The 72,089-nt window shown below is 44.6% G+C and overlaps 1 protein-coding gene and 1 long non-coding RNA gene across 2 annotated transcripts; one reads left to right on the forward strand and one right to left on the reverse strand.

Moving 5' to 3' along the window:
* The first annotated feature begins 8,217 nt into the window (after positions 1–8,217).
* On the forward strand, positions 8,218–35,531 carry LY86 (lymphocyte antigen 86). Its single transcript, XM_082046443.1, has 5 exons — positions 8,218–8,564; positions 22,764–22,850; positions 24,306–24,434; positions 31,538–31,590; positions 34,770–35,531. The coding sequence occupies exons 1-5, from the start codon at positions 8,444–8,446 to the stop codon at positions 34,863–34,865; spliced, it is 486 nt and encodes a 161-aa protein (XP_081902569.1). The 5' UTR covers positions 8,218–8,443; the 3' UTR covers positions 34,866–35,531.
* A 12,692-nt stretch (positions 35,532–48,223) lies between these two features.
* LOC309436675 lies at positions 48,224–61,013 on the reverse strand. The gene is made up of 3 exons (XR_014183386.1): positions 60,881–61,013; positions 53,728–53,826; positions 48,224–50,957 (listed from the first exon to the last, which is right to left on the reverse strand). It is a non-coding gene; the product is annotated as an uncharacterized lncRNA (long non-coding RNA).
* Between the last annotated feature and the right edge of the window lie 11,076 nt (positions 61,014–72,089).

Here is a 72,089-nt window from a genome sequence, read left to right on the forward strand (position 1 = left end):
TGAGAAAGCAACAACCTCCCTGCACCCTCATAATCGGCATCATGATGATGACAAGCGGACACTCGGAAACCCTGTGTTTCTACAGGCTGAGAACAGCGGGATAAACTCAGGAATAGCTTCACCAAGAGTAACTGCAAACTCCCTGAGCAGACACACTTCTGCTGGAAGAACGTAGCTGGGAGAACGTCAGCAGCAGCTATGAAATTCATTTGCATCAGACTCACAACTTTTTGGAAGTAGGCTGACCAGTCTGAAATTCACTCCTAAAAATCCATCAGAATCCAGTTTAAACTTAGTCTTCCTTCAGCTCTACTTCCTTCGCCTCCTTTTTTCCATGCATCCAAACAAATCCAACCTCACTACCTGTCAGTCAAAAAGGAGGTTAAAAAAATATAGATTAGGGAACGCTCAGGTACCAAAAGGGAGCAAATGGCAAAGTAGATAGATGAAATAAAAAATTCTTGACTAATTTAAAACCTGCTTTCTTGCTTAGGAGAGCCAAGCTACTTGCTTACAATGTCTGTTGTTGGTAAGAGACCTCCACTTCCAACTGCTCTCCCTTTTACAGTGTTCTCAGTGAACAGACTTTTCTTCACATACCTGCCAGCATGTGTCCACAAGGACATTTTTAAAGATTTCATGTCAGGCCAGTGTGGAAGTCAACTGGATCATTTTAGGGGAGAAAGTCTGGCAGTGCTAGGTGATCCAGAAGGACAAGGCCAGCTATTTTGGACATTCATCCCATGCTATGGGGTGTTTATATAATCCAAAACCCTGCTGAGTTGCCAAGTTCCCCAACACAATACTTGTACAACTACAAAATTCCACACCATTCTGCTGTGTGCGTTTGGCTATAGATACTTGATATCTATAGATATTGGTTCCTGCCCTGTTGAGTCACCTGTAAACAGAATTTGTCTGCAGGGCCAGAAACTCTGTTCCTTACATTAAACATTAACTAGTCCTTTGCTGAGTCTGCTCTGTTCACAGGGTCCCAGGGTGTATTATGAAAGGAATTTGTGGATGCTGCTGAGCATTTCCCAGGCAGCAAACTGAGTTTATTCTACATAGAGAGTTGCTCCCCCACGAACACAGAGGAAAGTCCATTAATGAGGATGGAGAAACACCCATTTCCACCAGACTTACAAAAGCTGACACCACATCTCAGTTCAACTGTCCTGGTGTGCTGTTCCTTACTGCCTAACCAACATCGATCTGCTTTGGTACAAAGTTGAATACCAGCTCCACAATGCTGGTAAACAAATTCAGTCCATCCAGGAGAGGTATGGGGTTTTAAAAGAGGCCATTGATCCACTGTGGTCCTGATTCAACACCAAATTAAGCTGCTTACAAGTGCAGGAGAGATTGACTCCTGGTACAATGAGACCTGCCAAGTTCAGCCTAATCCAGAGGCTGTTTCCTTAGCTAATTAAAGGTTACTCACCAAAGCAGTTCCTCACCATATTGCTGCAGCTGCCATGCACTGAGAGGCAGTTCACCAAAGGGACAGCACAGCAGCCTTGAAACACCCTTCCTTACTCCTTTCAAACCATCTCCCATTCTGAGCTTCATCTGAACAAAAGGAGGCCACCCTCACGGCAGTTCAGAGTCTGTTAGCCCAGAAGTCCCCACACAACTCCCAGTTTTAAACTCCAGCCTTGCAAGAAGTAAAAAAGTTCCTCAACCTACACGGGGTATTCTGGAAGGGAAGCTTTCTGCTATCTGCAGTGCTTGCTCCTGGTGCTGAGAAAACTCCCCTGCTGGGATGCACATTCCCACCACATATTACCAGCACTTCCATAAGAAGCTTTGGACTCAGTGAAGTGGTATTTTCTGGGAAGAACAGTATTCACTAGAAAATTTCCACCCACCTCAAAACCCGACTGCCACAGTAATAACTCTTCACAGCTATTGAGATCAGTTGTTGGAACCAAGGAGGGAAGATGCAGAAGCAGATTAATGCTTTTCTCCTTGCGCCAAAACTGGTTTTATCACTTCCACCCCACTGCAGTTTGAGAGACCACATGACTCCAAGGACAGAATTTCTTTTCAGCCTTAGGCTCATGTACATTTGCATCATAAACATGCAATGCAAGCCACAAATAAACGTAAGTGCATAACATTGCCTCTGCTCTGAGCTGCGCTAAGTCTGCTTTCTTCCTTCTCATTCCCTTATTCGAAAGTGCACGCTGTGGATGAATTGACAAACATAGCAACACTCTTCCCAGAATAACATCCCAAACTCTCAGTTACTCACTCCGTACATGGACACATTACGCCTTGTCCTGTCGCTACAGGCCCTATTAAAAAGTCTGTCCAATCTTTCTTATAGGCCCCCTTTAAGTATTGAAAGTCTGCAATAAGGTCTCCCCAGAGCCTTGTCTTGTCCAGGCTGAACAACCCCAACTCTCTCAGCCTTTCTTCATTGGAGAGGTGTTCCAGCCCTCTGATCAATTTTGTGGCCTCCCCTGGACCCAAGGAGCATGCTTCCTTCATGACAGCAGCTTAATTTTGCCCTTTTCCCATGACTGTCCCCCAGTTTCCTCCTGGAAAAGGTTAGTTTATAAGCAGAAGGAAGCTGCACAAGGCTTCACTTCTGCACATATCTATTACAGCTGCATGGTCTAAGGTGTATATGTTGGTGTAAATGTAGATGAACCAGGAAACTTCAGTCTGTCCTACAGGCAGTAGACTCCAGGTGGAGTCCTGAAAAACCGTAACAACAAAACTCACATAGTTACCTGAACATTGAATATAATCAGTGAAAAGAAAAAAGTTATTTCCTTTTTTTCATACCACTGACTACTCTCTTCTGAAAGCTTTGACTTTTAAAAAGAGCAAATAAAATTAGCAAGGTAGCTAATGTAGTAGTCTGCTACTACTTGAAGTCTCAATGTAATCAAAACCTGACCTGTATAAAACTATGTAGGCTCATGACAATTATAAACAGCACCAGTGTTTCATGAGCAGCAGGTACTCCTGAGCAGCACTCCAACTCCAGACAGCCACAAGGGCTTGTGCTGAGAGCATGCCAGGGCTCAGCAAAACTCAGCTTTGTGGTGTCCAGAGAAAGCACAAAACAGCAGTCCCATCTGCAAGTCCTGATTGCGTCAAATTTTGTCACTTTGCAGCAGTCTCTGCCCCAGCTCTCATTTTGGTTTTGGGGCACTTGGAGGGACAAGGGATGATTGCAGGAACTGGGTGCCCACCAAGCAGGTGCTATGTTGGCAACCAAGAAGGCTGGTGGGTCCCAGAAACTTTCCCACCCATGGAAGGGAAAAGCCTTGGGGGCTTGAGGATGTGCTGACCTTTGTTCCTGCAGGGTTTACGCTGTGCACAAGCCCCACCAGGCACATTGCTGACAGTGAAACTCTTGAAACACCCCCAGCACTGCAGAAGTCTCAGAAAACAAAATTCACCTTCTCCCAGGTGCAGCTGGCAAGAGGTGGTGGTGGTGGCACATTCACTTGTGTTGCATTTCTAGGCCTTGTTGTTTTTTTAATTAAAATATTAAATACACTATTGCAAGCACAGTAGGAAAAACTGACTTTTATGAAAATAAAAGTATCTCATCTGAAAAGTCTCATTGATTTGCAGAGAAATTTTCACTCACTGTCTTTCACTAGGCAGGAGACTCACACTGAGAAATATGAAGCAGAAAGCTTTTGTTCAGAGAGAACTGCAACAAAAAGGAAGCTATATCAATGAAGATTTTAATGTGAAACTTTCCCTGTGGAAATGTTTCATTGTACAATACAGACATACACAAAGATGCCAAAGGCAAGAAAAAAATATTTTGGCTTGAAAGAAATAACTTAAAATTTGGTTAGGACTCATACTGGACTTGCACAATAAAGGAAAAAAAAATCTTTAAATAAAATAAACTCTTAAGAGGAAACACCATTGCTGAGAGCAGGTGAAGCACTACAGAGGTCTACATTTCAAAAAGTTTTGCAAACACAACTACTTGGCTAGGAGCATAGGAAAAACAACATACGCATAACTATTTTGGCAAAAGTCACAGTGTAGGTGCAGCTGTATGAATGCAAGCAAGAGGCCCTGCTGGAGCACCGGGCCCCATGACTGGCTAAACCTCTGCAGGGAACTCAGAGAGTAATTAAAACAATTCAAGGGCAATGATGCTGTGTGAGCACAAAATAGAGCATGAAAAACATGTAGCTTTGTTGCTCTGGTATGCAGACTGCAGCTCAGATAATAAACTACTTGCATTAATTAGAGGTAGGTATAGGAATCAAGGCTAAAGTAGAATAATTTGCCTTAGTGAGTGTATGAAATTTAAAAAAAAAAAAAAAAAAGTGCACACATTGCCAGTATGAACCAGATAATTGTAGGGGAGTTTTGGGATGTTGTCTTAGGAGGCTGCCTGTATCAGTAATACCCCATAAGGCCAACATTGCCTAAGTAAAGATGTTGGAAACATCAAATTTGAGTATAGATGTAGCAGAACTTAGACCAATGTCGAGATTAAAAGGAAGGAAAAAAAAAAAAAGTGAAATGTTTGTTTGCAAAGAGTTCAGGTAAAGAAAGGAAGGTGGTAAAGGTAAAGAAAGAAAAAAGATAAGTCGGTGAATAAGACATAGAATCAGGTGAAGCAAAAAGAGAGTGGGATCTTCTAAGAGCAAGAGTGCAGGCACCTACAGACAGCATTGAAGCCACCTGTGCACCCAGGCCCACCAGGACACTGAAGGGAGCCCCTGCAGACAACCCACAGGACTCTGAAGCAGGTCCATCCTCAAAAGTCTCAGTGGGGGTGAATAAAGAAGGACAGACTTGTAATCTGGCACCAAGTAGTGTGGGTGGGAAGGATGGCAGAATTATAATAAAATAGATGGATGTGATTTATAATGTTTGAGAGTTAGTTTTGTGTTTGATAGTAACTGTGCAAAATGATACATTTGTAAATTAATGGTACCAGTGTATCCATTAATAGTATATCTATAATTAAGCTACTTAATAGTATGTTGTTTAATCAATAGATGTTACTGTCTGTTAAATCAGTTATGACTCAGTATTGACTGCAAAATAAAAAGGGGGGAATTAGACACTGAACTAACAAGGGGAAAAAAATCACACACAAAAAGCCCCAAATACAATAACAACAAAACTCAACCCTCTTTATTGCTATATTTCCTTCAAGAAGCTGATAGTGGTTACTGGCTATATGCATGAGAGGCTAGTGGTGTAAGCTACTGGGGGGTCTGGTAGGCTGGGTGTGTGATTTGCTGATACAGTTATATCAGCAGTCTTGCATCAATCAACCCAAGATTTTACAGACATTGATGTAAGATTTATCTGCTTACTAGTCTGCTATTTTCGTATGTTTTACTCTTCCCAATTATATTACAGATATAACAATCTCCTTGATAAGGAGCAAGAGGTTTTTCAACTCTTTAATACCGCAGAAGCATCCAAACAAGGTGAAGAGTGCTCTAGATATATGAAGTCACTGCCCCTCTTTAAGTAAATAGCTTTCTTTGCAGGCATTTTTGAGCTGCTTATCTCCGTGGTCAAAGCCTTCAATCAGGCAGATAAAGAAATATGCTTGTTGGCCAGCTAAGCAACCTGCCAAAACAGAATTCCCACTGCCAGCACTGATACCACTTCGTTTAGATGTAGTTTCTCATCCCACAGGCTTCGGCTGTTTGAAGGGAAAGCAGTTCTCAGAACAGATGGAGTTGGTAATAAAGCTCCTTTCAGGAGATACAAGGATTACACAGGGAATGAAATGGTGAAACAGTGTCTGGAGTACACGTTGTAAACTTGAAGCACTCAAAGTAAAATTCCCTTCCCACTGAGAACAACATGGTGGGACAAAGTGGAAGTGACAGCACAGCTTTCCAAAACATTAGCTATCCTGGCTGTTTCCCCTCAGAACACTGACTACCCAAAAACTACCTCAGACACATGTTCCAGCCTTGCACCCACAAAAAATCTTGCGAATTGTCATTTTGAGTCAGTGTCAGGAGCATTGCCAAAAAAAAAATAGAAGAAGAAGTAACTGTCTCAAAAGAGCAAGAGAGAGAGAGAGAGTCTATGCACCAGACAAGGAAATTATGTAGGAACTTGCCTGTGTGTAACAGGGCTCCTGAGCTCATTTAAAACATTCATATTTGGTTTCTTCTAGGAGATCTACCCCAGCCATTGTGCTTCCAGTGAAGCAGAAAGACTTGTATCCCAAAAGTCCAGTGTTCTTCCACTTTCGCAGGCTGCCTGCTTGTGTATGGACTGAAGTCTCTGCAAGGCAAGGCCCAGGCTCCTGGATATCTGCAGAGCAGCTACCACAAGGCTTCTGCACAGACAAAACACCACTTCGAGTCAGCACTTCAAAAGCCACAAGCACTGGCAACACTGTTCCAACAGGATGGGGTGGGCAGAGGGAAAGGGCGGTAAAGAACAAGCCCAGTGTTCAGGTAAACCATTATAGTTGAGACCAAGGCTCCATTTAACCCTGTATTCTGTTCCCAGCAGCAGGGACAAGTAGGCATGCAGAGAAAAGCAAGAGCAAGGAAGGCACATATGGTATTTCTGCTGCATATTTTTCCAGCTTCCAATGATTTTCATCTCAGGAGATGTCCTGAGCCTGATTTGATTTATTAGTGATTCCCAGTGGGAACTGAAGAATTTGCCCCATCATTTTATTTGCTTTGTTCATCATTATCGAGCATCAAGCTGACATGAAGGACCATGACAATGTCATTCCTGAAAAAATCTGGAGGTTATGTTCTCACAGTCCTGATCTGGAGTACTTTGCATTTTGTAATAGATTTCTATATCAGATTTTCACCATCTTTGTAGACCTTAGTGGGAAGAGACTTACTTTGTGTGATTCTAGTGTAAGTGTATTACAATAATCCTAGACATGGTATTTCCTTACTATTCCCTTTGCAATTGCACTTGCTTTAGTCAACCAGCAGCTGGGTACCACCAAGTCCAGTCAAACCAGACAGATCTGAAACCTGAATCTCTTTACGTGACTTGTATATGTTCTGTACCCTGAGAATGGTTGCCTGGATTCTCACTCTGACACTGGACATAAAATTTACCATTATGATAGTATCCAAAACCACAAAGCAGGCCTGAGCCTCATTATTCAAAGCAAAGTCTCTTGGATTGCATTGAATTGGCTTTTAAATTTACTACATCATAGTTGAAATCTTGGCCCCCTCTTTAATCTATGGGATTACTTTTATTGTCTTTCTCCAGGCCAGGATTTTGCCTGAGGATCAGCTCTACTGTTTAGCATTATTTCATAATTAGCTTGTTAGGTGCTCTGCTGTTTGCTGAAGTACATAGGCTTTCAGCTTTTCAACTTTTCTCAGTGACAGAGTAAGTGATACTCGTAGCCTTCAGAGCAAGAAAGGTTGAGATGGCCAAAGTAATCTTCTATCCAACTCTGTCACGCTACAGAGCCAATTTCTCCTCTCCGGCTCAAAGACTATTGCAGGCATGTACTTTACAGTCGAATTTAGTTTGTAGCTTTTTTCCAGTTGGTGCTCTGTCCAGGAAAGACCTAAAGACCTTATTGGCAACTTCAGTTTGAATTCTATTCCAGCCGTGGGTCTTAAACCAAATCAGGGAAATTTACTGGAGATGAAGTAATCCTCCCTCCTTTCCTTACTGATCATTCCCTGCCGTCTGCAACAACCACTAATTCCTGCATAAAGCATAGCTTTAAAAAAAAAGCTAGTGTGAATAACAAATACACAGTGTCACTAGTTTAATAACCAGGAAAAAAATTAAGTATACACCTGATTGTGTATACTATTATTAGTAATTCCTAAGAACCACTGAACAAAACAAACATAAACTCAGTATTTAGCATAATCAAGCAGAAGGGATTAATTCCTAAAAGTTTCAAGACTTGCTTATTTGGTGTCGTTTTTGTCAAACACACCTTCCTTCCCTCTAGCAGACAGATTTGTTACTAAGAAGAACATAGAAACCATATTGTCCATCTTGCAAAATTTGGTTTGACTTTGTGTGATTAAGATGTGGTGATCATGTTTTGCAGCCAGAAGAGCTAAATGAGCCTATCTGAAGCCCTGACCCAATTGTTTTGACTTCAGAAGAAGAAACTGGCAGTGAGAGAAAAATTACAGAGTTTGCTGCATTGTTCCAGCAGGCACCGAGGCAGGGCTATGTCGTACAGTAAGTAGGTGTGATTAACTCATTTGTCATCAGTTTAAACTAACACAAAGCAGAAAGCAGAAGTCTAAGCACACGGAAATAGCACCCTGCAATTCTGATTAGCCTCTTGTTTATACCACGCTGTGGTAAGCTAAGGCTGCACTGGCTCACTTAACCCTTCTGCAGGCACGAATGTAGTAACTCTAGTCTCCCTTGGAGAAAGGAAGGAAGACCTCCCTCCACAGAGCCTAACAAGAGACACACAGAAGTAATCCTGCAAACTACTGCCACCACCATGAAGACATCAAACGTTCTCGTTCTGATCTCAGTCCTGCTTTTCATCAATGTCAGCACAGAATGGCCTACGCACACAGTCTGCAAAGAGGACAACTTGGAAATATATTACAAAAGCTGTGGTGAGATTTTTAAAATTTATGTTTTATTTTCAGCTGGGCAACAAATTTGTTCTTATGCTGTGAGAGACGCTTGTAAGCCAGGCAATCCCAAGCCAGCACTGGGTTTTGAAGCTAGAATATTTTTAGCCTTTCCAATATAGCTGGTATGGTTCATACACACACAAATCTAACTGTATTTATATTGAAGATAATAAAGAGAAAATAATGTAACCTAATTCAGAATAATAAACAGCTGCAAAAAAAATAAAACAACAACAAAAAACAAAACAAAACAGTCCAGCATCTTTAAGTTGAGTTTAAAAAAAAATGAAGACTCTCCTTTGATCTTTATCTTTTTTACCCTCTGGGACAACACAGACTCTTCAATGCACTGATTTGCTGTTTTTCTAATGTGCAGCGAGACTGCGGTGAGGTGCTTTCTGTCCTCCCACTTGGAGTGACAAGTGACCCAGTGTGACAGTGGGAAGGATTTGTGTTCACTGCCATTGCCACCATGCTTAGCAAGACTTCAGCAGCAGTGCTTAACAGAGGCATTTCCCAGGGACCGTAGGGTTTGTTTGTTCTTTAAATCTGTAGAGAAGAAAAGGAGCAAGTAGCACTGGAATGACTAAAAATGAATTCACTGAAAGGTGCCTGCTTTCCACCTCTTGCTTTGCTGGCCTTGTGCCTCTCCTATTGTGCTGATCTGCTTTACAACTGGGACAAAGGGAATTAGATTCACAGACGCCTCATTCATTTTCTGCACGTGATGTGAAAAGTGATTCATGGCAAACAAGCACCCTAGAGTTTGTTTTTCCAATTCATCCCAATACAAAGGGTTTCCCGGTGGGCTTTTCCTCCCCTGTAGCTTTCATGGTGTTTTGCACACCCACTAAAATAAAGCCAGCAAGGGACAAGAGAGGTAAATAAATATTTGTAATGCTATTCTTTAGTGACCTACTCCCATGAGACTGAAGTCAGGCTTCACATATTATAAATAGGTATACTGCATTAGGAAAATGTTTAATTAGATATTGAATACAAGCTTTGGTATTAACTTTATTTTAGTAAGAAAACATTGTATAAATTAATCCTGTTTCTTCAACAGGTCTCAGCATGAGATGTCTTGACACTCTGTGCAGGCTATAGTTTGGGTCAATTCAAATGATGATGAAAATTTGTCTGTTAGGCACGTGTCAGTCAGGCATTGCTTCTTACTATGCACACCACTGGCCTAGCAAACAAAATGCATTTGTTTAGACCTTATGTGTCAATTATTTTGGTTTTCCGTGCACAGGAAGGTAAGAGGTACATTCATTCAGAAGCAATTCACAGCTCGAGAAGCACAAGCCAGAGATCACACAGGTCAGGTCCCAACACTGAGAGTGGTTTTCTGTTCTCCTCTGCACAGCTATGGGAGATGAAAAGATTACACAGATGTGAAAACAATGCAAGAATTAAATCAGATGCCTTGTTTGAAGGCTGAGTCCTCACTCCCTTACAGCTTTGGCAGATTTGGTTGTGGCAACACTCACAGCTGCTACCACAATGTTCTGCCCTGCCTTTTTCTGGAGGCTACCACACCTGTAAACATCAGACCAGGATTCTCCATCTACATCTCTGCTGACTCAACTCGTAGTCTGGTAGCTTGCATAAAGCAGAAAAATATAAGGTGTTTTGGGGCTGAGCCCAAAAATCTACAGGTGGGGAGGATTGTGAACTATGGAGTTGTCATATGCAGGGAGAGGAGTTGGACTCGATGATCCTTGTGGGGCCCTTCCAACTCAGGACATTCTGTGATGCTACTATTCTATGATAAATCCAAATGCACCAGACTACATTCCGCTCAGAGAAGGCGTTGCTCTTACTGAGCTCACTGGCAACAGTGCCAGAGGTGCCTGTCACCCTTTCAGGAGAGGGGAAACTTCGTCCCCACTACATTTCACTGTAAAGCACAATGAGATGAGCACAACATAGCTTCTTTCTTTAGCTGTGTCCTGCCAATTGTTCTCACCCAGGTTTGATGAGACCCTTTCCCAAACCACTTTCTCATACAGCTTTATAATGTCAGCAAGCACAAAGCCAGTGCAAGGCTGTTTCAGTAGAAGACTGTTCCACACATCCCTGCAGTCTGAGAAATCCCCATGGTATTTCCTGCTCCACTGAAGATAGCAGAGGAAGATACGTGCTTCTGGGATACAGTGGCCACAGTGAGGTATCTAGTGTGAGGTCTTGGGTAAAGGATTCCTCATTGGCTTCAAGAGCTTCAGGATTTCACCTCTACAAACTCTAGGATGTTATCAGTGAAGCAGGATTGAATTAAGTAAAATTTAAGGAAGTTGAGAGAGTTTTAGCCAAATACTTCACAACCTTATTTCTGGAGCTGAATGCTCTCTATCAACAGATTAATAGAGTTCAGTCTGAGCATTTAAAAAGGAGCTGAGTATTTTTACTTTGCAGTTTATCAGATCCTCTCCTGTAACGCAATAAAAGCCTCACTAAAGCCAAAAGGTTGAGCTAACATAACTGTGATAAATATAGCAGAGAAACTTAGGTGGATAGCTGAAGACAGACAGAGAAAGCATAGTGATCTCTTGTACCCAGGAGGAAGTCCCAATTCCTTGAAGCAAGCACTTGCTCTAGCTGCATCCTGACCTTACAATGCTAAGATACAGGCATGCATCAAGCCCCTAACCTCATTGCATGCACTGGATCCTTTAAAAGGATCTTCATTCTTACCCAGCGAGATCAGAGTAAATATTCAGTAACCAGGACCTCCAGGAATGCATCAAAAGAAAGGGCTGGACAAAAACCCGTTGATCAATATGATGCATTTGTAAAAAAGTCATTTAAATAAATTGGGCAAAAATTTTCAGCAGCAGGTCCATAGCAAAAAAGTCAGGCTGAGACACAAGTGGTCTAAAAGTAAAGTAAATAGACAGTATGCTGCCTCCTCTATATAACCACAGGAGACATAACACCGAGACAGTCTATAAATAGGCAAGACATTTCCCATCAGTGCCACTCTTCCTCCCAGGAACAAGTGACAAAAACGAAGGAAGATGTCAAATGACCACAAATCACTTTAGAAACCTGGGCAGGGATCCTGAGATAAAAGCAGCATAGGTTAACATCTCTGACTGAGAAAAGAGAACTGTAATTGGCAAGTCTATGCAGAGACATGAAAAGAACCTGCTACACAAATGGCTGATTCCTATCCCGTTTAATTTCACAGTGATTTTTTTACAGTAACAAGGCTTTTGATCTTTTCAGCTACATTTTAAAAGGCAATTGTCAGGGAAGGGAAAGGCGGGAAGGCAACAGTAGCAAAGTGCCCGGGGCAGATTCCAGTGCTATTTGAGTGTCGCTCACACGCCTCAAAGTGCGAAGTGCAATGACAAATTTTAACTTTTCAACACATCCACCAGCACCTGCTTCCAGACTATTCATGTAAACCTAACTGTCTTAAATGACCATGAAAACACCCTTACAATGTAGTGTTCAAATATGGCACTCTTCATAGGGTAAAGCAGGTGATTGCTGCTGCAGATGCATGAAAAACATTTTCCAACCATTTTTACAGCTGTTTCTTAAATGTTAGTGGGGCCTATATCAGCAAATCAGTATTTCAGAATGCCTGGTTTTGTTTCGACTGGCAAACCTAGACCAGTATGGCTCAGTGATGAATAAAGCTCTGCCTTTAGATTAGGACCTGGGAGATTTCTGAGCTCCCTGATGCCTGAAACTGTAGATTTCTTGACAGTGCAGAAAAGGTTACTGGTAAGGAAGAAAGTTCTTAGAAAGGGTCTGGAGAGTATCAACCATTAAGGAATTTGTTTTCTGTGCACAGGACTGAATAACAAGGAATCTCAGGGAGATCTTCAGGAGTGTCAAAGTAATGCTATTTGCAGATGGCATCTTGAGAGATATTCCCTAGGCTTTATAAAACACCCTTCAGATCACATGGGATTTTTTACTATCACAGACAAACACATTTCCCAACTCATGTTTAACTTTCTTTACCTTTTCTTCTCTTTTCATCTGAAGCAAGGTTAATAGCCATTGCCTGAAGTTTCAGGAGAAGGAGCAAACAATCAGTATTCATTTCAGCCTCCGGAACTTCAACATGTAAAGAAGGGTGCAACCAGTTTCAAGTTTAATATCTGCATATCTACAGATTTAAAAATAACAAAACGTATTTAGGGATATGGGTAACCATTTGCTTTAATTAATGTCTTCTACTAGACAAAGAAGCAGGGCCCTATGGTCATCTAGAGAATTATTTTCACATGCCAATGTCTATTCTTAAACAGACCAAAGTCAGACTAAGTTTACATCCACTGAGCTCCATGTCATACTTCAAGCAGGGTCGCTTGTATAAAACATTTTCCTGCCCTACATTGGTACAGTAGAAAAGAGCAGCATGGTCCATTTCAGTGTGAGTTTGCATTGGGTTGCATTTACAGATGGAGAAACTCTCATTTATTTGGCTTTTCTTTGCACTTGTGAGCTCGGCTTTGGATCTCCATTAAAATGTCCTCTTGAGGTCAACAAGGTTATTCTGGTGTAGAACCTGCTCTGGTCAGATAGCACAGTGTAGACACCCTCCTGTTAAACTCTCCTTTAAGGAAACTTTAAAAAAAAAAAAAGAAAGAAAAAAAAAAAAGGTGGAGACAGAGGCTGGTTAGATTACAATTTTCTGATTGTTTGTCCATGCTGAATACTTTCAGTTTTACTAGGGTTACCCTCACACACTCAGAGCATCGTACTTTTTCTCCTACATACTGAGATATTAAGCATACTATTTCTCTTGGAATTCTTTTTCATTTTCAGAAATAGACCTGCAACACCCAGCCCTGCTCAGTCAGTAATACCAACCTGTAAGCAATCCTGCTAAATTGTTACCATTGCAGCACTAATTTTGCAGCACACTGCTTTGTTCCTGCTGTTAACCGATGTTACTAGTCCATTTTCCTCCCTGGCCACACACTTTTATCCCTTAGTTAAAAGATCTAAGTAATCCAATAGCTTCAGCTGGCAAAGAAGAGTCTGCAAAAAATTCTCACCTCATGCATCTTCAGGGCAAATGTTCATCTACTCACTTGGTAAAATAAGCTTCTTTTTCCATTATTCTTTGTTTTTTTGGCAGACAGATTGAGACAGATGCTTCTCTTGGACTTATTTATTTATTTCCCTCAAGCAGACTCCAGCAATTGCTTCTGCTTCTAAATTATTTAAAGCCACACGACACCATCTCCCCTCTGATCTTTTGTTGCATAGATCATTAATGGGCAAACAATCAAAGAACTTAAGAACTTCACTTAAAAATAACTTTTGTTTGTTTGTTTGCTTTGTCCAAGCCATCTTAGTGTCACAGCCTTGCTGCTATACTCATCTGGCATAGCTTACTTGTTCCAGGGGGAAAGCCAGACGTTGACATGCATATTTCTGGCACCAGATCCTAACAGAGTGAAGCTACCATCAGAATCAAGGTAATACAGATAAAAGTGCACATGCAAATCTTTAAAATTTTGATCCCTGCATGAATTAAAACTACCTCATCTATTCCATTCTCCGCTTCATTAGAGAAGATTAAAACTTTATTTTCCTATGTGACCTCTTAAGGTGGTTCTGATTTCATTTAACCTTTTCTTTTAGAGAGGGAAGAGTATTTATTAAGTTTTAAAATGTAAATGGTAAGGAGGAGCAGGAGACAATCTCATACCTCCAAAGTACTCTGGCAAAAACAATAGGTTCAGCGTCCAGACTTTGAACGACTTAGTAAAATCAATATTAATGCTTTCACTGAGACTAGTAATGGAGAGAGTTATCCTCAGCTGAACTTTTCCCACCACACTTTAAATTTTACCATCTAATTTAGTTCTCAGAGGTTTCCTCACAGTGCCCATTTTTTCACCAAATCAATGAAGGTCCTGCATCACGGACTGCAAAAGAGCATTGTTTATGTGTGACAGCCTCTCCTGCTTATCTCCAGCTGCTAAATCTAAACTAGTAGTCACATTTTCCATCTGTTGCCTTTTGTCATGTCTTTGGTTGTTGTAGCCACTGAGTCACTAAGGTATCACAAGCAGGAGGGGTAATAGCGCATAAGGAAAGCCATAGGAAAATGTGTGCTCCCTTCTGGAAACAAATAGGAGAGACATACCTAGAAAACTGCATATTGCATTACAATCAAGAAGTACTGTGAGCAATGCAGAAATGTCATTTGCTGCTGCATGGTGAATTTAAGTCTTTATGGATGGAGCAGTCTAATACACTAAACAGGTGAGTCACAGCTGTACTAACAGTTTGATAAAAATTTGAGGTTAGCTCTTGTATTCCATAAAGTAGATTTTATCCAAAGGCACATTCACTGCATCAAGTCAGAAGCAAGAACAAGCCATGGTTGCTCATAAGTGCTCCAGTGTAAAGCTTTCTGTGTAAACATATGAAGCACTGATAGGCTTTCTTGACATCGCCACATCATCTCATCTAGAGCTGTCACCAAGGCCTCAAAATAGCTCTGGACCCTACAGTGCTTACAGTTTACCAAGGAAAATCATAGATTCATTTTAGTTGGAAGACACCCTCAAGATTGAGTGCAACCATTAACCTAACACTGGCATTACACCATGTCCCTAAGAACTCTGGTTCTAATGCCTGACAACCCTTTGTGTGAAGTGATTTTTCCTAATATCCAACCTAAATCTCCCCTGGCACAACTTTAGGCCATTTCCTCTTGTCCTATCACTTATTACTTGGAAGAAGAGACCAACATCCTCTGTGCTACAACCTCCTTTCAGGTAGTTGTAGACAGCGATCAGGTCTCCCCTCAGCCTCCTTTTCTCCAGGCTAAACAGTCCCAGTTCCCTCAGCTGCTCGTTATAAAACTTGTGCTCCAGACCCCCCACCAGCTTTGTTGCCCTTCTCTGAACTCTGAGGCAGGAGATCAGGTTCTCTTAGCAATTTAATATCCATCAGTAAAAATATCAAGAATAATCTAAGAAAAATTAACACATCTCAGGAAAATGCAAAAAGGACTTTAGCATTACTGTCTGTAGGTGTCACTACATCAGCTTCAAGGTGGCTTATGGCAACCTAAACCTAGGGGGGAACAGTGGCTATCAGGGACAAGATGTCCAAATACACTATACAGAACCACCACACATACCAAATCCAAAACCTTTGATCTGTCCCAGGTGCTGTTCTTAGACTCAGGAGAACTTCAAGTTGTCAAACGCAAAGCTCTTGAAAGCTACCATGAATTAATTCAATGCACCAGCTTCCTCTTCACCTGAAGACGGATGGCTCCTGTCAAATGATCCAGTGGTGGTCATGCAGGCAGGAACCCAGCTAGTTTTCTCAGTAGAGGAAGTATGCCATTCCAATTATAGCTTACGGCTGCGTTCCTGCAGTGGATTTCAACCCATCCTGGGAAAACAGGAACATTTAGCCCATTTATATGCTGCTGATTACTGTTTTGTACAACCAGCAGTAAAGCGTGCTATCCCAGAGCACGGCATGTGTCTAACAGCAGGGCAGTTTCTAGTAAAGTTTAGTTCTATTTCTAACACGATTCTGCTGTGAATCCCCAGTCACACTGGCAAGCACTGATGTCCAGAGATCTCTACCTCAAGTAGAGCAGTATAAAGAATGATAAAAAAAAAAAACCTCACACAGAGAGACAGCTCTGATTAGGAATACAAGCAGTTACTGTATGCATCTTGCGCAGTGCATGGTGTTTTCTTACCAACAAAACAGAAGAATAAAGACTTTCCCTCTCTAATACATTCCCTGCCAGGCCTAAATTAATGCAGTATTTTCTTGTTGCGCTGCTGTAGCTGAAGCCTGTCCTGCCTCCCTTTCTCTCTCAAGCTAACTAGGACAGATCAGGATTATCAAATACAGATCTGTATGTGCTGTCTCTTAAAGACAGCATCTTTCAGTTTTGTCTTCTCAAGGAGGCTTAAACAAAGCTTTGTCATACCCATAAAGCACACACACACAAAAAAAAAAAAAAAAAAACCTTTCCAAATACCGCCACTAACAAAAATCAAGGAAATTATCCATGAGCCTTCAGACACTGGGCCCCCCCTTGAGCCTTTGGCAAACAGCTCTAACAAGTCTGCTATCAAGGAAGGCGGTTTGGGCAGGGAGGCTCAGGTCAAGTCTTTGACAAAGCAGCTTTATGCATGCTGGCAACACCCCCATCCCCAAACACAGTCCCTTCAGCTGCAGAGAGCCCCTCACACCTGCTGTCTTTAGAGGCACTTCCCTCCAGCTTATCATACCACACAGCTCCTCACCCAGGCCATCAGCAGCTCCATGGCCACAGGTGGCAGCTGGATGACCTCAGCTTGGTACTGGGCTCTTCCAGTCTTCTGATCTGCCACACTTCAAGCTCTTTGCTCCATCCTGCATCTGTTTCTCATGCCCCAAATTCTGCTACTATTGCAGTCAGTGCCTCAGCAACACTTTTGAAAAAGCTACCAGCCTTACGAGTTACTGTTTCTGAATATTTGCAAATTTGGACCTCAGTTACACTCAACGAGTGTTATTTGAAATACCAAGAGACAATGTCTTCCTCCTTTATTTAAACTCATTTTGTGAGACACTGGAATCACCTCGCTCCAAAACTAGGGCTGTAAACACTGGCCAGTAATGCCTGTGCCTTACTCTAACTCTAAGAGCATACAGTTGCTCTTTGCATTACCAGTGTTCAGTATTCTTGAGAAAAGAGTGGAAATTATTTAAATATTGCATGAAATACTTCTAGTGTTCTGGGGGTTTTAGCTTGTAGATTATACTGAGACCAAATCCTTAGGCTTCCCTCTACAAATACATAAGTTGCGTCAGAAAGGAAGCAGAGTTATTCACTCCATTAGACATCTCCAAGAGCTTCAGGTTTAAGCAGATCTCAGAGACCACAGGTGGATAGCTGTGTCTGCTAAGGAGAATTCCCACAGTCTGTATCCCCAGGACATTAAGGATACATAAAATGTAATCTTCCCTATTCCTTCACCTCCATGTTGCCTAAGCAAGCCAGAAAGGTACAGCAGACAAAACATACCATGACTTCTGTAAAGGGGGCCAGAGTGACTGTCTGAACTGAGCAAAAGCCTGGAGCTGGTCATGTCTGAGGTGAACACCTTGGGATGAAGTATCCTCCTAATAAACTAGACACAGCCAACATGAGTCTCACCATTTATTCTGCTCCCCTCTGAACAGAGGGTCATTCTGCCCCTTCCAGCCATGTCTGGACATGGCAGTGGCGTGCAGTGAAGGCCGGCCCAAAGGGAAATTCAATAAACTGAAGGTGCTCAGGGAAAGCTAGATGCACAACTGGAGAGCTGCTCATCCACCTGATACTTCTTCCTCAGTACCTTTTAAGTAGATTCCAGTGTCAAATATAACCTTGAGCATTCAGGTTAATTTATTTAAATAAAGATTAAAGGAAAAATGTTGAGTGAACACAAAGTCTGAGATCCCAAACAGTTCCTCATTCTTTTCCTCTCCTTTCATCACCTTGAGTGCTGTAAGGACTAATGATTTAATTTTATTAAGAGCTTTGAAGGTGAGGAGTGTTGGGTAATTACTAAATATGTTTCTTCCTTGTGCTAATTTCCAGCTCCCCTAGCACCAGTTTGTCCTTGTATGACCCTAGCCAAGTGCAGCTATGTCATTCCATTCAACTCTTTGGCTTATCTGCTCTAAAAGTGTTATTTTAAACACACAAAGTTTACCAATTTGAAGTCTTCTCACCACTGCAAGACTTACAGATGTGGACTCTCACAGGCGAAACTTGCACGCTTTCTGCTCCTACTCACTCATGCCACTGATTTTCATGCTCATATGGAAACAATGTGATTTTAGAGCAGATTCAGATGACAGTAAAGCCAGCAGAGGATAGTTAATAAGATGGGGGAAGGGAGAGAGAAGAATAAGAGACAGAGACTGTTGTACACCAGCCCAGCAAAATTCCTATAACAGGTGCTTCCCATCTGGCCATACTGTAATGCCCAGTTAGTCATCTAGCAGCTCAGGCTCTGAGGGACATAACCATGGTGGGTCAGCACATTATCATTCCCAGCTGTCTTGCTTCATCTTCCTGCTGGAGATCACCTCCCAGGGCACAGAAGGCTGTGGGGTGTAAGGGCAGCCCCAGCTCACTGTCCTGTGGCTTGGTGCACACCCACATTCAGCAGGAATATGAGCTGGTAGCCCCACAACTGCAGTAACTGAGGCATGAAAGCGTGTTGTCCCTGTTACTAGGGTAATAATCTTGATCAAAGGTACAAGGCTTACAGCCAGAAGGGTCACATAGATACTCCGCTGTAAATATTGTCTGATCTAGTTTGGCTATGAACCTTCTGCCAGGAATACGAGCGGGTAAAGAAACTCTAGGAAGAAAATGTGAGGAATTCACCTGAGCTTCTAAGACTGTACTACACACGTCCGCTCAGTTTTCTAGAAACAAAACAACAAAATTCATTGCTGTGTGCACCTCGCAATAGTAAGCCAGGCCGAAATCTTGCGCTATGGTGCCACTACAGCTGGTGTGCAAGGAAAGCCACATACCAAGCCAATATAGTAAAAATCTCCATCAGGGTACTTGGGTAAGGGTGAAATGGGAGGTGAGAGGCCATGGGGTCAGCTGGCACTATGCCATGTAGGGGGCAATCAGTGGTAAGATACCAGGTACATCCCAAATTTGCCTCTCAGAAGGCAGGATTGTTCTTCAGAAGCCAGTCTCCTGTGAGAGCTGTACATTTGGTGGTAGATACAGTTAAGAGCTCAGCATTAGCCACAACACCAAGTTCAAATAACAAGTCTGAGATCTTACCATGCATTGATTGTTTTACAAAAGCCAAACATTTGCCTCTTTCTCAGAGCAGTTGCCCAAAAGCTTTAGAACCGTCTCTAGAGAATCTTCAGTCAAAATTGTATTTCTGGGCATCTTCATGCTAGCTACAAATATGTTGCAGCCCAAACCCTCCTCATACAGAGACGCCAAATAAAAATGCCTTTTCCCCTCACCTCCTAATATGCAGATTTTCACTAATACACCTCAATTAGTTTGCAGAATTTCCAGCAACATTTTAAGTGTTGGTAATATATCAAAACTGAACTGGAAAAGAAAAACTCTGCAACCAGTTGAAGAGTTTCTAGCTTTAATTATGGAAGAGGGAGCAGATTGAAGGGAGTGGGTGGAGGGAAGTCTGGGAACATACAGTACTGTGCACTATGAAATGTTGCAGGCAAGTGGAAGGCTGAAGGGCAGCCCCATGTATTTTAGAGATTTAATGGCAAATGTTATTGCTCTGCACATGTGAAAGACATAACATGTATTTTTTTTTCAGTCTAACCAGCTCACTTCAGAATGAGGCAAACAAAGATGAATAAGTATTAAACCTCCATAATAGACACACAGTGACTCAGAGTTGTGCATCCAAGATGAAACACAAAAATGACAATTGCCTTGAGTTGCCTTTGCCACATGAGGGACTCCTCAGCATTTAAAGAAAGAGGGGTATGGCACATTACATTTGTTCACAGCACACAGCTGTATTTACAGACATCTTCACTTATTAGATGGTTAAACGCCACTATTTTCTTTCATTTCCTTTTAGCAGCAACCTTTCTGCGTGTATGTTTTGGAATCCAGACTCCCTGGCACCATAGCTTTAGCAACACAGCCATCCTTTCAATTGATTTCAGCAGGAGGCCCTCCACATACATCACAGTATCTAAGATGTTGGATTGCAAAGTCATAGCCTGAATTCCCACAGGGAGTTGGTCAGAAAATTAATAGGCATTTCTTTTGCCAATGGAAAACTTTGAATCTCTCAGCAACAGAATAACAAAAAATCCAAGTGCCCTAATTCACAAATTTTGCCAGAGTCTCTCATGTGAGCACTTGTGCACTTTCTTCCTCTCTGCAGAGCAGACAACATTTCTCTGCATACACCAGAGCCTCATGCTGCATCACCAGCTATAATGTACCATGAAATATGTAATCTGGCAAAAGAGCTCAAACCCTAGCAGGTGGACAAAAGGGCATAAGACATCCAAGCTAAAACAATTCTCAGTCAGGTTCATTGTAAGACCATGCTTTCCAGAGAAGCTTGGTTTCATTAATATCAGCTGCTAGCCTCAATACCATGACATAATTTGTTGACTAAAGCACAGTCTAGTCTCTTTGAAAAGAGAACAGTATCGTATACATTGCAGTGCCATTTTTGAACTCAGCTCCCTCTGGAAATTACAGAACCGACAATTTTAGTCATTTGACAAACAGGACTGTTTGCAGGCATCAATGCCCAAATTGCTCTGAATCTGAGCAGCTGCTTCCTGAGCCTTATCACACCGCACACAAACAGAAATGGAGGGGCTCTTGCAGAAGTCCAGAGAAAAGCGGAAACCAAGCCCTGAGAGGTGGCAGAGACCAGAGGGGAAGCAGGCACAACGGTCCTGGAGAAAAGAGAAGTTTGACATGCTTTCTGGCTGTAGCAGGAAACTGCTTTCCTACCCGATTGCAACAGCTTCCGAAGCTGCAATAACAAAGCAAGAACTGACAGGAGCATGGAAAGGGAGGAAAGACAGCACTCTGACTCTTGTCACACTTGAGTAGGCAATAAACAACTGCAGGAATCAACTTTTTGTCCCAAGCAGATCATGCAGCTACAGAGACAGCTTTAGTGGTGTGGAGGACAAACTCCAGCACAGGGACACGTCTGTAGGAAATACCAATGACCTTTCTCTCTCACTCTTTTAAAGGGTTATTTTAATTTATCAGAACTTAAGACTAGAGGGATCCTTTTGGACCACACTTAGAATTCATGTGTTGCAGAGCCTGGCTTTGTCAGACCCCCCCAGCTCCTCTTATCACTTTTATTCATTTCATGGTCAGACTTTGGTCACCCAGGCTTGCTCCCTGCCAGCTGCTATGACCATGGGGAACTGCTGCAAAAATAGGGTCAGCCAATGGAGATACTACCTCAGCCTCACAGAGGACACTTGTTACTCAAGCTTCACTACAGCATCAAAGAAAAATTCACCCAACCTGCTATTTTCAATTCAGTGATAAGATTAACTCAAGCAACAATAACTTTGAAACACAATTCAATTCCCAAGCCTATGTTCTGTCACCACCAGCTCCCAGTAAACTGGGGAGCCTGTGGCTGCTTCTGCACATGCCACAGTAATTTCTGTGGTTTCACAGAGAAGAAAGTTGGATGCACAGCCTGGCTGGAAAACCCACCACGGGGGACACACCTATGCCTAGAGAAAGCCCTCAGGCTCTAGATGATATGCTGCCAAACTGGCCAAATCTTTCACCTCCAGTCATGGCTCTAGAAAACACTTGCACATGTTGTTGGTTGTGGCAGATGAGCTGTCAGTTGTTGCTGCCATTTGTCACCAGAGAGTGACACGTTGGCAAGCCTTCAGGCATACCGTAGTGTCTCATGGAGGCTAGCACAGAAGAAGGTGGAAGTGAGGGGAAAGCAATTATGTTTGCACAAGTGTTTTGGAGTTAGACACAGAGGGAAAAGTACTGCAGGAACTGGTAAGAGCGCCACTCATGTCAGCCATCAGCTATAGGGCTCCCTTTGACCCCAGCTCTGCTGAAGTCTCCCAGAAAGGGAGAAACATAGAATATTTCCTAGGCTAGAAATATCACACAATGGTGGACCCAGCATGAAATACTCCAGGATCTCAGTTATGCAATTTTGTTTTCATTTTTTGGACTTTTCATCGCGCTTCAGGACTCAGTTTCTGAGACAGCCTCACCAAGCTGTCTTGTGAAACAAATGGATTTTTAAAAGTCATCATAACAAATTGCTCATCAGTACTGAAGAAGGAATGGCAATATGCAGAGCCTGGAATGAATAGCTGTGCTCAGACTTCACTGTTGAACAAGTATTGACTACTCACCACCGTGGGCAATGTGTTTTCCATGGATCTGGCTCATTTTCCCACACAGTATATTTTAGGCCACATATAGGCTATCACCTGAGTGTGCTTCCGATTGAAGTAGCAAGAAAGACAGAAGTAGCTATTAAACACAGGGTATAGGAACTTTGAGCACATCTCGGAGAATTTCTAAGGAATATGTAATCTGTGTCTTATAACACTTCTAGATCTTGTTGTTTTCTTCTATACAGCCGGTATCTCACTAAAAATACAACTTGTTACCCACTGTTTTCTGTCTCCAAACAGATCCTCAGCAAGACTTTGCATTCAGCATTGACCGTTGTTCTGATGTCGCAACCCACACCTTTAACATCAGAGGTGCATTGGTCCTAAGTAAGTGAATTGCTGTTTTCTCATGCCATAAACAGGTAATTCATGTGTAAGTATTGGTATTAAGTAGTAAGGAAGGGTGAAAACCTCCTATAAAATATGAATGGGCTTCATTTCTGAGAAATTTCAAAACCTGTGTGGTGCTACAGAAATGTCAGTTCTGTTACCAGCTCTGCCTCAGACTACACTGTCACCCTTAGCAGGTCCTATGAGGCCTCAGCCCCTCTTCTTCTCCTACCCTTCATCTGTACAACTTGTCATCTGTAGAACTTGTCTTCACAGATAAGTCTTTTCAGGACAGTCTTGTTGAATGAGACAGCTACAGTGCCCAGATTCTTGTGCCAACACCAGCAGTGCTTACCAAATCACCAAGGCTGACCCTTGTAGATGGGAGACTGAGCTAAGGCCTCCCACAGAGTAAGGTGGGGGCACATCCTTGCTCATCCTGGGCATGCAAAACAGCACCCTAGGGAGTGCTGAGGATCCAGAGCACTGCAGGAGTTCTAGCCTGAGGCAACAGTCATGCCATCAGCTCACCACCTGTGCTAGCTGAAATTATACCCTCCAGCACTTAACTAATCAGCAATAAAAGCTCAAAAGCAGAACTACATTTGAGCAAATGGGTTGAGTGTTAATATTATCCGTGGCTTGCCTTGTGATCCTTGCACAGTGAAGCCACCTTCTTGCAACCCTGTTGACCCCAAGCTGATCTAGAACCTCTACTACCAGACCATAAATATGAGAACACTGCTGCATGCTCCTGGTGCTGAAAATAAGTTTGTGTGCTAAGTGTCTTTGGGAATGCTTCCTTGCATGCAGATGGTCTCCCTCATGTAAGACATGCTGCCTCTCTTCCAGAGGAGCACCAGTTTTCAGGTGGCTGCAGAGTTAAACATACCTGCAAAATCACATTACAGGCATTTGCAAATACTTTTCCAACAACTCAGAGTACAGGACCTGCTTCAAAATCCAGAAGCTTCACTAGTTGTATCTGTTAGCAAGCCAGGCAGAAGAAGGCAACCTCCCAGCACTGCCATGCTGCTATGCTGATCCCTGGCTCAGGCCAGCTACCCTTTTTCCAGACAGCAGGTACAGGTCACAAGCTGCTCCTGGGAGACCATTGGATATGGTCCTTCTGCTAGACATAGTTGGGGAAAAAAGACTTTAGCTGTATGGACACAAGTGTTACTGTGCCAGTTGGCCTCAAGGTCAGAGAGTGGTCGTGGACATAGCTTTTATAACAATAAAGAGATATGCTGTTATGTCTCGGTCACACACCTTAGTATACTTAGAGACCTGTTCCTGAAGCATGAATTTCTGTATATCAGGAGTTTGCAGTGAAGAAAAAACTTTCAATGGCTTAAACATCAGAAGAAAAAAAATTGAATCTGTTTAAAATTAAAATAAACCTGTTGCCCCTTGTACTTTCTCTGAGCTCTCCTTCTGCTTTGTGTGTAGGACACAGCATCAAGGAACTGTATGTCAAGATTGACCTGATCATAAATGGGAAGACCGTGTTAACCTACTCGGAGACGCTTTGCAAGCCAGGCCATTCTAGGCTTATTTTCTGTGGAAAGCAGAAAGGAGGTAAATTAGGCAGCAGGTTTGATGGCTACTGAATACTCCAAGTAGGATGCACCTGCTGTGCTCTTGAACGCACCAATACATCATAATGTTCTGTTTACTTCAACAGCGTGTTAATGGATGACAGAAACACAGTAGGACAGAGATGTTTTAATTTCAAAGCCTGCTTCTTCCCCTAACCTGTTTGCTTGCTTTCCTTTTAATCACAGAATATTGCACACACATGGGATTTCAAGTCCATAAAAGATAACTGTAGTAATGTGACCCCATGCAGCAGCAAAGAGGTTCATAAGCCCTATTTATAGCCACATGGTTGTCATGTGAGCAAGAAGTATTACAGAACTGGCCTTTATTTTTGTCAAATAAATGGCTGAGCAAACAAACAAGCCATTCTGAATACGTTCTTCATTATTAAGCAACTAACACTTCCTGTCTTTAAAGGAAGCTCTTAACTTGCTCTGAGATGAATTATGCTTGAACAAGTATATTTGGACCAAGGTGCTATTTGATACCCTCTATGGTTTGCATCTTGTTTCTGCTCAACACTTGCCTTTGTGGCAGTCAGATGATTTCAGCTCATGCCAGTCAAGCTGCCAGCTGGTGCAGACTTGCAGTGGTTGGTTTACATTGACATTAACTGCTCCCAAAAAGTGGACATCTTTGCTCCCAGGTGAGTCTGCACACCACAAGGTCCCTTCTGCCATGACCCAGGCCAGACAGTGCAAAGCTAGCCATGGTGTGTCCAGAAGAGCTATGGTCATGCCTCTAGACTGTAATATCCATGTATCTTAAGTGGTTATATTGAAATCTCTCTTACATTATGATCATCTCTTTAGCCTGATTTTAAAATAAACAGGTAGAGCTGCAGAGAAGTTTCAGAGTTGTTAGAGCAGCAGTTAGTTTCAGCAGCTCTGCTTTCATTCCATTGACTTGCATCTCCATCTTGATAACACTGCAATAATTCATATGCAAGGGCTATGAGTCTAAAGACTGTGCACAGCACTACTGCTAAAACAGCCCCTGGAAAATTACTAAGACATTTCACACAGCATAGAAAAATCACAAAGAATAATAGAGAAATTCTGCATGAGCAACCAGTTATGTAAATCCTGTAAGGCAGATAGACAAAAAAAAATTAAATTCCAAGGTTTCTTCAATTGTGTATTGAATTACGAGGTGGGGGGGAAAGCACCCATAAACCTACTGAAAAACTACCTCATTCTGATGAAGCACTAAATAATATCCTTTAGAAAGTACATTAAGGAGAAATGGAGTCAGTCCTGAGCTGAGCACAAACTGCTATTCACACATTAAGCTACAAAGCCAAAACCTCCTGGGCTTTCCAAGTCCCTTAATCTTAAACTGGCAGGTGATTGTTTCTACTAATTGAAGTACATTATGATATAAAACCACAGTTGGTTATTTAAATAATACTATATATCTTCATTTAAAAGTATCCCTAAGTTAGTGCAAGGACCTCTGCTGCACACTTTTTAATACACAGCCTCTTGATCAGTGGCTGTTTTTTATTTAGTAATTAAAGTCACAGTGGGAAAGAAGTGAACTTTCTCAGACTAAGGTTCAAACTGAAAAAGTGGTATTTCTTAATTAGTTGACATTTGCTTCTAGCCCATGTTTTAGGACACAAAAGGCTGAGCTGAGGACTAGTTTGAGGCAATTCAGCACAGCTATAGTTTACCATATTAGCACAGCTGTAAATCTGACCTAACACCTCTGCAGAAAGGACAACATTGGGAATGGTCAAGTATGCAGCTTAGTGAAGAGACAGAGGAGCAGACAGCCCCTTCAGCTGAAGCTTTTCATGCAGAGCCCCTTTTCCCCTGCTGTACATGCTATATTTCCAATATACCTGGCCAGAATTTAAGCGTAGTTCCAAACAGAATTTGCCTGCCTTCCACAAGGAAGCAAAAAATTGCCTGTACCTCTGTCTCCCAAAATGAGACAGAACTCAGTTCTGTCACAGGCTTTGTTGTCCACATAGAAGTTACAAGGAAAAAGAGGGTTATAAGAGCTGGATGTGGGAAAGTCTTGGGTGTTTGGTCTTGGTGTTTTGATTCATTTTGTTTGCTTGGTTTTTGTTTGGTTTGGTTTTTTGGTTGATTTTTTTTCTTTGCTCTCCTATAATGCTACAGTTTTGCCATGGCTGGAAATAGTTTAGGAGACTTAATATAGCTAGAGATTTAATATTCATTGTAATCATATAGTATTTATTATTTATGTTAAGCAAAGGTCACATCTGGCACTGCTCACTGTAACTGCTAAATAGGATTCCAATATCTCTCTTTGAGCTATATGATGATTGTGAAGTTATTAGCTCAAAGATTGCAAGGAAATGGGCCATTGTCCATTGATGAACAACAGCATCAACAACAAAAACTGCTAAATTATTTGTGACATAACATGAGCTCACCTCTTCCTCTTTTTTTAGTAGAAAGTGCTGGTTATTACCCATTTCCTCCAAAGAAAACAGTTACATAAGATTTAACAGATTTCCCAATGCAATCACTAAAATCAGAGAAAGAGACCTACCAGGGTAATATTTAGCAATGTCCCAACCACAATTTGCAGGCTTAAACAAAACTTCCTGGCAAAAGACAGTTGCAACATTTGCAAGTCTGCAAGTTTTCTTTCAGCCCCAACTGATAAAGGCACTTCCAGAGAACTTGCACGATTCCTTGCACACATTCCCAAACCACAGAGGAAGCCCTCACTTGCTCCAGACCACCATTCTTTACATTATTCCCTCTTTTGGTAGGTGTTACAGTGAGCAAGTTTCTAAAATAGTATTTTGAATCAAAGTAGAGAACATAATATGACTTACAGAACTGGGTATCACATTGAGAGTTTAGGTACGAGTTTCTGAGAAAGCAGCTACACCTCTAAGCTAGGTCTTTGGGCTGATACACACCACTTTCTTGCTTAGCCCCTTCATCTCTCTTTTTCCTCCCCAGTAGAGAGTGGATGTTTCTTACCCGGCTGTGTATTTATATACATTTTTCTCACTCAACTATACGTCTATAACTGGCAGTTATTCAGATCATTCCTGCATCCCTAAAACTCACAGAAGTTGCGTGTCAGTTGCATAGGTACAAGATCATGTCCTAGAAGAACTCCAACATGGAGCATTTAAGTTCTAAAAAGATTAAAAACATAGAAAAAGAAAGAGGTGGGTGCAGATGTACAGGGCCTTTATATAGTACAAGAGTGTGAGAACATTTCAAAGATTTTCAGTGCAAGGAAGATTTGAGAAAGAGGAGTGAGAATTTCATGATAGATGTTTTGTCAGGAATCAGAGGCATCGTCACGATAAACGATAACTAGTAACTTAAAGTAATCCTCAGGAAGTTCTTACACATTTGAAAACTCAGCTTCAGATTGGAAGCTACTGGAGGCCTGCTTTCACTGACAGGAAAAAGCACTAAGTTACTTTTGGAAGAAAAAACAGTGAAAAACTGCTGCAACAAATTTATAATATCACCTTGATTCAATTGTACATTAGAAATGTTTTCCACAATACTCTACAGAAATCACCTTCAGTTAACTCTTTAAGAAAAAGGAAGGTGGACTGAAAGCATGTCACTGATGACAGCATGCTTGACAGATCCCATAACTTACCAGGAGACCAATAAAGACAATGCAGAATTTTGAACTGGAAAAATGCACTCATGACTTTTGCTGTCCCAACTGTTCATACATTTTTTGCAACTACATCTGGGCTTGCTCTGAAAAGACTACAGGATTCTTTCAATGAGCCAGGCTCAGTGTTTGTGACAGTTACACTTACTGCAGCAGATGTTTTCATCCTCTTTCAATGAAGGAATGCAAAAATGTATGAATAAATGGAGAAAAATGTATGAGGATATGAAGGATGCTGTGATAAACTACAGTCCGTAATGCTGTGGAGGATGTTTACACTTCTGGAATCATAGCAGAAATCCTCATGTGAGAGGAACTTTGAATAGGCTTTGAAAAGCCTGATCCAGCCAACATAGGCACTTAGAAGGTTGCTATGGTCTGAAATGGATATGTATGATAAAATTCAGCAAATCTATGTATCCGTATTATTTCCTGGTGGTTCTCAACTAGCTGAAAATGAAAGCTCCCTTGCTTTCCTATCAGGACATACTTTCGAAGCAGCATAGTCCTTTTTCCCCTTACATTATTGAAGCAAGAAAGGCCATGAGAGTTTTATAGAGGCCTGGTTACAGAATCACAGGACAACTGAGGTTGGTAAGGACCTTTGAAGGTCATTTAGTTCAACTTCCATCTACTCAAGCAGGGCCATCTACAGCCAATTGCCCAGGACCGTGTCCATGCAGGGTTTTTTGATGTATCCAAGGATGAAGACTTCACAACCTTTTTGGGAAACCTCTGCCAGTGTTCAGTCACCCTCACATTAAAAAAGTCTTTCCTGATCTTCAGGAGAAACCTCCTGTGTTTCCGTTTGTGCCCACTGCCTCTTGTCTTGTCACTGGGCACCACTGAGAAGAGCCTGGTTCTGTCTTCTTTACACCCTTCCCTTTATATAATTGCACGTATTGATGTGCTCTCCCTTAATCTTCCTGTTCTCTAGGCTGAACAGTCCCAGCTCCCTCAGCCTCTCCTCACTGGAGAGAAGCTCCAGTCCCTTAATCTGATCAGCGGCCTTTCACTAGACTGTCTCCAGTAGCTCCATATGATTAATAATTGTGAACCACTGCAAGACCCCTGGTTAGAAAGTGCTAAATAAGGGCAGGGCTGAAGTACATAGTAGTAAATATGGACCCGAAACTGGGCACACAGCACCTAGCTTCACAGTTGGAGGCTCCCTAGAAGATACTACAGCCCATGAAAGTGGCTCCATTGATTTCCGAGCAAAGGCATAGCCATCATACATCAGGGCAATAATTAAAAACTTCTCAGATAGAACTAAGGCATTCATCTGCTCTGCATTCATCTAGCTCTGATGTAATCATTACTTTGTCACAGCAAAGTGAGTGGGGAAAGTAGATTCTGCCTACACTGAGAGATTAACATTGCCATAATTTGAGAAGCAAATTTATGGCCTGATGACTCCTACTTCATTTTAAAATACAGCCTTTGCAGAGCTTAAATGCTGCATCTGTACATTTAGATTCTGGATGGCTTTCTGACAGCCTAGGTGAGACCCTAATGAGCCACATGGTCCAAGAGGAGTTTCCATGTGCTTGTGGAGAAGGACATTGGGGAAAGGTGATTGATGACAGCCCAGTTTCCTCTCCACTCTGCTGCCAGCCAAGATTTGCTAGGCTCAAAGATGACTGAAGGAGAGACAGTTCAACAAGGCTCTCTGCTGAACAAGAGGACACACAAACCATGAGCCAAGCAATTGCATGGTTCACACCACCCTGAAGAAGCAATGCACAATACAGCTTATCACACATCAACACATACAGCTCAAGTTCCAGTGGAGTTACTCATCATCCCAGTCATACAGTCTGCAGTGCCTTTAACTCCCATTTAGACTCAAGTGAAGTTGTGAACTGAGAAGTGGGCTGTACTGTATTTTTAAAATCCTTGAGTCACCACTCTCTGCAGCAGAGATGTGTCAGACTCCAGGGCTCTTGCTTCATGCATAAAAGCAAACAGCAATAGTAATTGCTCTTTGAAAAGGAAAAGACTTTTTGTTGCCCAGGTAAAGTAGCCAGAGATGCAGAAGACAATGAGTACAGTGTGAGTGCTGCAGCACAGCTGATCAGTTTGAGAGTGGAAAGCCAAAACATACTTATTTTATTCTGTTTTGGTATTAAGTTTTTCAGGGCAACACTGAGAAGCTCTGCATGTTTTCCACCTCCCAGGATCATCAGGGCGTTACGTTTAACAAACTCCTCATTAATTCAAAGTTGCAGAACATTGGTGACATCTCAGGTTTTTCCTACTCTTTTTCTAGTTTATCTTATAGTCGTGATTCTTTCCTATAAGTTTGTTACATGGCATTGACTAACATTTCATAACATGCGTGGGGAAGACCTTCTGTGAACTGTTTTCCAAGTCAGATACCTACTGCATGGTGGGATGAACCATATGACAAACATGTTACAAACCTTTTGTCTAAGCCTTCACAAGAAACAATTTAAACCAGCAGAGTGAAACTGGACTAAAACAACTCTCTAGAAGTGACAAGCATCAAGATGCTAGCACATACTCAGATAAATATGATGAAACACTTCTCTGTCACTGTCAAAGTAAAGAATATTTCATGACACTTATAAAAGAGAATCCTTAAACAGTTCTTAGACTTTTCCATGACTTGTGGAGGGCAAGTTGTGCAAGAAATTCTGAAATACTGAAACATCTACAAATTTTATTTTCAGTCAAGTCTGCACAGTTTGGCCCAGTAAGCTATGAAAAAGTAGGAGGAACTGCAGAACAGCTTGCTAATTCTGTCCATTAATACCAACGTTGCCCTTTCTTCAACAGCAAAATCAAGCATGCCTCATGATTACAGAGATGAAGATTGGGAGGTGGAACTCCTGGGCTCTATTCCAGTCACCAACACAACTTGTGATGGCTTTAGCACATCACGTAACTTCTTGGTGAACACTCCGTTAGCAGTGAGATAGACAAGTTCTTATTACTTTAAGGTCATGTGCAGCAAGCAGTTAGAAGTCCACACCTACAGAAACACCCAGCTCAGATGGGTTTTTCTTTAAGTTACCAGAAGAGTATAGTTCAACTGTTGCAGCTGTGGTTGTTTAACAGATCACACTAAAGGACCCGTGTCTGGCAATACCCCTCCCCTTTCATTTCCCTATTTGTGGGATGCGTGCTGACATAGGAACACCAATCTGGAGTTGCAAAGCCATGACCCCCTCCTCCACTCAGGCAGGGACTGCTGGTCCCTCCTTGAGCCCGGGCTCTGCCTTGCCTTCCCCATAGGGCAGTAAACATCCTGACGTTTTTCTCAGGAGAGCTGTTGCAAGACCCCATATAGAGCACTTTGCAGTTCCATAACACTTGTCACTTGAGCACTTTGAAGCACTATTACAAAAAAGCACCTATGATCACCTGCTTGTTTTCTTCATGTACTGCATGTCTAACCACCCATCACCACTCTTGCTTTTCAGAACACCTCTACTATGAGGGACCAGTCACACTGGGAATCCAAGAAATCCCACAGGTAAGGTGATCACAGCTGTGCTCCCATGCAGAAGGGCTTTCTGGACAGGGTATGCTCAGAGGACTACCAGCAAATACATCAGCATATTTCAAGCTCCCCCAGCTGGCACATTGGATCTTACAGTGTTTATATGACTAATCCTTTGCAATATGAAATTAAGGGGCTTTACTTAAAACATTAGAGAGCTACCATTACCCAGAGAGAGACAGGTTTTCTTGGGTTAGGAGATCTCCTCTACCAGCACTAAGCCATGCAGTTCCTTAGTAGGGTCCCACTCTGCTACTCTTAAAATAGCAATAAAAGAAGCAGTTATAAGAGACTCCTGAGAGAGTTCATGCCTTAGTGGGCTGAAGAATTTGGAGAAACTCATTTATCCTCACTGGCTATAAAGGCAGTTTAGATAACCATTGCAATTTTATGTGTTCCACTGTACATATATGGTGTTAGATACAGAGGTCTTCTAGGTTGTGACAAGTTATTGGGCCAAGAACACTTTCTGTGGACTTCTAGAGCCTGAAAATAAGAAAATAATTTCTTAGAAAGGTAAGAAAACAGGCAGTACTCTAGGCACTTCTCTGAATTTTCTGGTCACCTCAGTCACCCATTACAAGCAGCATCCTCTACACTTAGCTTAGTGTCCTTCTTAAAGATCAACCAAATCAACATTGCAAATCAAAATAGGTCTCAAGTGCTGAACACACCACAGTGTCTCTTAACTGAACACAACAAAGATGTATTTGACCAGTAAATAACAAAGGATTTTTTAGCCACATACACAAAGAGACTGGATAGAAGGGGAGAAGGCAAGATCTGGATCATCAAGGCATCCGTTTGAGAATGCGGTGAAGAAAGGATCGTGGTCACCACTGCAAAAGCACACAGTTCAGGTGGTCAGGGGTCAACTCCTTAGACTTACAGAGAAGGAACAGCATAAGCTCTCAGTTCTTCAGCAGCAGACATAAAACCTATGTCAGCCTCAAAGATGAGGTCTGGGGCCTGCTCAGCACTGGATTGCTCCAGGTGCAGGAAAGGAGAAGACAGGATCAGAACAGGGATACAGAACACAATGACATGACACCCAGAGAGCCAGGCTTGCCAAGATCTGCAGAGGTGATGACAAGGACAGCTGACTTCAGGGAGGATCAAGCCTCCATAACAGCTACCATCTCATAGATCTCAGCCTTCCCTTGGTGACAGGACCAGCCACAACCTTCACTTCCTAAGGCTTTCACACAGAGAGCTGGGCCCCCTAATGCAGGCTGTTATCACACCCTTGCCAGCCTGCTTCCCTAAAGTCTACTCTTAGTGATGCTGTGTTGAACAATGCCTTTTGATCCCTCACACTGGAGCACCCAAGCTCATATCAGTCAGCATCCTGCTCCAGGAGCAGCTTTACTAACATACTGAAGACACTTCTGTAGTAAAGGCTTCAGACAAACAGAGGAATAGGTCTTTAGACCAAGAGGAAGCCCTAGAATCATACAATAGTTAAGGTTGGAAGGGACCTTCAAAGGTCATCTAGTCCACCCCCTCCCTGCAACGGGCAGGGACATCTTCAACTAGATCAGGTTGCTCAGAGCCCCATCCAGCCTGTCCTGGAATGTCTCCAGGGACATTCAGGGCATCTACCATATCTCTGGGCAACCTCTTCCAGTATTTTGGCCCACAGAAACAGCCACACAGACCAGTAAAACTCCAGTTCTGGGCAAATTAGCTGAATTTGGAGCCAGAAATTCCAAGACTATTCAGAGTCCTCTTTTAATAAGAATTTTTACCCATGAGCGAAAAATTATTCTGGAGGAGGAAAAAAAAAAAAAAAACTGATCACTACAAGCAATGGAAATGTGTCATTATGTGTCATTATAACCTCTCTTCCATGAATGGAACTATAAGCTTTTGGAGAATTAACAAGCTTGTGAGAAAAGGAATAGGAAGCCTTTTTTGTTAATTAATCAATCAGGCAAATAATGCCATCCTTCCACACCAGCAATAAGGAGTTATTCCATGCAGCAATCATCCTCCGCTCATTACGAAGAACAGCCTCATCTGAGCAGTCCAACAGACATTTTCGCAGCCTGCACAGCAATTACAACAAGGCTGTATTCTCATGAGCATGTTGCCATTGGACCTCTCTCTAAATTTGGATGTTACATTTAGCTTGAACCTCTCTGTTCGGACACAGGCCAGTTACTGCTTTAGAAATCCCATGGTAGAAGGCAAATGCCAAAAAGCCTGACTCATTCTAGCTCCTTCTACTACACAACCAGAAGAGTCCTGAGTAGGGCAAAAGCTTTCTGTGGTTCAAAGCCAGGCGGCCATTGCTGCCAAGCTCTCCTACCACAGGTTTTAATGCCTTCCACACTTCAGAGAGAGAAGGGGGAAAAAAAGAACGGGGAGGACCAAACACACACAACAAAAAACACTACCACAGTGCCAGCAATCTAGAGTGAATGAAATCTAGTTCACCTCTTCTTCCAAATCTGCTAAATGAACCTTGTTATCTCCCCCGCCCAGCACTTTTCCTTCTCCAAGTGTCTGGAAAGAGTAGTTTTGACCAATAAAAAAAAGCCATGGCTTCTTCAAGGTTGAGATTTTTTGCACTGAAATGATACAAGTTCTCCCCAAAGCCTGCATTACTAGTAGTTTTAATAACACATCTTGAAATTAAACTACCTCTTGTTTTATTATATAGGAATTCATCACAGATTGAGTCATCTACACACATACATTCCCCACGGTGCTCTCTTTTACAAAAAATCATATCGATAACAGAGTACATATTGAACAACAAGATCCAAGGAAAAGAAGTGCCAGACAACTAAGCACCTTTTCCCCTTCCAGTTATTTAACAGCACAGGCCATATTGTGCTTAGTTATAAGAAACATGAGAAGTTACAGATTTGAAAAGAATTTTTATGCATCAAAACATTTTGTTCCTCTTGTGCTGTTTTAATTTTAAACTTGTGCTGTCAGCACTGATATCCCTGATGAATGTGTTTTGGCAGAAAATATGGGCAAGTCCTTTACTAGTTCTGAAACATTTGAACAGGAGGGGTTTTGGAGGAACTTGACGGGAAAAGTGTTATTCTGTTTCTAGGAAGAGGACTCCCTCATAGAAACAGAAGCAGTTATATACTACTGATGCGCTAATTCTTTTGCTTTGTGTTTGTCTCACACAGGGAGACTACACTGTTTCAGCAAAGCTGACTAATGAAGATGGCGTCACTGTTGCTTGTGCTGATTTTACTGTGAAAAATTATTTAGAGTATTATTAGTAGCAAACCAATTTCATGAAAGCTACAGACTACCAAAGCTATTCAGTCCAAGGGAGCTGCTTGCATGCTACAATGATTCTGAAGGAAATAAGCCCCACATGGTGGTTCTGATGGTATTCCTCTTCATAATTCACTATTTTCAAGAAGTCACTAGACCCTCTAGTGGTAATTTTATCTCTAGATGCACACTGTAGCTCACTTTTTGCTTCTAATAAACACAGCTGCAAGTAGAAAGTATTTGACACCAACCTTTTCATTTTAGGATGAAAATAGCATGAAACAGAACAGGCAAGAGCCTAAATATAATTTTTTTGTTGTTTTTGCAGTAAGTTATGGAGGGTTTCTAACACATGCTAAAGAAGATTTTCATATGTATCACATATTATGCAGTTACAGCACTAAACACTGTCAGCCTCCCCTGGGGCATGTCTGGAGCCTCCACTAGTATAGCTTCTATTATAACCACAGAACAAAGACCAAATAGGATGAACATGTTTTTTTTTTTTCCAGTGATACATGTCCTGCCACTGGACTCATATCACTAGAATCTGCTGGAGTCTACCTGGAATTTTTTGTCCTTTAATATCTTTTAAGTGATATGTGAAACATTCTGTATCTAAGCTATGTGGCCTTCTTGCTTCTCAATAAATTCATAATTAAATAATAGTTTTTTCTCATTTTTCCTCATGATTCTTGGATCTTTCCAAAACTTGAAGTGGGGAAAAAAATGAGGGGAAAAAGATTGAAGGAAACAAATTAAACAAACTATTATTTTTTTTTAATATGAAATATCAGTCATGTTGACACATATTTTATGTTAGCAGAGGACAAACTGTTCCTTGCTTGAGCATGAAGTCCCAGGAAAAGTAAACACAAATCCCAGGTGCAGCACATCCCCACACCCTCTCATTCCAGGAGCTTTTGCAGCTGGCATAGCTGATGGGTAAGTAGATAACAAAGCACAGGGCAGCAGGTGAGATTAGGATCTTCAATTAGAGAGTGTAGATATGTGTTTGGGGGACTGGAAGTACAGGGAAAGGATCAGGAGTAGGATCGAGTTCTGATTTGGAAAGGTAGGGCCAGGAATCAGGGCCACAGGAAAGTTTTGAAGCTGAGCGCAGGCTTATGAATGGTGGCAGCGAGCCTTGGGCTGCATGCCTCATCTTTGAGAGGCTCAGCCTTTATGACTAGGGCAGCTGTGGCTCACAGCTGGCCACACAGGAGCTCTGACACATGGCCTCCATCCTACACACCCACACGCTGCAGCTCAAACACATTCCTGAGCAGCCAGAGCATCCCTGCCGCACAGATGACCAATACCACAAGCGGCCAACAGCTAGCAGCAAGGGATAGTGCCTTGCTTACCTCCCATGCAGCAAAATTCTCATCTGCCATCCCAGCAAAGGCAAACTAGTCCTTGAGGCCTGACTCACATTAAGGAGGCTTAGTACTGCTGAACATAAACCAGCAAGCACCACAAAATGGGAGAGCCCTCATTTTGGCCAGCCCTCACAAGATCAGGATTCAGCTCTGAAGTGCTGATGCTGTTTTGAAAGCAGTTCATCCAAGTCACCACTGTTTCTGTGTTTCAGATCTTCACAGTTAATAACAGAGTATCATAACACAGACACAAGCTCCATTCTTTCTCCTCATGCCAGTAGCTCTTTAGATTTGCCTCTCTCCCAACAATTCCCATAAAATGTAAGAGGAACCAGACCCTGAGGAGAAGCTAACAAAAGTGCTTTCAGCAGCAGCACTCGCACAAGAGTCCACTTGCTCAGCTCTGTTCCACTACAACCACACAACAAAAGCATGACTAAAACCCAAAGTCCTGTCACCAAGCTTCTTGGTCTGTTATCTGACGAAAGACTCACCAGAAGAAAAACAAAGCCAGTGCTAGTTTACGCACTTCTACTTGAAATCAACCCCATAATAGCCAAGATCCTCTTAGCCAAATTCACAAGGCTTCTTACCGCTTGAGACATGCCTGGACAGGTGCCCAGGCCCACCACAGCAAATAAGCCAGCCTTTGCCTCCACATGGTATGGGGGCTGCCCTAGAGCATCTGTAGCAAAAGCTTCTGCGAGAGGTTTCACCTGCCCCAAAAGTGTGAGTTTAACCTCTAAAGCATCAGACTTCCAGTCCTCAAGATGTCACTGACCCTCACTGCCCAGCTCACATGGAGACATCACAGAACTTTGCTCCCAGCATCAGCTGTACAACATCTGGCTTCCATCACAAAAAAAAATGCTTGCCATTTTTTTCTTGGAATTAAGCTGAGGAACCAAGGCTAGATCTTAAACCCACACTCCAAGGTTTAGATGGTAGGTTCCTCTGTAGCAGGAGAAAGGTATGTTTGCCATACCACATAGTCATGGAGCTTCCTCATCTAAAAATCATTCAGAACTTAGCAGTTCAAGGCTCCAGTTTCCATCTAAATTAAAAAGGGCTCTGCCCCTTCAGCCTAAGAAATGCCTCTGTTTCTCCCTTGAATTCCTGTTGCTAATCAAACACCATTGTGCATGGTCAAGCAACAAAAACAGGGCTCATCTTCCTTGATCCCAGTACCGCTAATGAATCCCTTGCTGTCCTAGAAGCGTCTCTAGTTTGGGGAGAGGGGGAGAATCCTGAACAAAGAGAGAAGACAGAGAAGAGGCTCCCAAAGGGCTCAGCCTGAGGCTCAGAGGGATTTCTGCCAGCAGGGTACTTTGTTGATAAGGGTTGCAGAGCTACCCAGTCTGCCAGGCATGAGCCTGCAAGATGGTAAAGCATTCCCTGTTGGGCCTGTGATAATGCCTGTACTATCTAGTTATACAAAAGCCTTAGGTTGTTTTCCTAAACCAGGCAGTGGCTGGCAAAGCTAAAATAAGCTACTGTTGTCTCACACTGCAGTAAAGCAGCCTCACACGTATTTTCCTTCTCCTTACAGATACTTTCCTTTTTCCACTCAGCTGCACAGAGGATACCAATGCCATCAATGCAAGAGCAGGGCACTCCCAGACCAAGCAGGGAACAACTTAAAAGAGGTTCAAACTCCAACTGCTTTGATCAGGAGAGTGGCTCCACCAGAGCCAAAATAAATGTTTGCCAACAATCCCGTGCCCTCTCTTTGCTTGTGTGGCTCCCATTTTATTAGCTTTCCTATGGTAAGTTTTACAGCTGGAGTTAGCAGAGTGATAAAATGCACAGATTATTCTTTACTGTTTCTGATTTGCTTCTCCCCAGTTTAATGCAGATGTAGCTTGAGAAGCTAAATACTTTGATCCAGGATGCTCTCTTGCCCCTTGCAAAACTTCACCTCCTTCTTCTACCGACAAACAGCGGTTTGGAAAACAACGGGCTGCTCCAGGGCAGAAGGAGAGAGAGTTACAATCAGATTTCCCCACAGAATGCTTGAGATGCTCTTTACTAGATCACCTAAATCAAAGATCCTCCTCAATGTTTGCACCACTGTGCTGACAGCAATTTATACCCTCCTCCCTGCCTTTCTCCCAGCAGTTCTCTGCTTGGGCTTCCACAGGACCTCCCAGGTGCCAACAGACAAATACAGGATCAGGACCACAGAAAATTATTGGTATGATTTGATTTCTCACCCCATCCTCACTGAAGCAAAAACTTCAGTGTCTGCACAACAGGTTTCAATCCAGCCCAGATCAAAGTGCCATAACTTTAACCTCTTCTTTCTACTTGATTTATTCAAGTTATGCCCCAGCTATTTTCCATTCTGAAAGCCAAGAGAGAAGCCAGTAGAAGGAAGGGGATTTGTTTTGCCTTTTTTTTTTTTTTTTTTAAGTTCAGACTGCTCAGATTGGAAACTACACTAATCCACATCACTTAGTTGGAGACATGTTTGTGGTATCCAGATAAAAATCAAAGCTGAACTGATTTATTAATGGTGGCACTGCAAAAACTGAAGAAGCTGTCAGTAGCTTTCTAGTCTCAATGTGGAGCTCCTACTGCTTTGCAGCAGGCTGAGAAATTACTACTCTGTCTTTACTGCTGAATTTTATGAATGGAAAACAGTTTTGCCCCAGAGCTTGTATTTATTATTCATAGCTTGATTTATTCCCTAAGAAACAGGAAAGTAGCATCAAATTCAAGGTCTCCCTGGATGTTAGGGAACTGCAGATCCAGATCAGGAACACACAATACTTCTCCTATTCCTAATTCTTTCACCAACATCTCCAAGGGTAAACACACAACAAGAGACATGAGAGTTCAAAGATACATTAGTACCTTGCAGATGATGAGTACAAATAAACAAACAGGCCTAGAGGCACTGCTATGATGAGCTTTGGTACTGCAATTGCAGAGGGTGGCAGGCAAACAACACTGTGGGATTTTCTTTTTCCACCTCCAAATCACTGTTGCTTGCTCCCACAGATCTCTCATATAGTAGTGTCTACAACAGCAAATCTCTCCCACTGGCCAGCAAAAAAGAGCAATGTGGACACAAACCCTGAAGTGCAGTGAAGGTAAGAAACTTAGATTCAAACAGACGTTCAGGTATCTTCAAGTTCAACCACACCAGAGTACTCTGTGGGGGAAGGAAAATAAATATCCTAGTCCACCTGTGACAATGATTCCATGAATTTTTTCTATGTTGGCTTGACTGAAATCACAATCTCTCTGTGCAGACCCTCAAACAACAGATATCGTCATCAGGATTGAGAGGTCCTGGTCTTTACCTTGCACTTGGGATCAAGCCTCAAACACAGGCGAAACAGAGCTCACAGACAAATATTAAAGTCTGAAGATATTCTGCCTGACATCATGGGACATAGCCAGACCAAGCAAAGCAGTTTGTCTGGAAAGGGTGGTAGTGAAAGGATGGAGCCATCCAGACATAGACTGGGTTGGTCACACAGCAGAGAGGACTGGTAGGCAGAAGACTCACTATGAGCCACTTGAAAGAAAGTCTTCATAACACAAACCCTTCAGCTGGGTCGAGGTCCCAGGATGCAGCATTCCTCACAGCAGAAGTGTTGCTGAGGCTTCTGCCCAGCCTCACCACAGACTCAAGTACTGCTCCGAAGGCACCACCATGCTACCAGGTTTTTCCATCACAACCATTTCAAGACGTTCCTGCTGCTCCTGCTTCCTCAGTAGTAACTACACCCACAGGAGACACCATAGGATGAGATCAAAGTGAGGTGGATGTGGAACACCATGAAATACAGAAATAAATCCAAAGAACTTGCCAAAGTGGTACAACAGAGGGAAGATTAGAAATCTGGTCTGCTGCACTGAGTATATTTTGTACAATCCAGAGAGAAAAGAAGAGGGAAAAAAAAAAAACCCACAACAAACATCACACTCATGCTGTTACTGGAACCTCTGCAAAGATAAATTGTTTCCTTAAAGAGGGAAAATGTTGCCTATAAGGCCCTGAGCATCTCCAACTGGTCCCTGCTGCTGAAGGCTGCCCCAGTTGCCTTGTGGTCATCACAGACACAGCACCCAGGGCAGAGCCAAGCACAGAGGCCACTGGAGCTGTGCTGATGCCCATGCCACCTCAGCTGCGTGCTCTCAGCCCCTTCCTTGCACCCACACCGGGTTCACCCTGCTCTGCTGCACACCTGTTGGCGAAATCGAACAAGCAAAAGCCACTCACCTCTGCCTTGTGCTTTCTGCTGGTTTAATTTCTTGAACTGGCTCTGCAGGGATCATAGGAGTGCCGTAGCCAGGAGAGGGGAAACAAAGCAGGAGGTCAAGAGCTGCCTAAACTGCTGTGGGACTGCCAGCCCCATGCAAGGCACTCCTGAATCCTGCTCAGCTTCATGGAAACTGAAGTGCAGAAGGAAAAATGAGGCTGTGAACCCAGTCTATTGGGGAAACCAAAGTTTCCTCCAAAGCTAAGACCCTGTTCTGATGGCCTCCCTAGGGGACAGTCTTTTTTACAGGACTCCAAGCTCCAGCCCCTCAGCCCCAGGTAAGTCCTTCCTCCCCAGTGATACCCCATCTCCAGGAGCTGCCCAGCTGTGCCACCCTCGCATCATCCTGGCTCAGGAGTTGCTCTCAGCAGCACCCAGCACAGCCCCAGCAGGGCTGCCTGGTGACCTCCATGCTGCCTTGTGCAGCAGCACTTGTCCTGTGCTAACTGGTGTTAATGGGGAGATCAGGGGGCTGGAGGATGGGGCAATGGATGCCTCCTCACACCAGGAAATCCCAGCCTGTTCCTGAGGAGTAAGCTTTACACCAGTGCTATAGGAAGGGGGTTTTCATTTCAAAATACCTTTCTAACTGTTGCCTTTAACTGACATTTAATGAAATTTAAATATCAGCATTTAGACAATAGATCTGACCTTAAGAAAAAGGATCTGTCCTGCCCTCATATGAAACAAATAGTTTTATTTTCTGAGCCTACCACCTCAGGAGAGGAGGCCAGATCAGGACTTCTTTTCATCCCATGAAGAAGAAAAATATTCAAGACTTGTGGTTTTTGCATGAAGTGGAAAAATCCTGCCTGGGCCAGCCTTTGCACACTAAAGTCTGTTCCTGGCTGTGATGCTGACTAGGTACAAGCTGCAGCTGATTTTTCCTTTGCAGCCCCACGCTGTCCAGTGCTTGGTGAGCAGTCCGTGTGTGGGACTTCACAGCTGCTGCTGGTAACTAATAATTGTGGGACACGTCAGTGCAAAGCTGGGACATCCACGTGCCTGACAGCCATCCAGGAGATGGCACTGTTAAACTGCTGAGCCCTGCCACCAGTCTTTTTTTTTTCCTGCCTTCCCCCAGTATTCATTTTTCCTGCCTTGAGGATGGTGATACACCATTGCAAAAACTTATCTTTAAAAAAATAATAATAATAAAAGCTTCTTAAACAGAGGATGGCTTTATGATCACATGAGTAGATCTCTCTCACATCATTGATAAAGGGCTGGCTAGCTAAGATGGAGATGTTTACTCAGTGTAAGGTGGTGTTACACCACTTCCTACCTCCAGTGACTGCCCTGCCGGAACTGTTCTGTTTTAACCCTCTGACACCTGGACCCAGCCCATTCAAAGTCCCTTTTATAATTTCTTTTAAACAACCTACACCCTCAATGCACAGCAATGCAGAACACCTACCTAGCTCTGACCGAGCAGGCAAACAACAAAAGCGCCTTATCACCCGGGACACGTTATCGCCCCAACTCCTGCTCCCTGAGCAAACAGTGACGGTGGTCAGGGACAGCAGTGGTCCTCTGCCCAGCGCTCGAGCTCCCAAACAGTGGAATGGCACAGAGACCTTCAGCAGCTTGCACCAAGATTTGCTGAGCCGAAGGGACACATTCTTTACTGCTGGTCCCTAATCTCCAGGGAGGAGGTGGCGATGCTGTGAGGTTTGCCAGAACTCAGCTGCTGGTGCTTTTGTGTCCCAGCAGGGCCCCATGGGAGCAGGGCTTGTTCACTCAAGGAAGGTGACTGAACAAGCTGCTGCAGTTCACAGCAGTGCTTTGACTCTCTGTGAATTTGGAATAAAGTTCAAAGTGGGAAAAACATTCCCCAAACACCCTAAAATTATCTCCATTCACACTTTGATAATACAAACACCAGCTTTTCTCATAGACATCCCTCATTTGCAACATTCACTGCAGTGCAATGCCCCATCATCCCGGAATTACTGATATTCAGCAGGAGAAAGATGACAATGAGAAAGTATTTGCTGGATTTTTACTTCTCAGTCTTGTTTATCAGCAGTGGAAACAGCAGGTGGGGAGAAACTAGCCAGCCATGACCTGCTAGCTTTCCCTAAGCTGCATCTGGCAGTGGCTGGAGGGAAATCAGTGGTCAAAGGCTCAACATGGGAACCACTTACCCACACTGATTCTGCTTTCAGGGCTTCAGCAAGTTCACAAACAAGTGCTGCTCCTTTGAGCAAGGAGGTCCACAACTGCTCAGCCTGCTTTTTCCATATAACAGCCCAGAGGAGTCATAGCAAAGATGTGTTTGTGTCTTTTTTTAAATGATTTTAAAGTTCTCATGGCCACTTTTTTTCCTCTCTGAAACTTGGCCCTTCTTTACCACAATTGTATACACTACCAGCAAATGAGGCTTTGCAAGCTATGTGCTGTGGGACAGCAGTAGCCAAATTTCTAACTAGATACAGGCCACCAGTTCTTCTCATCACATGAGCACTACACACCTGATCTTCCCTGAACATCACAGGTCACAGACAGGTGGAAGAGCTGACCAATTTTCTTGAAACCAAGCCAATTACCAGCTTTCCCAAGGACCTGCTAGCCCCTCCTCTCCCACAAAAAGAATTAACACCTGGCCTGCTGATACAGGAAAGGTCACCATGAAACATAGATAGGGCTGAGGTGCCCAAGCTGCTACATCTGCCACCACCAGCAGGGTAAGAGTAGCCTACTGCCTGCTTTGAAGTGGCCTCCAAAAAAGGCAACAAGGACTACGTCACAAGCTTTATGAATTGTCCTACTGTGCCCTTGTTTCTTGGAGAATGTCTGGTGTCATACAGCAACACAGTGCAAGTGCCATGAAAATAGGAAGTTTCCAGTTAAGCAATACTCTTGATTGATTTTTATCTAAACCACTTTCCTAGGACTTTGCTAGGTGAGGAGATATTTATCACTCAAGTGTTAATGACTTAAACATAATTTGTGTCCATAGTAAGAGATTATTTCAGCCTCTGTTAACGAGGCAGAGCTCCCCCCTCACAACTAGAGCAAACACCCCAGCACAGTGCTACTGTTATCCCTTCTGACCTCAGCAGCCAGCCAAAAATGTGGGGAGCGGCAAGTTTGTGTTGCAAGCAGATTTGGTAGCTAAATAAGGTGTTCTCTCCATCCCTTACAAAGAATGCACAATTTCCTTTTTTCTCTCTACAACTCCCCACCCGCCATGAACACAGCAGAGAACAAACAACACAAAGCAGTGTATTTGCTAAAATTCTCATCTCCCCTTTTGAAGTCCATACTCTGTTTAAAAGCCTTTTCAAACCTCGACAGCAGCTCTGGCTATGCCTGCTGCAGAACTCAAGGGCACTGCCAGTTGTTGGTCACCAACCCCTTCTCTGACAGAGGTTACTGCCCTGCAGAGGAGACAGCTGAGCACAGCAAGTACCTGCTCCCAAGCCACCTCCAGTAACAGGCTGGTGCACTATCAAACTCGTCAATACCAAGCATTAATACAGCTGCCCATCCTCTGCAAGCAAATCCACAGCCAGTTCATTAGCAGCTTCAGCTGCCAACACAAGATTCAGCAGATGTTCTTCCAGAGAATCACCCTCAGGTCACTGCCTCTTGCCTTCTCACAACCCCTATCTGCAGCTGTGCTTCTCCCTCAGGCCAGCCCGACCATCCCTGCCATCCCACAGCAAGCTGATCCTACTGAAAAAAGAGATAAAAATCAGTGTTGGGAGGGTGAAGGATTCTGAGTTTGTTTGTGCCTCCCCAAGTAGCTCACTTCAGAATCAGGGAGGAGGAACAGAGGGGAGAGCTGGATGGTGCATTCATCAGCAGTTAGGCATTAGGACAGGCCTCATCCATCATTAAAAACGCACCATCATTTTTCCCTGCTCTTCTCAATTCTTTTCATATCTGGAAAGCCAATAGCCAGCTGAAGACCCTGCCATGTGTCATGAGTGTGCCTTTGGGGCAGGGGCTCCAGCATTTTCACCTTTCAAGTTACATTCAGGACCTTATCTGTTTCCTATTCCTACCATAAAGGCTGGGGACAGGGGGGCATAGGTTCTCCCTCTACCACCAGCAACACTTAGTCTATTTGCAACTTCACCTCAGTCTATTAACATCTGCACTAGCCCTCACTGAAATCAATAGGAAAGAGCCTCTTTCACTGATTAAGGCAGGAATTAAATTCCTTCTCTTTCCAAGCAGCCTTGAAGTACTGCTTTCTGCTCTTCAACACTGCAGCATCCTGCAAGCAGGGGCTGAAGTAACCCCTTCTGCTCACTTTCACGGAAGTGAAAATGGGGGAGGATAAGTATGATCTGCAAACTGCACTCCAATCTGTTTTGCCCCAAATACAGTCAACCTTGTCACAGTTTAATGTTTACAAGAGGTTTAATTCTGTCTTCTTTCATTGAGATTTTAAGGCTGCTTGCAAAAGCATCATAATTAAATTGGGTTTCTGTTCTTTTTCAGGGGAATTTCTTGGGACTTCAGAAATACTTGATCTTCTCCTGGGAGGGTAGGCAGGGGGAAATTGCATGCTTTCACATCTGGGGTAGGATTCCTCCCCCCCGCCCTCAGCTTTAGGAATACCAAGAGAGCTAAACATGGCCTTGTCTGCTTTTGCAGAGATCAAGAGATTTTTAGGGCTGAGTACTGAGCCTTCTTGTGACTTTTGTGAAAAAGGAGAGAACTGAACAGTTCTTACAAAAGCATCTTTCCTAAACACTTGGGCACCAAAAGCACTTACTGCATTATTTTCCTCTTTACCAGAATGCCTTTCAGGTGTCTCAAAACCTCTGTGTTAAGATTTAATAATAAGGACACATTTAGTGCACCCTAACAAAAAAGAGAACACCTTTTTTTTCCTGCAACTATGATACAAAAACTTAAAAAAAAAAATCTTGATCATGCTTATTCTCACAGTACAATAACAGCTGATGCAAAAGACTGAACTATTTTGTCAATTGTCTTGAGCTCAGTAAAAGAGTAAGGAAGCAAGCTACACTATGAACAGCCCAGATCTCCAGATTATTTCCATTTTAATGAGTGCCAGTGTTGCTAATAAAAACACAAACAAGTGATAGTCCCATAAATATTCCCTTAAGTAATGTTCAATATTCCAGAGCTTGAACTTCATGACAGTTATTAGCCCTGCTTTGTTCCTAGGGGAAGCTGAGGGCAGCAGCACAGCTGGGAATCTCCTACGCTTCCACATTCCCAGCCCAGCATCCCCACTGGAAAATAGCTGTCCCTTTCCTGTTTCTAACATACCTCTTGATCCTCAAAGCAAGTAGTTGCCCCAAGAGCAAGTGAGGAGCCAACCTATGACTTCAGCTACCCCCAGCCCAGTTTCATCCACCTCCCTCTTCCAGCTGGGAAGGAGAGGGGCTGTGCCAGCTGCAAGACCTTGAAGTCGTGCAAGCTCACAGGCCTATTTGTGGCTGAAGAAGCCCAGGTGAGTCACGGGCATGCTGTCAGGGGGCTACGCCAGCAAACACCAATGTCTTTCTCAATCGCTGCCAGGGCAGCCAGCACCAGGTGTGCTGTGTAACCAGCCAAGGTGCGGCTCTTATCCATCACAGTCAGTCCCCGAGATACTTTGCCTCAAGTCAGGCTCTGGCAGGGCTCCCAGGGAGGCAGTCTGTGGTTCGCATCTTCCATCACAGGCCAGCCCTGGCACTAGGGAGAGGATGGGCATGCAGTGGTACACCTCTGCTCTGGGACAGCATTACCCCTCTCTTTTGCTAATGTACAATTTTATAGGAGGAAATTAACAGAGTCTAGAAGGAGCTGAATCAAAACAGAGTTTGAACTGTGTGGTTAAACACGCACAAACCCATACAACTGTTTTTTATCTGGTTGGCGTTCATCAATTAATTACAGACCAGCATGTCCACACCACAGTTTCTCTGTGATTTAACCAAGTCAATTTTCCAAAACAATTTTAACCAACCCAGTCACAACTGAATATGTAGAAACATATTTCATGATCTGGGACAGCAGAGTGCAGTCAGAACTCTCAGGCACACAGTGCACAGAAATGCAGCCCTTCCAAATACATTACAGAAAGTTGCTGGGGCTGCTTACAACATCCATCCCCATCCCTCTTGCAGGGACTACTGCGCTGCCTAGTGATGCTGGGGGGGAAAGGTGTACATGCCTGGGTCTTATTTGCTTCAGGTTAGAAGGAAGTACTTTAAGCTTAAGCTGCCAAGAGAAGTTTGTGCTCAGACCCCAGCCTGCAAAGGGAAGGTAACAAACAGCTGAGGAGCGGTAGCATCTTAAACAGCTGCAGCTGTTTCCCCAGTGAACGTGATTCAGAGTCCCAGTGTTCAAGAGCTGAAGCTCTGAACATAGCAACGATTCTTGCAAAATATTTTGTTTCTTGTCTTTTTTTTTTCCCCCTCCTTCTTCCCCACACAACTTTTTAACCTCTTGGTGCCTATACTGAGTTCCTCCCTAAAATAGTTTTCAGGGTGGAACATACTTGCCACTTGATCCATGGCTTGCTAAATTTAGCCAAACACAGACTGCCTGTACAAGACAGTTCTCTTGAAATGTCAGTAGCCACACGAAGTTGCCAATGTCATCCGGGAAGTGGGACACCACAGCAGTTATATTTTTTACTTAAAATAATAATAAAAAGAAACTTTCATACTCTGTGGAGAAGCAACCATAAATTTTATTCCAAAAAAACAGAGAGAAAAGAAAGGACAGACTTCAGCAAAGCAGCACTTGAGCCAGAAGAGAGCCTTTGTATTTAACATATGTAGAAAATATTAACTCTTTGAACCTGACTGGAGTCCCTGAAAGCTGAAAAAGAGAACGACCTGTTTCAAGTAGCTTTTGGAAGTACAGAGTTAAAGCAGAAGACAGACTAGTAATCTAGAGCAAGGAAAGATGTGGAGGAAAAAGGAAAATACACCAGCATTACATACAATTGCACCTTCTTAAGTTACCAAGTGTTTGATGTCAGCATCTCACTTTGTAAATACATGACTTCTAAAGAAATACCAAATATCCAACTGTTTCTCCATCTGACAAGGCACTGTGATCCATAGAAACAGTTTTCCCAGGATCTTTGCAGGGGTGACACCAGCGGCTGCCAAGGAGCCTTTTTTCTGTGCTCTGTAAACAGCTGTTGCTCCTTGTGCTCCCTGCAGTATCACAGAGAGCCAAATTCTGATACTGAGCAGCAGCCTAGGTCTAAGTATTCCCAGAGTAGCGGTTTTTTAAAAAAATAAAAAGAAAAAACAATAAAAAGGACAATTGTCTATGAACTTATGGCCATATTTAGAAAATTTAAAATAATTTAGAGAATTTAAAATAAACAACACACATCTTTAAAATTGCCTGGCTACAGTACCTTCAGAGTCAGAGAAGCTCCTGTAGATAGGAGAGAGTAGCAGGTCAGTTTGTCTCTCCATAAGGAAGACAGAAGGAGCCTGCACTAGGAACAATGTTTCCAGCCACCTCATCTACCATTATTCCTAAAGAGAAAGAAAGAGCTTCTAATAAACCAAAGCTCAAACTCTCCTGATTGCTGGAGGATCAAATATAAAGGCAATGAAAATGGTGGGTTGCACCAGCTGCTGCTTCATCACTTGACTAAAAGCAGGTGAGCAACTTGAGACAGCCCTAAAGGCAAAGGAGTGCTGAATTAAACCCATTAGGTCCATTTTGCAAATCCCCCCCCTGCCTCCACAGGCAAACCTCCTGCTTGGGCTCATTTGTGCCTTATAGCTTGGAAATTATCCCAGCTGAAAATAAGCTCATCTCTGTCAGCATGTAAGACTGGTCACCTGCTATACATTCAGGCACACGATGAACCACATGCTGTGAGCTCAGCTAAGCAAAGGGGAGGAGGCAGGTGCAATTAAGGGCTCATTAGCATGCACAATCATTGTGGTTCCCATCCAAAGCCTATAGCAAAGGAAAGCAAAGCTGTGTAGAAGCAGAGTTAGGTTGGCCTAGAGCCACTGAAGTTCTCATTCCAAGATGTACACAAAAATGAGTGGTCTGAAAGCTGGGAGAGGTTAAGAAATGTTTCTGGCTGTGGGGCTGTGAGAGAAAGCTGAGGTATAGGTACACCTGGGCTGAAAAACGGGCTTGCTGCGGGGGCAGTGTCTTGTGTCTGACCGATACAGTGTCAGTAAAATGTGATATTGCACCCTGCTGGTAAACACAGCCCCTGGCTTTAATGATGCCTCTGTGGAATAACCTGTTCTATCTCAAACTTAGCTAATTCTCTGGGCAATGCAGAGCGGTTTTCAAGGCTAAGATGCTTGAACTTTTCTTCTCAGAGACTGAGGGAAAGGAATGAGAGATTAACTGTGAAAGACGTATGCATGTGGAGAAACAGAACTGTTATTCAACATCATGCAACGTCTTCCCATTTGAAAAGCTGCCTGACTCTTCAGATAGATAAGCTTTTGGCTGTGATGGGATGGCTGTGGGAAGGGATAATGCACAGTTTAGACAGCAGTGGGACAAGAAAGTGTTCACTGTGCAACCAACGGTACAGATCCTGCAGTGTTCTGTCATCAGTATTTTGCAGAACTCCCCATAAGCTAAACTGTTGACCTGCTTGCCTGCAGTCATGGGTAATTATCTTCATATCCAACATTAATTAGCAAGATGTGGGTGTCACTGATACTGGGACAGTGTAACTTGCATCATTTCTGGCATTCAGTGATCTGTAAAATAATTCTAACTACGTGCAGAGAGTGATTACAAGAAAAAGGGAAAGATGCATAATTAAAACAGGTGGGTGGAGCCATTGGGATAAAAAAATCTGCTGATTCATCTTCCCCATATTTTACATTTTAAATTTAGGCTCTTTTCCTTTGCCTGCTTGATATCCCTAGGGTCAACTGATGATCCAGCAGGTGTATAGTTTCATAGTTCTCAAGGCAGCAACATAAAAACATTCACCTTTTTTTTCAGCTTACTTAGAACTTCTGGAGTCCTGATGACTGTGACACAAGTCAGAAAACTCAACTGAGTCCCATGTAGATGTTCGCCAGAGTAGAAGTTGCAAGCCAAATGGGAAGCAAGGCTTTTATTCTTAATTAATTCTTATTTAACTCAAATATCTAGCAATCAGTTGGATGGAAATCTCTCTTTGTTTAACATTAAACAGCTGCTGTTCCATTAATGCCTGCATAAGCTACTAATCTGGGTTCCCCAAGGAAGACCTCCAGCAAGAAAAATCTGAAAGAAATATCAGATCTTAAAAACTGTGGTTCATTTTTCTTTAAGAGGTGGGAGGGATCGAGTAGAGGGTTCAGAAACACTTTCCAAAGCTTTCAGAGGCTTTGCACGGACACACACCTTCTTTAAATTCAGAGTTCCTAGTTGGGGCTTCCACTTTTCACAGCCAGCTGCAGCAGCAGGCTGAACAGATTCATAAACACCCCAACCAGCGTGAAGAGGGTAAGCCCAGCAGGTAAACGTAGCCTTTAGTCTCAGCAGATGCTGTTAGATTTGTAGACTTGTGAACTTCCGATTACGAGAAACAGACCTGAAGCATCATCCTGGACCAGAGCTTCCCTGCAGTGCTAACGGTTTTGAAACCTGAGGCAGAGCCTTTGACTTCAAGGCTCCTCCTGTTTGTGGCATAAATCTCACTGTCAAGGAGAAAGAGAACTGCCCAAGTCATGGCAGCATTAGTCGGGTTACGCTACTCTGGCTTGGCCGACACTGGGGTAAAACAACCGCTATTTAGTCCAGTGCAAATGTTATCCTCCATTAAGTCTGTACCAAGCGATTTGCTAGTTCAGCTCATCTGAATTGGCCGTGGGTATCCAAATGCCAAATAAGCACTTTCCCCTCTTTAATTATAGTCTTTATGTTTCAAGATTTAGGTTGCTCCTGTCATTGTTTGCAAGAGAGGATGGGGTTGCATAACAGCATGTAACACAATACAGCTGCAGACAGGGCTGCTCAACCAGTGCGAGCCCAAATAGAAAACAGCTTCTTCTGTTAACCAACAGCTGAACAACAGCAGGGAAATCTCACCCATCCCTTTTCCACTGGTAAGGGGCAAGGGAAGGCCTGTGGGCTGTCCCTTTGGCCCTATTTATGTCCAGCTTATTACAGCCACTAGCATCTTGGCAAGATTTGACAGAATTCTCTCTGGTGGGTCCTACCGAAGAGAGGAGCCAAACTGGTTCTGTTTGACACGTTGCTTTTGATGGGAGTGTTGGTGTGTTTATTTGAAGAAAATAGGAAAGTCACTCCAACAATTTCACTTTTCATTCACCAAGTGTCAAACCTGGTAGGTCACCCTCAGGCAAAAATGCAACCTGTGTCAGCAGTACTGTTGGGTTTGTCTTGTTTGTTTTGTTTTGTATGAGGCCTGTAGGATCTGGTCCAGCAACTCTTCAGCCATCATGTTTGGGTCCAGGATTAGTCTGTACTTGACTGGATCCTCATTCTTCCAAAGCACATTCTGTGGAAAGAAGGGACAGCGTTGCATCAAAAAAAAAGCACCAGTGTTTGCTTTACACGCTTCTGGGGCCTACACAAGGTTCGGAGATCAGAGCCTGAGACCAAATTTTCTTCAATGTAGTTCCTCTGAAGTCACTGTTACCAGATAAGCTACGGAGCATAGCACAACCTTATGTGGACACTTGGACTGAGTGATTTATTTTTAGCTCAAAGCCCTACCTTAAGAGTTGCCTGTTCTAACAATCCAACACAGCCCTTGGTGGTACCCATGAAAGTTTCCCTACACAAGATGTTATGCTTGGTGGTACAATATTGAACTAAATGAGTTTAAAATCATACAGCCGCTTTACAATGTTGAAGTGCATGGATGTTCAGGTTAGCTTATCTGGCACCTTGCATGCCAGTGTTTCAGTGGAAGAAACTGCACAGATGTCACCATTTTTAAAACCAGTGCAGCTTCTGGAGTGAAAACTGCACTGCAACTTATTGGTTTCACTGTTCTACCCAAAAGAGAGATTTTAACTATGTTGGCTGTTATTCTGGAATATGAGGTGTAGGATTTGTCAAATGAAATGAACAGCTGCACATGCTTTTTGCTGCACAGACATAGACCGGGGAATTTAGAAACTGATGAGTACTACTAGATATAGTAAGACCACCTGAAAACACCATGGGTGCAAATTCATAGCCACAGAGATGTGACCTAGAAATCCTTTTCACACGTGGCTCCGTGTTCAGTGTGTTGCACTGACCTATAATGGCAGCTTAGAAAAAGCAACCCATCTAACAGAGCAGTTTTTTAACTTATTGCATGCCCAAACCTGATCCAAGCACATCACATAGCACCTTGGCTACTGAATGCAGGTTGCTATTAAACCAACTGCTGCCTACATTAGCAGGGAACATTGCTTACTAAGTATGTTCAGACTTCTGGTTGTCTTGCACCCGCCTATTATCTGATCTTAAAAAGCTACCCAGCATTCCTCTGCCAGTAAAGGCATTGCAGATGGCTGCGAGTCAGAATTGCAGCTCTCTGCAGATCAGGTGGGGCTGTACCACATCATTCTTGGTTCAGGCAGCAAGAGAGAATATGGAGAACACACTCACACACACACACAAAAGGGCATCTATAACAGCCAGCTAAACAGATGACTTCTATGCCAGTTCAGTTTCCTTGGGACTTTCCCAGCATTTTTACCCCAACTGTTTGCAGCGGTGTTGGGATTCAAGATTTCTTTTTCTGGCCCAAGCATCCTAATAGTTCTTCAGTGTGGCTGCAAAACTACGTAAACAAGGATGAAACTCTGGTCCACGCAAATTGTGGCAAAACTCCTACTGATTCGAATAAAGCCAGGCTTTCACCCCACACCTTCCAAAATGTACAAACCCAGATTGAAAATACATTTCATAAATAGAGCACTAAATCTGTTCTTTCCACACCAGATAAAAGAAGGAACATCAAAGATTGCAGCCTTGCTGTTTTCATTAAACTTTCACTGAGGCTGGCTAACTGTGATGAAACAACAGTCATGATCCTGGGTTCTCATTGAGATTGTTATCAAAATTAGCAAAAGTAGTTAAGTTAAAAGAGGGAGAAAGCTGTGAATGAAGTTAGGCTCCAGCCCCTGGTATTTTCCTCCAAGAGCTCTCAGAGAGCTTGTTTGTCTGCTTAACTGCAATTCATCTTTCATTTTCCCCTGTTGCTTACGGCCTCCAGTCCTCAGTAGGATGCTAGATTGCTTGGCAAAGAGATGCAGGCTGTGTCGGTACCATTCTTCATACTTCACTGATCATTAATTCATCTGCAAAATTCCTTGCAGATATCTTACTGCCTCCCTTGTGCTCCTCCAACACAGCAGTGTACCTCCAGACAGTCTTAAAGGTCTTGGTTTCGGGGAGAAAATCAGAAGAACTTCACGACACACAGCGAGCTTTGCAGGGAGCCCGTGCTGGTTCAGGAAATGCTCTTGAGGCAGCAACACTCTGTACCTTGCCCGCAGATAAGCAGCAGCAAGTTATTCACGAGAGAACTGGTAAGAGAACTTGGTAAGAAATGCAATCCCTCTAAGTCAACAAGGCAGGCAGGGCACTGATAGCTTTCTCAGAACAGACCAGACATTATTATAGGTCTGGTAGTGAGCTAGCAAAAGCTGACATTCTGTGTCTCCGTTACCACAGTACAGTGTTTCACAAATATAGCTGTCTGAGCTCCCTCCAAATGTTTGGCAAGTCCAGAGCAGTGTCTCTCTGAGCATGTTCTGCAGGTCTCCTGTGGTCTGCTGAAAGCTGATGGAGTTCAAAGTCTGTGCTGTTGTTTTTCTTCTTTGTCCACCCTCTAAACCGCATCTAAAGCCATTAGGAAAGGCAAGTATTAATACTTCCCTAACAGGAATCAAAGCAGGAGGGCATGTGGCAGAAGCAAGGAGCAAAATAAGTTTGGGGAAAGAGGCACATTATACCATGAAGAGATCTCTCCATGCTCTCTCTCCAGAAATTTGTCCCATGCTACGAAAACGCCACAAAAAGCTCCAAGCTAAGCAGATTTTTTCACTGAATGCACAAAACCTGTGCTGTCCCAAGGCTCGCAGGGACAGACAGCCATTAGAGGGCAGCAGGTATCTAACACATGCATTGATGGGTCCCTGTCTGATACAAGATGTCCCAACCAGCAGAACTCACTGGGTAAAGCAAAAAAAAAAAAAAAGAGGTATTTAATTTAAAAAAAAAAAAAAAGTCTCTCCTGAAAGAAGCACTGTTAGCCAAGTACCTACCTACAGGCAGTGCAGCCACATGCCATCCTATGCCAGGAATAAAAATGTTGTAATGTCTCGTCTTCAATGAGGTATCCACCATCCTGCCCAGCTATTATCCTGGAGACAGAAGAAAGAATTACATTTCTGGCAAACATCCTGAATAACAGCTGAATGGAAGTCCAGAGTGAAATATTCATTCCATGGGCTGTCCTCAGCCTCCAGCAATTAATATAAAAAAGGGAGGGGGGAAGCCCTGGAACACATGATCTGGGATACTTGTGACCACGATGTTATTTGTTTTGCAAGGAGCAATAAAAGCTGACCCTGCCAACTGTGTATGGTCTCCATTGCTTTCTATCAACTGTTCCTCAGGTGGGTGGCCAGGCTGATGAAGGTGGGGTGTGCTTGGAGCACTGTACCAGAAGAGCATCCCGAGAGCAGGCAGCAGCATCTTCCAAGGGAGAAGAAAGTCATAGCTCCTGCCCTGGCCGAGAGCACTTCATCAGGAGGCACAGCTTCACTGGCAGCTCCTTTGCATCTTGCTGATCCAAAAGTGAAGTCTCTCAGTGAGCATATGGCACGGAGTGGAAATGAAACTGGACTGGCAAGCCAGGAGCCACTCAGGTCCCATCACTGAGACCAGCTCACTTGTCTGCTCACGTTGCCAACATTTTTAGGCAGTAAGATCTGAAGCCCAAGTCACAGATTTGAAGCACAATGTGATGCGAGTGATTTCAAGTGACAGACATGCCCAGAGAGAGCTTCTCAGACATGGGCTAAGTCCAGCAGCCAACTATGCTCTGTGCTGGGAACAAAATGTCAATGTCCTTCTGGGGACACCCCATGCTGCTGCAGCACCAGCCCTGGGGAGATAGCTGCCCTCCCAGGCCCCAGCCCTGTGGCCAGCAGCAGGCCAGGGCAGCCACCTCCTTCCATACCCCAAAATCTCCCATCTAAGCCATCACAGGGAAACCTATCCTCACCCCACCACAAAACAAAGCAAGTGCCAGCACACATTCGCTCATGGCGCTTCTTCCCTCTCCAGTCAGTCAAACTGAGACCACTATGGCTGTTGTAATGATGGGCTGGTGAAAGCCCTACATGGAGACCAGCACAGCCCCGCACTGCTAACCCCTGGCAGTGTGGCTAAGGTGGCTGGTGGGGGTCTGTCCCACAGCCCCTGCAGGCCCAGGGAGGGCAGTGCCAGCCCTGGGCACCGAACATCTCCCTGGGGATGGGGACAGGCCTGTGGGTGGGGCCATGGCAGGGCAGGGCTGTGGGGAACTGGAGACTGGCCCTGCTGTGGCATTGCTGGGGCAGGGGCTGATGGCCTCAGGGGCTGATGTGGGGTCCTGGGGGAGTCCTGGAGGACTGGGCAGGGACATGGGGGCTGCCAGTGCCCTCAGGGTCCAGGGAGCTGCAGATCTGCTGTGCCACCTCCCCGTCACTCCACAGAACAGGCTCAGGTAGATGTCTCCTGCTGGCATCCTGCGAGCCCATGGCTGCTGTGCCCAGCCTGTGTGCACAGGTAGCCACAGTAATGCAGCCTTCCTGCAAGCTGCCCAAGGCCCCTGCGCTCACCCTGCCTTCAACCTGCCAGTAGTCACCTGCTTTGCAATGCCTGACATCTGCCTAACTTCCCACCTCAGTTTCTGCATGCTTTATGATTCCCATTTGCTTTTCATAGAATCACAGATTGGTTTGGGTTGGAAGGGACCTTAAACATTATGTACTTCCAACCCCACTGCCATGGGCAGGGACACCTTCCACTAGACCAGCTTGCTCAAAGCCCCATCCTACCTGGCCTTGAACACTTCCAGGGATGGGGCACCCACAGCTTCTCTGGACAACTTGTTCTGGTGCCTCACCACCCTCACGTGACACCCTTTTGTGTCAGCATTGTCCTTTAACTCAAATAGCCCCTATTCCTCCTTAGCATTAGCCTCCAGGATGTATTTATAGAGAGCGATCATATCCCTCTCTCAGCCTTCGTGGTGCTGGACTAAATAAGCCAAGCTCTTTTAGTCTACTTTTATAACCTCAGCTCTCCAATGCCCTAATCCTCCCACTGCCTTTCTTTGCACCTGTTCCAGCGTGAATCAATCTTTTTTGAACAGAATGACCATAACTGCCCCGCATTGTGCAGATGGCATGTCACATTGCTTTCTACAACAGAATTAGTATTTCCCTCTCTCAAGCACCAGCACTTTACAACAGGGAGCTGGGAACCCTGCCTGTCTCTTTCCTCACAAATGCAGAATCAAAACTAGGTCCTGAGAGGACCGTGACATGCTGGGGCAAAATACCACTTAGTAACAAAGATATGAAGAAGCACATGCTATAAACCCAGAGGCATCATATTTTAACAACTAAAAAAATTATTTGGGAGCGATGCTGTGGACAAGGTATTTTTAAATATGCAAGAGCCAGAAAAAAAAATCAAAATTGTTTTTCTGTGACAACTTTACGCTTAAAAACCTGTCAAGTTTAATATGGAGAAACATTGTGAAAGGCCTCTGTGGAAAAAGGAGTGTCATGAAAAATGTTCACAGAAGGTAAAATTATTCTTGCAACAGAACTAACCAAGTAAGATGTGTGCTACAAAGAGCAAATGATGGCCACTGTCCCACATGCCTTTTGCAGTGTCTCTGAGTGACAACATTGCTGTTCCCATGTGGTTGCTGTGCTTCTTTATCTTGCCGCATCACTTTTGCCATGCACCACAATCAATCCCAGTATTTCCACCTTTGATCCTTCCACACTCAGACTGGTTAAATAAGCTAGTTTTCTCTCTATATGTGTAGGATCACAAACATCCATTACTTAGAGCAACTCCAGGCCTTCTCTGCACTCCATTTTCTGCAGCAACCAGCTTGGGATCCCAGCCACAGCCCAGATACACCACACAGGAGCTCATATCACATCTGACCAGACAGCTCCCTTTCTTTCCAAGCCCCCCAAACACCAGATGCCTGCACTGATAAATGAGGATGGCCGTTCCATGTCTTTTCAGCTGCCATCATTATCCTATACATTAGGATGTTTCAAAGAACTGGAAAAGTCATGCATTGCATGGTCTGTTTTCCAGCAGAGCTGGGGAGGATATGGAGCAAGGGAACTTCTGCCCAGCCTCCTTGAGACTTCACTGCCCTAGGAAATGACCTTAGCGCCACCAAAAAACTTTAAAGGTAATAGTGTAAAGCCACAAATCTTCAGGCTCCTCAATTGCATCAGCAACCCAAGCGTTTTTCTTCTCCCATTTGTTTTCTGTACCAGACGGGTGACCCCGGTGGGAATGGACACTGACCTCCCAAGGGGACACCAGTGCCCTCCATCCTGCCATGCGTCTGTCCGTGACCAACCTGCTCTGCTGCTGGTCACTAGGGGCCACTCTCAGAGCTGCTACAAGCAGCCAGCAGCTGTGTCTTGTCACTGTCCTCCCCTCCCACCCCTGCTTGCTGCCCTGCTCACTGGAGCTTAGCTGGGAACCAGAGGGGAGAGCGGGGAGGGAGGCAAAGACAACTGGCAGGGATGGGGAGCAGGGCTGGTACTGGCTGGGAGCGGTGGGAGGGGAGAAAGGAGAGGAGCTGAGACTGGGAGAGAAAGAAGAAAAACATGCTGCTGCAAGTCCTTCCCCCATGGATTGCAAAGAGAAGAAAGCTAATTGCTGACAAGGAAGATTAGGAGGCGCTCCCTTGCCTGTGCCAGCCCATCCTTGCAGAAAACTGCTGCTTGGGTCCTGCCTGGGGACCTGTGGCAGAGCAGAGAGCTGGACCAGGGCGTGGGAACGGAGGGGCCTCCAGCTTGCTTGAACACAGATGCGGTGCAGATTTCATACTCCCAGGTTTCCTCTTTCCCCCAGATTACAGCTAGAGGTAGCACCCCTTGGACCGTGCATCACCCCACAGCTTCATCAATGAGGGAGGATCTATAAAGGAGAAAAGGGGCAGAAGAGGAGGAGGTGCTCAGGAAGGCAGAGAGCAAGTGAGGCCAAGACGGGCCCATGTCCCTGAAGAATCCCAGCAGACAATTCTGAGATGCTCTCCTTAATATAGCACCATCTGCCCAGCTATTTTCTCCCCTGGCTTGCAAACAGTGATCTCCACATTACAATCAGCGTGGCTGGCATACTTGAGCTAGCTGCAACCGAGCGAGGTCAGGCAGGGAGCAATCGCAGCAGAGGCAGAGCAGCGAGGATTTCAGCCCCAGCTCACAAAGGCAGCCAGTTCTCCAGGTCCCTGAACTGTTTTTTTGCTGAAGGCCATGCTGCTCCTTCTTCCCTGCTTTGACCTGTACAGACTAGATCAGCCAGCATGTGCTGCCTTGCACCCACATTTCGGAGCAGTCTGGTCCCTGGGGAGCCTGGCTTTGTGCAGCATGGGCTGGTATGTTGGATAGCAAAGGAGAACAGGTACATGTGGGCACTGGGTTGAAACAGTTTGGCAGGTCTCATGATTTTGTCATCAGTCATGTTATTCAGTACTTTTTCATCACACATCAGAGACAAAAGCTTCATTCCAGTACACAATTATCACCTTGCAAAAGAAGCCAGTAAGAAGAATACCATGTTTGTGGTTTGCTGTTTCTTTCTTTCTCTTAGGCTTGCAATTTTGAAGGTAAATTAATTCTGGTTCAGGATGGTAGTAGAAGGAATATTAAAAGACAACACATGTCTGTTCTTGGAGGGTATGCTTGCCTACATCTTTTTATCTTGGGGGTTTTTTTTATCTACGTGGATTTTGTGCTCTCTGATGCAGAACCAGGACTTCACCTGTTTCTGTGTTTACCCTGCATCTCACAAAGTTTGAGCTGCCATGCAGATAATAATTACAACCATTTATATGGCTAAGCAAAAACCTTATTTTTCTTTACCCTAAAAAGGATGTGACACAGGAACAGACTGGGCAAAGTTTGCAAAACATTTTGTACTGTGTGCTGATCGCTCCATCTTTTAGACCAAGTTAGGGATCCCGAGAAGAGAGATAATTTGTCAGGGAAGTTCCAGTGAGGACCAGTGACTCGCCTGGCATGGCAGAGGCCTCTGCTTTGCCTGCAAATATAGCATGATGTCCATCTACACACGCTGAAACCAAACCCGATGATAAATTTCCCCTTGTATGAAGTAATCCTATAGCACAAATCAAGATTAATTGACATCCTGGTGCCTACTACAGCTGCACAAATGGTCAGTACAGCACAAGTGGGGCCTGTTCACTAATCTTGAAGTAGCTAAGAGCAGACCTTGGATTACTGCGGTCTATAGTAATATATCACCTTCCATAAAAAGAAAAGAACATTGTGCTCTCTTTCCCAACACTGTTTCACCCCAGCTCATCAGTTGCCCAGCAATCATTCCCCTCTCCCAACACTTGCATGGCAGAAGGAGTGGGTTTTGACCCCAGAGAAGTTCTATTGTGCTGAACTAAAGCAAAAGGAGCAGGGACAAGCAGCTGAGTGTGAGGGGAAGAGTTCTTTGACAACAGCAAAAAAACTGCAGTGCTAGGGGAGTTTCCAGGCCAATACAAGTCTAAAGGCCATTCTATCCTTTCTATTGGCTTCAAAATGCTCAGTTGCAACAGGGACATGGAGAATATCTGACCAAAGACAGTGGACTCCTCTCTCCTCAGGCAAATTTCATCTCACTGAACACTCAAAGATGCTGCTGAGTTACTGTTCCATTTCAGTTATAGAAGCTTTTTGAAGCACATACATAATTCAGCTTTGGGGACCCCAACATAGGAAGAACATGGACCTGTTGTGACGCATCCAGAGCAGGGCTATGAAGACAATGAGAGGACTGGAGCACCTCTCCCACAGGGACAGGCTGAGAGAGGTGCGTTTTTTCAGCCTGGAGAAGAGAAAGCTCCAGGGAGACATTATAGCAGTCTTTCAATACCTAAAAAGGACCTACAAGAAAGTTGGAGAGGGATTTTTTACAAGGGCATGTCATGATAGTACAAGGGGTAATGGCTTTAAACTGAAAGAGGGTAGATTTAGGTTAGATGTAAAGGAAGAAATTCTTTACCATGAGAGTAGCAAGGCACTGGAACTGGCTGCCCAGAGAAGTTGTGGATGTCCCATCCCTGGAACTGTTCAAGGCCAGGTTGGATGGTGTCCCTGCCCATGGCAGGGGGGTTGGTACTAGATGATCTTTAAGGTCCCTTCCAACCCAAACCATTCTATGATTTTATGTTAAGTTACGTTCTTGTATTGTGAAAACAGTCATTTCGCAAACAGGCTGAAGTTTTCAGTCATTTTGCAAAATGACAGATAATAGGTATGCACATGAAATCCTCACCCTCTGGCTATTACTAACTCCCTAACTCAAAGAGAGATGCAAAACTATTCTTATGTTCATTTCTACAACCAGGCAATCTTTCGTAATTACTTCTGAAACCAGTCAGCAACACCCATCCCTTGACAGAGCTAACTAGTATTTTCACAACTGAGCATTGTAACATCAGCCATCACATTTCAGTCTTGCCCGTAACCTCTGCCTCTGTCTCCTGGTGCTCTGGCCCACCACAACTACATTACCCAAGCCAGCCTCTCCCAAATGAACATTTATCAACTAAGTCAATCATAAAAGTTTCTTTCCATTAACCACAGGAAAACTGAAGAAATTGTCACAAAGAGAGTGCATTTCAAGTGGCCCAAGCATGAGGAGAAATATACATCAGAAGAAATATGTTGGTTCCCAGATCCAGGATGGAGATGCCACCATGTCAGAACACATTCTGTAGGGGTCATATGCCAAATGTCAGTAAAGAGTGCAACACCGTTAGGAAAAAGAAAAACAACATGCTGGATGTATTAACAGGAGAAAAGCCCCCGGGACAAGTGAAGTAATCCTTCCACCCAGAAGCGGACAGGCCAGAGCTGAACTGCTGTCCAGTTTTGGACATAACACTTCAACACCAACCAAGTGGAAAGAGTCCAGAAGAGAGGAGTGAGATAGACTAGAAGTCTAGAAAACATGATCGTTGATGAAGGACCAGAAGAACCCCATCTCTCTGAGAACAACACAGTCAATACAGAGTTGCTGGAAGCTTAGTTGCCTACAGAAAACCCCATTTTTTATGGCCACAGTGCACCAGGATGTCCAGAGTGCCAGCGATCACACAGTAGTAGAACAAGAATGCCAGGCAGCTTGCAAATGGCTCCAACTTACCGTCACTTGATGTGGCAGTGGAGAAGAGAAACCAAGCAGTGAGGCAAAACACTTGCAAACTCCTGTCACAAAGCATCTGAACTTGTAGTCACTTCATGAGTAAAATGTGTTGCAAAATTAAAGAAAACTGCTGTCATTCCATGAAGTTATTTTGCAGAATGACTGACCCACATATGAAAATACTTTTTAAAATTATTCTAACCAACTGGGCCACACTGCCATAATACCTGAACAGTGTACAATTGCAGGGCCCAGCAGAGGCTACGGAGAGCAACTGACTTGTTTTGCAAAAGGACAGAGAGCTCCAAAAGCTGGTTTACATGATTCGACCACAGAAACCACAGGATTCTTTGGCTGAATCAAGATCCAAACCAATAGCTTCTGAGTTCAAGCCCACTGCCCTCTCCATCAGAGCCTACACATGCTCACCACCTTTCATGCTGCTGTTGTTCCCATTTGCCCATTAGGACGAGTAGCACTGTAACTACACATTGCGTAGCATGGCAACCTACCTGCATCTTACTGGAAGTAACACAACTTAACCCCCCCAAAATAGGGCTAAACCTAGTTACCTTTGCCCTTGCAGCGAAATTGGGATTCAGAATCCGAGCTGGCAGCTGAAGTCAACTCCCACCCCAGCCTCTGCAGGGCAGATGCGCATCCATACAGTCTGTGTCAGATTAGGGAAAGCCATTCCTCCCTGCTGACATGTACACAGAAACCGAGCGTGGAAATACCAAGAAATATCAAGAAAAATACCCAGTTATCACAGTCCTTGCTGTACAGGGCAGTAAAGGCCTAGCTGCTTTCTGTTTAAATCCTTGTTTTGCTTGAGGCATGTGTGTACACAGCTTTCATTTCCTCTCTTCCAGCCCCATGCTCGCACAAGCATGCATTTCCCTGGAAGGGGGCTGCCTGGCACTGCTCACTGTTGTCTTCTGACTACAACAAGCAGCCTCTCTAATAAAAAAAAAAATATATATATATATATATATAATATATTTAAAAAAAAAAGAGTTGACTGGAGTCTGACTTTTCCTGGTGGCTTTTCTCTGGTGCCAGCCAGACCCTCTGACCAGAGCTTCATCTATGCTACTGCCATCGCAGCGGCACTCAGGCTGGGTGCCCGCAGCACAGCCTAGCACGCAAAACCCCACTGGGAAATTTGGGTGAATGCTTTGGCAGTGAGTCCTTGCCCCGTCACTGCCCTGGCTGTGCTGACAGGCGAGCCCAGGCTGGGGAGGATAAAGTTAACTCCGCTCCGTCGGCAGAGCCTGCTGGGTAGATTGATTGCCGTGCAGACACATCCCAAATTTCTAAGCCTGCCGGTCAGCCTCAGGACTTGGCAATGATGCCTCCCCAGAGAAATCTGAAAAAATAACTGATTCCATAAAAGTAGCCTATCAGTGTTAACTTCCAAAAGGCTTTTTCCTCTGGTTTATGCTGACAAATGCAAAGGATCTCCCCGCCCAGCTATCGCAACAGTCTCGCCCTGTCAGGACCCACGGCTGCCGAGGAGGAGGTGCAGATTTACTGCACTGGCTTTTGCAGAGTATAACACTGAGCCTCACGGATCAAGGGTTATGACATTTTTATGGCCTCTCTTCTCCCCCCGGCCCCCCACCCCCAATATGAATATGAAGCAACTGTAAGGAAAAACATCTGGTTTCACTTTTCTTTTCTCCACCACTGTTCCCATCTGACAAAAACCTTAAAAACTTGCCAGTGCTGTAGCAAGTCGTGTGTGCCAGCAGCCTGCAAGGAGCCAAGGCTTTTTCAGTGTCATCTCAAGCGAGAGTACACTGCCCTGAAAGGACCAGCTCCATCGTTGCTGGAAGGCAGGACTACCTAGACCTCATCCCCTTGACTGGTGCACTGGAAGCCCTCATCCATGGCTAAAGCAGGCCAAAGGGTTGCTGAAAGGCTGCCCCTCCATCTTGATTTCATTACAGGCTGTATCTCTAGAGGGAAACATGGGCCACTGCAGGGAACACCGTGAGAGGAGGCAACCCCTGCTGCAGGCAGGGAAAGCAGGCTGTGAGGAGAAGTCCTGCCTCACCTCAGAGTCTTCAGAGGGGTTCTTGTGGGGTGGCAAAACGGGCTCACTTTGTTTCTGAGCAGCGGTGTGCTGAGGAAGGCTCATTGCCCACCTCTGTGCTCAGAGCTAGCCTGCACCGGTAAAGATAAATGAGCACAAAAATCCAGGTGGAGGCCCCTAACTTGAAGGAGCTACCTGCACAGCTCCACACCACCAGTCAGGAGAAGAAGCACAGAAGACTGCAGACCTTGACGTCGGTCTGGCAAAGGTGGCCGAGTGCCTATTTCCACAGCTAGACACCAAGAAACACAGCCTAATTGCTTCCCTCAGGTTATCTATTTTGTCCAAGGAAAGACAAAATTAAAATATTTCCAGGAATCTGAAAGCATTTATCCCTCATCTCTAGGAGAGGAAGGCATCTATGCAACAGGCAGTGTAGCAGCTCTGGAAAACCTCAAGAAAGCATCTCCCTCTTAGTCTCCCATCTCAGCATCTCCCATCTTCAAACCCCCAGGGAAAGCCAAGTGGACTATTTGGACACACCTCACAAAAGAGGGACAGCTGCTGAGTGATGTTGACTATCAGTGGCTGCCATGGAGGCCATGAGATGTGAGGGTGCTTCGCAGGGATGAAGTCCCAGGACTGTGTGGCCACGAGGATCATATGTTAGGAATTAGAAACAAATCTTAACAGCAGGGCACCCAAATAATGAGACTGGCCTCCAAGGAAGGTCTCTGAGGGACAGGAACCAAAAGTCCTCATGGAGAAGGATATTGAACATCAAGGCATGCAAATAAGATGTCTGTTCTGTGCTGTGGGCTGCAAGAGAAGACCCAGGGTATTGTTTTCCAGTTTCTTTCTCTCTTTTTGACTGCCCTTCTTGATTACGCCAATAAAAAAACACCACTCCCTCCTCTTATTCTTTTTCTTTGTTTACTTAACTTTTTTCCTCATAGCAACTCTATAAAGCCAAAGCCATCTGATATTTCCAAGTAACCAAGACCATTATTCACTGAAGGCACTGGCCTGGATCCTAGTTGCTGCTGGTCTCATACTCAACACAAGCGTTGTGAACAGCTGTAAAGATCTCTGTACAGCACTCCACTCATGTCAAGCTGACCCTAATTCTTACAGGTCCCCTGGCATACAAATAAAAGTTCATCAACACACTGACAGAAAAAAATAGGTGTGCTAGGTATGCTTTGGAAAGACAAACAGCAGCAAGAGAGGGGACAAGGTGGAAACACAGTTATACACCCTTTTCCGAAGTATGCTAAGTGGAAGCAGGTGAAAGGAGTCGGTGGTCACTGGGATCTGCAGGCCACATGATGGGATGAAGAGACCTTCCATCTGAGTGACATTAGGACAAAGGGAACTTTCTGGATCATGTCCCAGTGCCCAGAGAATATTTGAGGAGGAGGAGGCGGGAGCATTCCCCTTCCCACATTAATCTTCCAAGCCTTTGTTCCAGGCATGCTGCTGTTCTGGTGTTACCTGACTTCTTCATCCTATTTTCCTCTATCCACACAAAGGGCCTGTGTTTCATACGAACCTCTGTTTAAGGCTAAAGAGCATCACAACTGCCAGATAACAACTTTGCATAACACTAGTGAAGTCTGTGCTTTGCACCTCTCCTTGACAGAGTCATATAAAGGAGAAAAGGACAGGGCAGCAAAGCATGTGACAAAGTGCTTTTGATTTTAATCTGCTTCACTTCTATAACTAGGCGAATGCAAAGAAAAAAAATTCATAGTGCAAGAACCTGACTATTTCACAACAAAAAAGAGTCCCTAAAATATCTTTTGGGGTTTTTTTCAAAATACAGTCCAAGCCAGAGATGGGGGGTGTGGGGAAGTCAAATTTCTTATCAGCTCCCTAGAGAGTTAGGCACTTATAACACTCCCTCATCTTTTATTGCCCTTATTCTTCAAATCCTGGCCATCCCCTGTGTGATTTTACGTTGTCCTCTGCTCTCCTTCCCATCTATCACCCAGTATCTCCCTTTCCCACTCGCTTCCTCCTCTCCTCTGATCCGCTCATGCATTCCAGCTTCCCTTGCTCATCCCAAAGTTTGTTGGAACATCAGCATTCCTCTGATTCCTTCAGCCTCTCATCCCACGTGGCTTGTGTGCCCTGCCAAGGGGCTCCCATCTTGACAGCGGGGCTGCAAGGAGCCTAAACCAGCCACTTCTCTTGGCCGAGACGATTCAGCCATGCAGAAGAGCAGAAACTTCGGCAAGAGATTTCAGCCTAGCTGGGGGAGGCAAAGAAGGCACAGTGTAAAAGTCCACTGCTACATACCAGGAGCTGGAAATCAGTACAGCTGGTACTGTGTGTTCAGCTCTCAGCCAAAGTCCTTTCTCTCAAGGTTGTGCTGACAGACTACAAAAACAACGGCTGAAAGCACAGCATGAAAGCAAGCGATGGGGAACTCGCCCCAGAAGAAAGAATCCATGAAGAGGAAGGTTTAACGTGTTTTGTTTAGATGTCAAGACCTTGGCAGGGATTTGTCAGGAGGGAGAATGAAAGGTGTTAATCCAACATACACCTAATGCTTCTTGATGCACACGTGTATTTCTCCCAGCCCTTCCACATAAGTGCTCTTAATGACTGACATTTCAGAAGGACATCCCAGACCCGCTCATCTGATCCAAGACAGGAGATACGCTGCAAATGAAGACATGTGTCAAGTAAATTTTTACCAGGAACAAATATTTGCTATTGTTCTGGATGGCTGCTATGCCACACTACATTCTTCCTGGCATGCTACAGTGGATAAATATTCTCAGAAAAGTAAGTAGATTTCTGCCATCACAAATGGCTGATAAACACTGCAGGCCGCTGAACCCTGGGTTTTCATTTCTTCTTGCCAAGTTGGAGGCTGTACCCTGGGTAGGACTAGGCACACAGCTGGCCTCTCATGTATGCTGGTAGGACAAAAGGGCTAGAGAGGCAGATAAATAACAGTTTTTAGAAAGCTATGGACACCCAGCATGGTGAAACCTGTGTTAAGGGGTACAGACACATGCCCTGAGCTAACTACCCACCTCTTCAGATCTCTCAAGATTTCCACTGCCATTTCATTTAATCTCTTGCTCAAGTGCCACGTCTACTGGGCAAACAAATTCCCTCTGTTCCCCTATGCCAAGTTTCGCTCCAGTATGTCAAAACCACTGCCCTACACTGCAGCATTCCTTTCCAAGTGAACTATTCCCCCCCTCCCTCCTGCGGGTCCCTCTGATGGCAGCTCAGGGTTGTATAAGTGCATGCTCTCTCCTTCATAATAGCAAGAACCAGGATTTCCTGGTATGCCAGAAATGATTTTGTCATTTCTGCCTGTGTGAAAGGGGTGGGACGGGAGGCAAAGCAGCCATGGGGTTTTACAGGTCTGGGTCGTGTCTGTGCACCTTGACATCTTGCCAGGCTATAATAAGAGAGACCTGCAGGGAGCAACATATGTCAAAGTTGGTAATTTTCCTTCCTGCCTTTGCTCCTCGAAACCGCCTCAACTGGATCAACGCCTGCCCGGTTCCTCCTTTGGACAGCCAACGAAGCATGCACACCGCAGGAGCTGCTGCCAGCTCCGATGGAAAATGTACAGACCGAAAGATCACCTGTGAGTGTGCAGCCTTGGCGTGAGCTGTTCTGCACGTCTGCAGCTCAACAATGCTGCTGCTGTGGCTTTGGGAGGCAGCAGCAGCAGCCACCCGCAGCGATGACCGGTCACTCGCAATCCACAGCCAGAGGTGCCTCAAAAAACATTCTCTCTGCAGAAGGGAGACTTTGCAGAAGCCTCCTAAACCTACTCTCATTTTTAAGCTGAGCTCTGCTAATAATGCCTCCTCCTCCCTTCCCTCCCCCACCAATTTCCAGCTTCCCTGGACAGCCACAGTGTCAGCCCACATCTGGAAAGGGCATCCCTGGACTATTTGTAGCTGGATGGGAGCCAGATGCAGGAAAGGCTTGAAAGCTTCCTTGCACTGTCTTCCTTCAGGCTTCCTTAGCACATGCCGTGCTCACACCAAGACCGCAGGTGGCTTCAGGTGGCACCTACTCGTGTGCCCCCACCATGCCAGGCATTCGGCTGAGACACAGCCCTGGGGGGAGACCTGGGCTTGGAGAACTACCTGGTGCCATTCCCTGTGGGGCCCCCAGATCTGGACTCCCAAGCAGAATTATAAAACATTACACAAAAGAGCCCCAGTCTCTCGAGGTTTGCAGAGATTTTAATAACTTGTGAAGCATCCAGGTTGTTAGTTGCTTCTATAAACATAATTCAGATGCCACATTGTTTGAGGCTGTCCAATTCCTTCATCAGGGCCAAGCTAGCTTAAGATTTCTTGTGAAGTAAACCAATAAACTCACCTGACCGGAGATCTTTGAGCTCCCAGAGTTGCCAAAGCAGATCTGCTTTACCTGTTCTCCTGCCTCCTGCCTCCCTTCTGGCCAGCTACTCATGGGTACATGTGGCCCACTTCACGCTTTCTAAGTCACTATGTGAATAAGGGATCTGCAGGCTGTTTATTTCTGTGACATTAATCTCAGGGAAAAAGGGAGCATCGGTGTCATTATCATGTTACTGGTTTCACCACATTTTCTGCATTGAGTGCAGGCACTGCTCGATGCTGGGATCCTCTCAGAGACAGCAGCAGAGAGTCCAGCATCTCCTTTGACAGGAGCAGGAGAGACCACATACTCACGCCAACTAATTCAGCTGATCTATTTTTAAATGCCTTATGGAAGCAGGCACAGAGTGAAGGGAGAAGTGCAAACCCACCGAGACCTAGAAGGCGCTCCAAGCTGCATGTCGCTATATGCCTTTGCCTGACTCTCAGTTGTTTCTGTGAGTGATTCAGAAAACTCTGTTTAATCAGACTCAGCTCCTGCCATCTGTTGAGACACTATAGGGACTGAGTATTGTAAAGTATTGCATAACAGAATTGCCTTTGATTTAGTGTACTTTGTACAATATGTCCCATTGCCATCATTCACAGTGATCAGAGTGAGGTTTTAAGGCTCTTTTTCTCTTTGGGGTGTAATGACTCACTGGGGTGGACGAGTGGGCCACATCGACCCTCTGCCTCCCCCCAGTGCTGAGTCACAGGGACATGTTCAGGATTACAGACAAGCACTCTTCCAGGAACCTCCTTCTGTCCTGCCTCTGCCAATATCTTTGCTAACAGAGGTTGTGTACACCCTCGGATGTGGCAGAAAGGATGAAAAGTCAGGGAACCCCCAGACAGCCTGCCGCTGTCTGTTCAAAGGTACCTATTGATCAGCTTGGTCAGTGACACCCAGGCACATAAAGACAGCATGACATAAGTCCATCCATCCATCCTCCTGCCAGGAAGTTTCTTAATAGTAAATCAAAAGTGTGTATTGGCAGCTGGCTGAGGTGGGGGTGTTCAGCGGGATGAGTGACACTTCTGATTGGCCCCCCTGATGGCACGGAGCAGGGGCAACATTGCACGAACCTTTGAAATGTGTCTGTTGTGGTAGAACAGCAACCTTATTTCTGGAAGACATCACTTGCACTGTGAACCCAGCAAGATGCACCTCAGTATGGTGGCTCGGGGCCAGGGCCCTTCTGCCTGCCTGCACCAGAGCCGGCTGCAGGTGCAGGGAGACAGAGCAAGCTCCAGGGCACCAAGCAGCACAGGGTGCTGGTGGGGGCAGAGCGGGGAAGGAGGGGCCTCATTAATGAGAGGGGGTTGATGACCGTGTTAGTCTCAAGGTCTGGTGGTGCTGGAAATCCCCAGCTAAGCAACACCTCTGTTCTGGAAGAACATCTGCAGTGGCCCTAGGGGATATGTACCCTGATCTGCTTGGGAAACACCTCCCTGGGTGCTTCAGTGTGTTGCCCAGGCTGCTGCTGCTGAATTACCTGACCCAGTTTTGTGGGCATGGATGCAGTCACACACAAGTGTGGAAGTGTTTGGAAAGTGACTCAGAGAGTCAGCTACAGACTTTAATGAAATGCATTTTAAAAAAAGGGAAGAAGAAAATGAAAGACGAAGAGCTGACATCAAAGTGAGCAACAGAGGACCCAGAAACTGGTGGATTTCACACTCAGTTGATTGTTTGAATTAATTACACAGAAGAAGCTGTGAGTGTGTGTACCAAACTGCTCCCCTAAACTGCTCCCCCCGCCCAGCTGGAAGCTCAACAGCTAGTGAGGCCACAGGAATCAGATGTTGCAGGGTGTCCAGTTGCACCATATATTTCCCCACCTTGCTCAAGCTTCCCAGATGACTGTCTGGGTTTGGTTTCTGCGGTACCACTCCATGTGCCTGAATTCGTCAGGGACGGGCGTGTTGGTGCCTGCTACCAGCCTTCTGCATTTGCCTCCCTGCAGGGGAAGCAGGGAGGAAGCACAGAAATTGTTGGGTTTGCATTTCACAACTGCCTGCATAATGCAGGTTGTTGGGCGCATCCCGTGTGATGGAGAGCGGGAGGGAGTGTTTACACAGCTCGGAGCTGCTCTGCAGTCACTATAGCAACCCCCGGGGGTCAGTTTATAGCAGGAGAGGAAGTTCACTTTTGAGGAGTTCAGCTTTCCAATGCCAGCATCAAGCATGGCTGAAAAACAAAAGGCCAGGCAGTGGGAGGAAACACATTTTAAAGGAACTTCCTATGTGCAAATCCACCCAAGCTGTCTCAGTCACCAGGAGATGCTGCGCTCCTTTCCCCTCAGTCAATGGCACTCTGACATCTGGCTGATGCCTGCGGCCCTCTCTCTCCAATGCCTGTGTGTTTGAAAGCAGGGCAGCCTGCAGATCAGTGCAATGTGGAGCCACACTTTAAGAAATACCACCCTGCTGGCACCCCCAATCTGAGAGCCACAGCTCTGGCTGTTTGCAAACCTTCACAATGTCATCTGTGGCAGGAAGAAATAACAGACACTGCTCTTTCTGGTCTGGAGGTAGACCAGCAGATGTCCATGCATTCAAACTTCGGTGTCTTATATGGAGAAACATGGTTTTTTTGAACTTTTCATGCTGAGACTTAGTCTGCATCACTGCTGCTAGTGGTGCCCTGATAAAATCTGGAATAAATGACAAACGTCTCTCAGGTGGTGCCGAGGGAAACATCCTCTTTTCAAACACTTCTGTCTTCCCCAGGCATCTTTCCTTGACCTGTATGGCTTCTTGCTCTGTTGTACCTCACTGCCAAAATGCCTGAATACCGCCCAAGAGCTGAAAGAGCATCTGTCAGCTGTTGTTGTAACAGTGGGACAGTGTCAGAGTGCAGTCACCCTGGGGAATTGTGTTTTCTCAGGGAAAGAGATAATAAACACAGCATCTCCTCAGCCACAAGGGAAAACAGCCTGTGGCCTGAAGTTGTTCTCTCCCCAGCAATTCCCATCACTGGGTCTGAAGCAGCAGCAAAGTCTCACCGTGGCACTTGGGATCAGGGGCAACTTTAAAAGAAGGTCCATCCCCAGCTGAACAAGTCCAACACTAGATGGGAGAACAGGCCCCAAACTCGCCGAGTTTCCCAGCTGAACTCACTGCTGTACATTGCACTCCAGGGTTTCAGAGTGGGATTTCAGTTTACCTACCCTGCATACCATCCCTGTGTGACAGAGATCAGGTTATAAAGGGATCCCTGCACTCAGCAGCTGCTGGAGAAAGGCCCCCGAGGAGTCCTGTGCTTGGTCGAGGGCACAGGGGATGCGCATTGGGCTCTCCTGCGCCAGGCCTTGGCTGTGATGGGGAACATAGAGAGAAGAAAGCCCAGTGAATCTCAGGGATGTGCACTGACTGCAGAGTGTCAGGAATGCACATCCCAAGGCCCGTTTTCCCTTCTAAAATGACAAGTTACATCAGCTAAGGATCTTTCTAGTAAAGGTCCTTCTTCTGCCCATGAAGACCTGTCTCGGCTACCGGCTGGCTGGGAGCTAAGCTGGGTGACAGCGTGCTGTCCTGGAGCCTGCTGGGCAGGCAGAGCTTGGGGGAACTAGCACGGGTGTTTCCCAAAGAACCAAGTTCAGCAAACAGGCAGCAAGCCATTGCCCAGGGGAAGAGAGAGGGAAGAAGAGAGGACATAGGGAGGAGAGTTTGTGAGGATCTGTGCATAGGGAGCCTGGGAACCGTCATACAATGTGACAGAGAAAAACAGGTAGAAAGACAAAGCATTATGGAGAAGCAAAGACTCCAAAAAGGGGAGAAGGGAGAATGACACCATGAGGCATTGTGCAGGAGAAAGAAGGACCACATGGATGGGAAGGAGCGAGCCGTAGCTGAGGCCTCTGAAAACAAAGTTATAAAAAGAGTGGAAAGATGGTGAAAATGAGCATGGGCACTGCAGGGGAGGAATGGCAATGAAGGTTGCAGGGATGAGAAAGGTGGCTTAGTGAAGTTAAGGAATTCATTTGGCCACACAAAGGTATCAGATCCACTCAAGAAACAGATGTATTGAAGGTGCAGTTGATCCCATCCCAAAGCAGATGTCAGACGTATCACACACCTACTTCTCTCTGAAAAGGAGACCTACTGCAATGATGCCAGAAAAAGACATATGGACCTTGCAGGTAAAATTTCAGTGAATGAATGCCTAATAACCCTGTGCTCTTGGGTGGTAAGCGGAAATGCAGAGCTTTGGGATGAGGGCTGCCTGTGTGTGTTTGAGGGTGATCTCCTGGGAGATTTTCCCCAAGGCCTGGATGTTGCCCAAGGAAACATGAGTAGGTTTCAGTGCTGCTTCACTCCTGAACTCATCAGCAGGGAAGACTCTCCCAAGGAAACTCCACAGGTGGGTTTCACTCTTCCTGGCCACACCCATCTCATCCGTTTAACCCCACAGGCTTTGAGCAGGGGATGTATATAGGACCAGCAAGTGAATGCTACATCCCGGAACAATGGGCATGCCTGCAGGACAAACCACAAGAGCTAATGGCACAGCCTGTGGGCTGGCACGGACGCCCACCCTGCCAATGGCTATGGCACAGCAAGGATGCCCACGGGATTAGGCACTGCCCCTGTGTGGCCATGGCAAGCTGGCTTCAGCGTCCCTCAAACAGGCTGCGGTTCAGGCCCTCGCTTGGCAAGTCCCTCTGCCAAGTCACTCTCCTTCCTGCTCTGCCTGTGGATGAGTCCAAGCAGCTCCTGGTGTCCTCAGTGTCAGCTGGTCCCACGCAGCCTGCTGCTAGCCCTGGTTACAGGACAGACC

The sequence above is a fragment of the Streptopelia decaocto genome (assembly GCF_964273445.1).
Source record: "Streptopelia decaocto genome assembly, chromosome: 2".
In the NCBI taxonomy this organism is placed as follows: Eukaryota; Metazoa; Chordata; class Aves; order Columbiformes; family Columbidae; genus Streptopelia; species Streptopelia decaocto.

Excerpts from the sequence above, each read along its gene's own strand:
- LY86 (XM_082046443.1), top strand. The coding sequence starts at position 8,444 with ATGAAGACATCAAACGTTCTCGTTCTGATCTCAGTCCTGCTTTTCATC. Across the intron at positions 8,565-22,763 it reads AATATATTACAAAAGCTGTG|ATCCTCAGCAAGACTTTGCA; the intron begins GTGAGATTTTTA and ends GTCTCCAAACAG. Across the intron at positions 24,435-31,537 it reads CTGTGGAAAGCAGAAAGGAG|AACACCTCTACTATGAGGGA; the intron begins GTAAATTAGGCA and ends CTTGCTTTTCAG.